Raw genomic sequence first — 72089 nt, 5'->3', positions numbered from 1 at the left:
TCAGCTACTATAAAATTAAGTTGGATCAAAACAGCTTAAATTTGATGACTTATTAAATGCCAAGTAAGGGCTAGCACGCTAACTTGGAATACCTGAAAGCCCCAGACATAGGAGGAGACTGCCTTCCCTCGTCAACCCTTTTCATAGGTCAATTGCTCATGAGAGGGACTGAGAACAGGGAGGGTAGACATACCAACTTCACAGGATGCATGGCTTGCTGATGTTTGGGGCTGAAGAAGGAGAGCCTAAAGCAACCTGCCTGTTCACCAATCCTGCATGACTGCAAGGTAAGGATTGGCCACCCTGAGCAGTGTGCAGGAAAACCATCCACACTCAGCCTGGATCTTGATGTGATGAAAGATGCAGCTCTCTGCTACTGGGGAAAGGAAGGAAAGTGAACACCATCTGCCCCAGATCTTTCACTGCCTGAAGCAGAAAATATCTGTCACTGGGGGAAAGACAGAAATATGACCAATATTCCCCAACCCCATACATCAATACAAGGCCAAGACTGACTACCACTGGGAGGGGGCCAGAAAGACTCTGCATTGACCTAAAAGGCAAAGCTCTCTGATGCTATGGGAGGTACAGAACACTTACCTACCACAGCCTCTTTAAATTCATGGCATTAAGCCATCTGCCCCTAAAGGCTGAGCAGGACACACACCCATCTCTGACAGTGCATCAGTATGAGGCAAACACTTGCTACAGCTGAGAGAGTACCAGGAAATCTCTTTGGGTTCAGGACTTTGCACTGAATAGGAGGAAGTGGTTGTTCGCTGTGGAAGAGTAGGAATGCTGAGAAAGCCTAAGACATGAGGCTCAAGGAAACAGGGCCTGTTTCAGGTTGCACTGGTAGCAAGGAAACTGAAAAATCTTTTCCCCACTGGATAAGTCTTACATTGGGTAGCAAGCAATGCCCTACTGCTGAGAGAGGAGCAAAGCACAGGGAGAAACCCATCTTTAGTAAAGTCTTCCTGGGCCTGCTGAAAGCAGAAGGTGGAACAGTAACACCCAGAGAGAGAGCCTCAATCATTCCAGGCCTCACGCTAAGCAAAAAGCAGCAGCTGTCTATCACTAGAGGATTTTCAAATTCATGGGGTACTGAATATAAATAAATAAGCAAGAGTCCCTAACCCCACTGAACTACAAGCTAGATTGAGATGGTACATTCAGAATAGACAAAACAAAGGAAATAATTTTGAACTTGAAGATGTGACAATAGAAATTATCTTACCTAGAGCACAAAAATAAGACAGAGAAAAAATGGAATAGATAAGTGAAAACCATGGGACAATATGAAAACATTCAAATATACAAGTACTGGAAACCCAGGAAGAGAAGAAGGAAAGAGAGAATTGGTCACAAGAAATATTTTAAGAGATTAAGGTTGAGAATTTTTTAAATGTTTAAAAACAAACAAACAAAACCTCCCACAGATCCAAGAAGTTCAGAGAAACCTGAAGTGTGAGAAATGCAAATAAAAACGCAGCCAACTACACCTCATAATAAAACTACTGAAAACGAAAGACAAAGGAAATTTATGAAAGAAGCCAGAGAAAACAAAGACATAGAATGAATTGATAGTAAAATTATAGCTGAATTCTCATAGAAACAATGGAATTCAGAAGACAATGACATTAAATCTTTAAAGAGCTAAAAAAAAAGTCTAGAAGTCTATTTCCTGTGAAAACATAGTAGAGATAAAAGGACAGAAACAAATCTTAAAAAATTCATCGCCGGCAAAATTGTACTACCAAGAAATGCTAAAAGATAGTTTTACAGATTGAAACAAAAAGATATAAAGAACAATAGAGAATAAATAAGTTTCTAAATACACAGAACTCAAAAATTCCTATGTTTATACAAGTATATCACTAAATTTTCTAAATTAAAAAAACACAGAGGTTCAGGGAGTAGTGTTCCTGTGGAAGGGCTCTAGTGAACTGGCTATGGGGCGAGGTTGTGCAGGTTGAACACTGGGGTAGGGCCCCAGGACCCCTGAAGAAACTGAGGAAGAGGCCATGACACCCAAAGTAAAGCAAAGGGAATGAAAGAAGTAAATACTCTTGAAAGTATCAACAATAAGTGCGTTTCTTCCAATCCAACAACATGGTGTATCTCTCCATCTGTTTGTATCGTCTTTAATTTCTTTCATCAGTGTCCTATAGTTTTCTGCATACAGGCCTTTTGTCTCCTTAGGTAGGTTTATTCCTAGGTATTTTATTCGTTTGTTGCAATGGACAATGGCGGTGTTTCCTTAATTTCTCTTTCAGATTTTTCATCATTAGTGTATAGGAATGCAAGAGATTTCTGTGCATTAATTTTGTATCCTGCTACTTTACCAGAGTCATTGATTAGCTCTAGTAGTTTTCTGGTAGCATCTTTAGGATTCTCTACGTATAGTATCATGCCATCTGCAAACAGTTTTACTTCTTTTCCGATTTGGATTGCTTTTATTTCCAGTTTTTCTCTGATTGTCGTGGCTAAATCTTCCAAAACTATGTTGAATAATAGCAGTGAGAGTAGGCAACTTGTCTTGTTCCCGATCTTAGAGGAAATGGTTTCAGTTATTCACCACTGAGAACGATGTTGGCTGTGGGTTTGTCATGTATGGCCTTCATTATGTTGAGGTAGGTTCCCTCTATGCCCACTTTCTGGAGAGTTTTTATCATAAATAGGTGTTGAATTTTGTTGAAAGATTTTTCTGCATCTATTGAGATTATCATATGGTTTCTATCCTTCAACTTGTTAATATGGTGTATCACATTGATTGATTTGTGTATATTGAAGAATCCTTGCATTCCTGGGATAAACCCCACTTGATCATGGCGTATGATCCTTTTAATGTGCTTTTGGATTCTATTTGTTATTCTGTTGAGGATTTTTGCATCTATGTTCATCAGTGATATTGGCCTGTAGTTTTCTTTTTTTGTGACATCTTTGTTTGGTTTTGGTATGAGGGTGATGGTGGCCTCGTAGAACGAGTTTGGGAGTGCTCCTCCCTGTGCTATACTTTGGGAGGGTTTGGGAAGGATAGTTAGCTCTTCTCTAAATGTCTGATAGAATTCGCCTGTGAATCCATCTGGTCCTGGGCTATTGTTTCTTGGAAGATTTTTAGTCACAGTTTCAATTTCAGTGCTTGTGATTGGTCTGTTCATATTTTCTATTTCTTCCTGGTTCAGTCCTGGAAGGTTGTACTTTTCTAAGAATTCATCCATTTCTCCCATGTTGTCCATTTTATTGGCATATAGTTGCTTGCAGTAGTCTCCCATGATCCTTTGTATTTCTGCAGTGTCAGTTGTTACTTCTTTTTCATTTCCAATTCTGTTGAGTCTTCTCCCTTTTTTCTTGATTAGTCTGGTTAATGGTTTATCAATTTTGTTTATCTTCTCAAAGAACTAGCTTTTAGTTTTATTGATCTTTGCTATCATTTCCTTCATTTCTTTTTCATTTATTTCTGATCTGATCTTTATGATTTCTTTCCTTCTGCTAACTTTGGGGTTTTTTTGGTCTTCTTTCTCTAATTGTTTAGGTGTAAGGTTAGGTTGTTTACTTGAGATTATTCTTGTTTCTTGAGGTAGGATTGGATTGGATTGGAAGAATCAATACTGTGAAAATGACTATACTACCCAAAGCAATCTACAGATTCAATGCAATCCCTATCAAACTATCAATGGCATTTTTCACAGAATTAGAACCATACATTTCACAATTTGTATGGAAACAAAATAAACCCCGAACAGCCAAAGCAATCTTGAGAAGGAAAAATGGAGCTGGAGGAATCGGGTTCCCTAACTTCAGACCATACTACAAACCTACAGTAATCAAGCCAGTATGGTACTGGCAGAAAAAACAGAAATATAGATCAATGCAACAGGATAGAAAGCCCAGAGATAAACCCATGCACATATGGTCACCTTCTCTTCGATAAAGAAGGCAGGAATATATAATGGAGAATAGACAGCCTCTTCAATAAGTGGTGCTGGAATAACTGCACAGCTACATGTAAAAGAATGAAATTAGAACACTTCCTAACACCATGCACAAAAATAAACTCAAAATGGATTAAAGACCTAAATGTAAGGCCAGACACTCTCAAACTCTTAGAGGATAACATAGGCAGAACGCTCTATGACATAAATCATAGCAAGATCCTTTTTGACCCACCTCCTAGAGAAATGGAAAAAGAAACAAAATAAACAAATGGGATCTAATGAAACTTAAAAGCTTTTGCACAGAAAAGGAAATCATATACAGTTTTGGGAGAGCTGCAGCTTCCACATAGCCCAACAGTGGTCTGCCCTGCCTTGGCCTGTGAGCACCCTGAGTGTTGAAGCAGGAGAGAGAGCAGATGTGACTGACAGGTGGACCTAATGCAGTTCCACGATTAACCACCCTGAGCTGAGCTGTACAGAGGGCCCCACCTACTTTGTAAGACTGTTGTCATCACCTCAGAGCTCTTCTGAATGTCTCTGACATCCACAACAGTCTTCACCTCCTTAGCTGGGATGTGATTTGCTTTTTTGGTCATTGTTTTGTTTGTTTTGTTTTTCCATCTTCTTGGATCCATAACTCTTTTTTCCCCTATTATCTATAAACGCTTCAAACTCTAAGGAAGACTATTTCTGTCTTCTTTTAAAAAATGATCTTATGGATTTAGATTTTTTTAATGCTTGTTATTTCATGAAATTTTTCTAAATGTGTTGTACCTCCTATCACTGAATAACCACTTAATCTTTATTTGATGCATCTGATAGTAAAATTAGTTCCTACTACATAAACTGATTTGGAAACTTCTGTTTCTTTTAAGATGACAGGGAACTTTATTCTGTAACATTAATTTAAAGGCACAATGTCCCATTTTAGGAGCATAGCATTTTTTATTCATAAAAATTTATAACGTGTTGAATATAAATGAATAACCCTGGTTCAACTGACAAATGCATCCATAGGATTAGATTTTGTAGTAATTTCTTGTGTACTTTATACTATGGGAAGATCATCACTCAATATTTAATCTCAATCTATCTTCTTGACCTGAAGAATTATGCTTTCGAAACTTTATTCAATTGAAAACATTAGGAATACAAGATGCACAAAAAAAGATGAGGGACATAGGTGATCAACAGCCTGATAATCTAAGACTAGTAGTTAGTAAAATCCTTGAGGACAGAAACAAATTACTTATAGTCCCATGGACAATGGCTTTTGCCATAAATCATAATCACTACTCAATATTTGCTTTGATTTTAAATCACCATATTTGCATCTGTCTTTTAGACTTTCTTCTTCAAATTATTCAGGGAAAACTTTAGAAACAAGTTTAACATATCTCTTTGAGGATATCTGATATAATTAGAGCAATTTCCCAAAATAGTTGCATTGTTGTAGAGAAAAATTAAATACCATATTCGTGGTACCATATGAGACATGGGAAAAATGCATGCTCGTCAAATCTTAAGTTTATTAATATATTCATCTGCTTCTCTAACTACGCCCTTTGATATATAACTTATAAAATATTTAACAACTTGTACAAGTATTTTTCCAATATATTTCACCCTTCTTCGGGAGAAAATTAATTCTAAGTTATGCTCACTAATCACTTTCTCCCATAACCTGTGATTCTCAAAATCTCCAGCCTATGAAATCATATAACTCAGCCCAATCTTATCAAATTTGCGAATTGTGTTAGTTCTCACTGACCTGGAGTGCTGTAGTTTTACAAAATTGACTTTTTTGTTTTAGTAGAGTGACTACTGGGGCCTACAGCAAGGTTTACCTATTTCAGGTCTGAAAGCAGGAATTCAGCAAGTAACATATTAGTTTTATCAGTTTACTACTGTTTCAAGAGTGTCTCCTCAGGGATATGGTAGTAAAACTCTATTAAAAATACTATGTCTCATTTGCTTGCATGCTAACACTTTTTCCCACTGATTTCCTCAGAATGAGACCTTTTGTTTTTGTTGTTTTTCACTGAGCCTTGGACATAAATGAAAACAATATGTTTAGTCACCAATCTGTTAGTTAAACTACATTTGAGGAAAAAAATTATGTAGACTATCATATATTCAAGTTTTAGAAATTCTTATTTGTAAGTTTTTCTGATATACTGGCATTATTAGTCTCTGTGCTATATGCAAATATTATTTGAACACATAGTTACACCAATATTCATTTATCAAGAAAATTAATTTGAAACATTAGCTGAATGTAATTATTTTTTATATTCTTGCACTATGGAAATAATTGTTTTACTCAGGTTACTGTGGAAATTGTTACTGTGGCCAGCCACAGCTGCAATCTAACTTTTGAAATGTTTTAGTGTCCCAACCTCCCGAAGTATCTCATTTACCATCTATTCACAGTGACCACATCCCTCTTAGCTTGCTTATAAATCTCACCATTAAGATCTGTTCTTGCTTTAAAAAACTTAATATAATCATAGCCTTACTTCCATGCAATACTTCTCTGTACATATTCTCATCTTAATTTTCCTCAGGTTAATTTTATTTCCCTCATTTCATCAAATATACTTTGGAAAATATCACCAGAGATATCTTTATTTTCAAATTTAATGGCCATATTTGGTCCTTACCTGTCTTGGCCTCATGAAGTAGTTAACATTATTAATCAAGGAGGCAGCAATCTACCAACAAAGATGCTGAGAAAGCCTCCTTCCAAAAGACTGTGGTTTTCAAAAGAGAGCCCCCAAAAGGCCATTAGATGGAATCACGAGGTACAGCCTCTCCTATTTTTCAATTTTGCTTAGCACCAGTTCTGCTGCAATAGGATGGAGCCATCCAACGGTAAAATATATATTTTAACATACTAATCTGTGCCACAGGAACACATCTAAATGCTGTGACTACTATCTGCTGGAGAAAACCCAATAAGATTGATTTCTGATTTCAAAAATGACCATATCTGTTTTTGGCAAGGCTTCTGGTAGTACAGCTGTGAGCTCCAGGCTTCACTGTGAATTATTTAACACCTAGAATCCCTTTGTGTTTTGTGAAAGGTAAACTGAATAGAATGTCTTTGTACCCATGTGGAGAACAGCAAAACACTAAGAAAAATAATTAAAATAGGACAAGTCTTATGAATGCTTTTTGGAACACAGAGATAATATAAATGTTAATTTTCTGCTTGCATTTGTGATTTCCAGTAGCTTTTTTTTTTTCCTAATTCCTACCTTCTGTGACTTTTTAAAAATGTTGGTTCAACAGATTACACAGATCATGTGTAAATGAATGTTAGATGTTGTGTATCTTAGGATATTAGAGATATTACAATATGTTTTTCTTTTATTTTTTGTCTAAAACATATATATATATATGTATATATGTATATGAGAGTTAGGTAAAGAAAAGATATAAAGAATTATGCTGATGAACAGGTATTTGCAGAAATTTTCTTCATGGCAGAGCTTAATGAATTAAAAGCCAATTAGGGCAGTTCTCCAGAAATGGGTAGTACATAGAAAATTCTTAATCTAGCAGAAATCTCATTATGTTATTTTTTTCAGAATTATTAATCAAAGAAGTTCTTAAAAGGAAAATGGAAAGGATTACAGTCATGTGCAGGTTGTATCTAAGAGTTGTATAGAGAGATTTAAGTGGAAAGAAATAGAGAAAAAAGAGATTCATGTTGACATGTTAGTTAAATGCATGATGTGTAGTGGGTGGTTTTCACTCATATCTCAAATCTTCAGAGACTCCCCCAGACAGGCCATCTTATCTAAATTTGTATTAGTCTTATTTTTTTTTCATTGTATTTTTTATTATCTGAAAAAATATATTTTTGCTTATTTGTTCATTGCATATCTCACTCTTCCAGTGCATACTCAAAGACATTAGAAAGTCAGAATCATTTATTGTTCTCTTCCCAGCACCTGTAATAATGTTTGGTAGATAGAAAACACCCAATCAACATTTACTGAATGAATGAGCAAACTGCAGTAGTGACAGACATGAATAAAATTTGCACATTTTCATTAGTTTTGGGAGTTGCAGAAGAACTCAAATTGTCTCTTGGCTCGTAAGATAAATACGGATAAGCATGGAGATGAAAGAAAATTAATGTCTCAAAGCTAAAGTGGAAGCTTAATTAACCATATGTATCCAAGAAATCAAGAAAAGAGCGCAGATAACATCTGTATTTGAAGGGTCCTTTGTCACAAAAACCAAGAATAATTCCACAACAATTTGAGTGAACAGATCCAAGGAATAGAAGATAAACAGCCATAAATTCCAACTTAAAAAAATGTCAGTTGTTGACCAAATAAGTCTCATGTTTTGGCATTTCTTAAGTAGTCTGTTCCTTATTCACAATACTGCCTGTCTATGTGTGCGCTATAAGCTAATTATAAGTTAGTCCATAGATGCCAAAGCTTAACGTATACTAGACTAACCAGAGAAAAACAGGATTAGTTGTGATGGAAGAAATTTTCACATATTAGGGTAATTCTGGCTTATACATGATTTGGCTTGAACTTTATGCTAACTAGAACAGTCTGTCTCATGGTCTATCAAACACACATTATACATTTGCTTTAATCATGAAAGAAAATGGTACATTGTCCAGAAGTAAAGAATGTATGTTTTGAAGATAGGGATAAACACTTCCATTCCTGGGATCCCAATATTTACTCCTTCAATGATAAGGCTCCCTTCCCAGGTGCCATGGCTACACTATAAAACTGTGCTGAAAACCATAATTCTCCAAAGTAGTTCCTCAGAGCTATCTGAGTGGCTGTCTCCCAGACTATAGTCCTCAGTTTGGCTCTAATAAAATTCTTCTCTATTCTTATTAGAATTTTTTTATTGATTGTTTTTATCAACATTGCTCGATGTAGTCAGCAGGATGTCAAAAAAACCTACCTGAGGTCACTTGGGGTCTACTTTGGACGGGCACCCTGTACTAAGAAGCATGGGTCCCTTGAGCACTACACCACTCCCGCCCCCCAGCTTCACAGCACTCTTCAGGTGCTTTGGTAAATTCTTTCTGATATCAGGACCTCATTATCTTAAGCAGATGGTCCATAATTTTTATTTGAGCTGTTATCTTAAGACTTGGAGTCTTAAGGGTATACCGTTACCTTTCCTAGGTAAAAGAGACCTAAGAGGAAGTTCCTAGGCTGGGACTTAGGAGAATTTCTAGGCAGGAAAAGCCTAAAAGGAACTTTGGAGTAAACTGGGTTGGCTGACCTTTAAAATCTGGCTTAAAATTGGAAAAATTTGTATATTTATGGTCTGAAAAAACTGTTTGATAGCAAAATGAGAGACTAAATCTCTTTAGTTCTAAAGAAAAGGGACACTAGCTCCTTCCAGCCACAAGGCATTCTAAGATAACTAGGAACCTAGCAGAAGTGTCTGAGGCTTGATCCTCGTGATGTGTAGTAGTTCCACAGGGAACCTCTAAGTAATTTATGGCCTGTCCTGGGACACACACACACAAGGACTGGCCATCCACTGCTCTGAACCCCCAGGGTGGTTTTAGACTCCTGGCAGGAGAAACTGAGACACAAAAGAGCTGAACTGAGTCAAGGGTGACCCCTTGAGGAGCTAAGCTGGCAAGCAGCATACTTCTGACCCACTACATTGTCCTTAGAAATTGTTCAGACTTTAAAATAAAATGAAACTAAAAGATAATGGGAAATTGTGCTTCTAAATCTGACCAGCTTCTGGGCGGGCAGCCACCCACTGGAACTCCAGGTAGCCTCATGTACGATACGGAGCTGATAATTGCAAGTATTTGACAAAATAGGAAGATACAACAAAAGATAACTTAACTCCTTTTTTTTTTTTTTTTTTTAGGGATACTTGGGGAGCACAACGGAGACAGCTTATGGGCAAGGGTCCCACCCGCCACCCCTGCCTCCACCTCTAACAAAAAGGGCTCTGGCCATCTGCATCATACATGGAAACGTAACATTTTATTTGAGAAAAGTGTCCAGGGGACTGCCCTGGCCGTCCAGTGGTTAAGACTCCACACTTCCACTGCACGGGGCTCGGGTAAGATCCCTGGTCGGGGAACTAAGATCCCACATGCCACACAGCCCCACCCCCCCCACCCCCAAAAAAAGTGTCCTGCATGAATGGATAAACAAAATGTGTTATATCCATACACTGGGATATTATTGGGCCATAAGAAGGAATGAAGAATGAAGTATTGGGGGAAGGCACAAACTAGGAGTTTAGGATTATCAGATACACTCTACTATATATAAAATAGATAAACAAGGACCCATTGTATAGCACAGGGAACTATACTCAATATCCTGGAATAACCTGTAATGGAAAGGAACCTGAAAAAGAATATATATGTATAAATGAATCACTCTGCTGTGCACCTGAAACCAATACAACATTGTAAATCAACTCTACTTCAACTAAAAAAAAAGGAATGACTTACTGATACAGGGTACAATGTACATGAACTTTGAAAAGAGTATGCGAAACAAAAGAAGCCAGACACAATGGCCACATACGATCTCACCTGAATACACGAAATATTCAGAAAAGACAAATCTAAGGAGACAGAAAACAGATTAGTGGTTGCCTGGAGCTGGGCTTAGAAACAGGCAGTTACTGCAGATGGGCACCAGCCATCTTTTGGGGATGTCATCTTAAAAATGGGTCATGGTGGTTGCAGAACTCTGCAAATTTACTAAAACAACAACTACCAACAAATACTGAATAAGTACACTTAAAGCAGGTGAATTTTATGGTATGTAACTTTACCTTAACAAAGCTCTCACGTTAAAAAATATATATATAAAATGGGTGCTGCAGATTAAAGGGTGGGAAGAGTCACTGTTCTCCAAACCCCTCATTTTTATACTCAGGCAGACTGAGACCTTTAAGTGAGAGCGCTACTTACCAGCACAATCAAGACTAAAGGGCCACAGGAAACGAAATTCTCCAGTTCAACTCAAATCTTAAGCCACTCTCAAAGGACACTTGGAAGTGTCCTTCAGAATCTAAAGTAACTTGTAAATATTTAACTTAATCTGCATAGGCAAACAGGCCGAAAGTCTCAGGAGATCTAACCCAAACAAGGGGTACACATCTTAATGAACATATGTAGACGGTGTATAACAGTCTCAGGCAGCACATTCAGGACAGGGCAAGGCAAGATTTTAAGATCCTACAGGTCTGAAAGGCATTCTGGTTCTGAGAGTCAACCAGAGCCTCCCGGACCCAACTTGCCGACGAGCTTCTTACCCCGCATTTTTGAAAAATCAGTGGAGCAGTGCGTACAGACCGAGACGGGGCAGAGAACCGAGGTCCCTTAAGATCTGATACCAGCTCCCTCTGGGAGCAGACCGAGAACTGCGGTCTGTTCGGAGGCGGAGGGCCAGGGCCAGGGCCAGAGCCAGGCATATGGTTTGACTCCGTTAAAGTGTATTTCAGATAAAGAAAACGGTGAAATGGAGCAAGCTACCGAAGCGTGTCAACACGCAAAGAGGGCCACGCGGGGACACCAGCCGGGAGCCGGGCCGGTCTGGGGCGAGCGGAGGGGACCGCGAGGCTCCCACGGGCAGGCATGCAGTGCACCGGAGCGTCAAGCCGCCCGTCCTCCCCGCGCCCCGCACCGTCGCCCTCGCACCGCCCAGTCGGCGCCCCGCGGTTCCCGGGGCGCAACGAGGCCACGCCGCCGCCCGCCGCCCCCGCCAGCGCAGACCCCCGCCCTCGGGGCCTCGAGCACGCCGGGCACGCCGGAGAGCACGGACGGCCCCGCGGGTACGGAGAAGCGGCGGCTCCTGGGAGCCGGCCGCCTGACGTACCTGCGGCGGCCTCACGCTCGGGTCCGCCCGGTCCGGGATAACGGCGCCTCCGCGGCGAACACGCCTGGATCTCCATGCGGGGTGTTTACTCCCAACGCTCGCGATCCTGCGCGATCCGGGCGGGGAGATCAACGGCCTGGAGCGCCGGCCCCGCCGGCCGTGCGTGCCCTGCGTGCGCGCTCTGGACGCCGGGGGCCCAACTTAACTCTTAATTGGCCAAGATGGGGCTCTTTTGACATTCCTAAACTGTTTTTTTTTTTTGGCATACACAGCTAGGAAAAAAAAAAAAGCTGGCTTGATGAAATATCTTTTCAAAATTCTGACCCTAAGGGAACAAAAGTACTCCTAGGAGAAAGCTTAAGGTTATAACTCTTATTATGTCCTTGAAACGTAAACACAGACCACATTGCCTGAGACTACATCCTTTGCTCAATCAGTAGAACCCAAAACTGAAAAAAACAAAGGGGGGTGGGGGGTGGGGGGTGGGAAAGAGGCATTTTTAACCTCAAGCAAGTAAATTTAACTTATTCCAACTTTTATTTACAAACTAGTGAGTTTACATTGTAATACCTGATTCACGACTAAGTTTTAAAATGAAGCTATGAGATCTCTGCTTGTGTCTGTTTACATGTCTGTGCGTACATTAGAGACATGATATATCATTACCTTCAAATGATCTTATCAAAATTAGTTTGTAAAAGAGCTCTATTTAATTGACTTAAAATAAGTGCTTAAAAATTAAGTATTTCTAAATGTAATGGAAACCAAACTGAATTTTTTAAAGGATCAGGTGATCTAAGATTATTCTTTAATGAATGAAAACAAGTTTACATTTACTGGTTTAATTAAATAGGTCTATCTTCACAGTTAACAACCTGAAGTATAAAACTTTTATTGTACCTAAGTTTACTAAACGTCAAATAAGTTCACATTATCTCTGTTACAGATTTGTCAGCAAGAAAGCCAAAATTGGGTATAATGATTTATTTGTAAATTAAGTAATATAAATGAGATAAAAGCTTTCAGATGAACTCTAAGAATAATTATGTTTTATGGTATGGCTACTTCAATTAGTTTCTCCAAATCTTTTTGATAACTTGAAATTTTAGCTTTGCTATGTTAAGTTAAATGATAGGGATTCATTGAATATCCAGATCATTTTCAAATTAGATGAAATATTGAAACATTAATTGCTAAGTAAGTCAAAGTTTACCTATTTTGTCTTATTAAAGAAAAACTAAAGATGCTTTGGTTTATTGGACACACATCTTGTACCACATTGAGGAAAGTAATTATGTTGTTAGAAAATGTATGTTTCTAGAGGTTATGGAATATACTTATAAATTTACCAATCAGGAAATGCTGGTATGACAGACAGTTCACAATTGCTTGCTTCTTGGTTTTTGCTAGAGATTGGGGTTTCAAGGGTTAAGAATTCTGACTAATGAATGTGATTGGAACTACTAAAGATAATAAGAGAAATATTTCCATGAAAGGAAAGTAGGGTGTGTGTTTTCCATAAAAGATGGTATGAGGAATGGAAATGTATTTTTGGTGAGGGAAAATAAAGTAATTTTGTCCCAAAGCTGGTTATTTCCAAATTCAAAAGAAAATAAGTGACAAACTAATGTGGCTATAGAAAGTTGTAGAAGGTGTGTGGAAAAGGAACCCTGAGAAAAGAGTTCTCGGGACTGACTAATATTGGAATGGATTTAATTAAGTGAATTTTGATATTAAAAGTCAGTTGGTGCAAAGTTTGAATTAGATTTTCTCTCTGTTAGGTGACAGAGTTTTCTTGAGGTATTGATCTGCTTTTGATAACAAATTGTAAAGTTTCTTTACTTTTTAAGCAGTCTGTTGTAACTTTCTGTATTTGCCCTTGAAATCATTTATTGTCACTTTGGTTGAGTGCATAAGTATTGTTTCATACTGACTTACGATCCTACTTAGCCAAGTGTTTTTAAAACCTTTTGATGTCTTTGACAAACTTCCTCAAATCAAATTCTAAATGAAGGTTTTTTGACCTTTAGGTAACTTTGGGATGCTTCAGAAGGCACCTGAAGCATCTCAAAGATAGAAATTAAACTTAATTAAATCCATTCCAATATTAGTAACCAACAAGGACCTACTGTATAGCACAGGGAACTCTGCTCAATATTATGTAACAAACTAAATGGGAAAAGAATTTGAAAAAGGATAGATACATGTATATGTATAACTGAATCACTTTGCTGTACACCTGAAACTATCACAACATTGTTAATCAACTATACTCCAATATAAAATACAAAGTTAAAAAAATAAACTTAGTTAGGCTTATTGGGTATGTTAAATCACATGGGAAACATTGTCAAATGAGTGATGGTAAATCTTAGGTTATATAGTATGGGTAAATCATATAAACATATGTTGTAGAGATTATATGAAATTGCTAAAATTTGGATATATTCTGGTTTAATGTTATTAGTCATAATTTTAGTTATTATTTTACAATTGTTGTATGTCACAAAAATAACCTTAACCCTGCAACTTTGCTTCCAGAACCACAAGAAGAAAATGACCACAGCTGCATTTTAGAAACAGATTATCTTCTTACTCCTAGGAATAATTTACAAGAAGATTCTACTGATAATGCTGGTCTACTTTGGTTTACAGATGGGTCCTACTTAAAAAATGATTGAGGGCATTACCAAGATGGATATGCAGAAACATCCACAATGGACATAACTGAAAGTTCTTTTTTACCAAAAAACAAAGTCAGCACAAGCAGAATTAATTGCTTTAACTTGAGCTCATCAACTCATCAACGAGCTAAAGGTCAGGTAGCAAATGTTTATGCTGACAGTCATTATGCCTTTGAAGTGGCACATGACTTTGGAATGCTACGGAAACATCAAGGGTTTATTAAAGCTTGATGCTATAATCAGGAAAGCTTATTAAAAAATATTAAAAAATGGAAAACAGGTTGCAGGACTATTAAGTGGTATACAACTACCAAAACAGTTGGCAATTATTAAAATACCAGTGCATTCCAAATCTGACAGTATGGAAGCTAAAGGAAATCAGCTTATTGATGAGGCAGCCAAACAGGCAGCTTTCAATACCCATTCTGTCTAGCCTTGAGAATGGTCAGCGCTCTCTGCTAACCCTGCCAACCCAGTGAAAGATTTCCATCTGCCGGCTCAAGAAATATGCCATTGAAGAAGAGAAATAAATAGGGCAACAATAAGGGGGAATTTTGGACCTGTCACACAAATATAATTTGGAAATAATTAAACAAACAAACAAACTATAGTGCCTGTTGGAGCTCAAATGCCATTACCCCAGCATGTACATTCTTTAACTCATTGGACACCTGAGAAAATGGTTTTATGGGGAAAACACTATGTTTGGAAAATTTCTCCCACGATGGCTCATAAAGTATATGCTTGTTTTAGTATCTACCCTAAATATAATCCCAGAAAATCACTTCATGGGTCACAAGGCCACTTTCTCTTCCTAAGGGTCCCTTCGAGGTATAGCAATTGGACTTTGTCTGAATGTCACCGTCTCAAGAATATAAATATATCTTGGTAATGATCTGTATGTTTTCACACTGAGTTGAAGCTTTTCCTTGAAGAAGAGCAATGGCTATAAGGTTAAATTGCTATTTGAAAGGATAATTCTTGTTTGGGGAATTCCTTCCAAGTTACACAGTTACCAGGGAAATTATTTTACTGGACAAATAATTAAATCTATTTGTGACATATGGCCAATAATGCAGCATTTTCACTGCACTTATCACCCCCAATCTTTGGGACTGGTGGAAAGAATTAATGTCACTATCAAAACTCAATTGGCAAAACCTTCAGAAGCATTTAATCTCTCATGGGCAAAAGCTCTTCTGCTAGTGCTTCTCAAACTTAGGTCTATACATTTTGCTAAACATCAGCTGTCTCCTTTTGAAATACTAACAGGACACCGTATGTAATTAGATGAGGGAATATGTGCACAAACCTTACTCAAGGGAGATATATTACATTGTTGTCAGGGTCTTATTGAGGCACTTAAAAGAAATGCAAAGTTGGTAGCTAATTCCTTTCACAGTGAGCTCCCCAGAAACAAAGACCTTGAGGATCATGGATTACAATCTGGAGATTTTGTTAATTAGAAAACACATCAAATCAAAGACTTTTTGTAGCCATGTCAGAAAGGACCTTATTAGGTATTATTAACTAATCCATGCACTGCCAAATTAAAAGCCATAGACTGATGGATTCACATCCCTCATTTCAAAAAGGGTTTTTGCATTGGACTGGTCTGTAGAGAGGAATGCTGACCTCAGACTTAAGTCAGTGCTCAAACAGAGGAGAAAGAACACCCACACCAGGAGGAAAAGATGACAGCAGTGGTAGACAGCTGACTCAAGAATCAGAACCAGGACTGTATGACCCATCCTACTAGTTCAAATGAACTGGTTTCTAAACATCTGTCTCACTATGAAAATTGAAAGTTATTTTTTTTTAAATGAAAGTTATTGTTTTACTTCTAGCTATACTTTTGCCTCAATGCTCATTATGGAAAGAAAATTATCTGGTAAAGTTGTCACAAAGTATAGCTACTGGGGGCAATCTAACCGATTGGTTGGATCTCTCATCAAATTCCTCAGTCAATAAAAATACTGATATAAGCCCTTCGTAATTCCTGTCACCGACTTTTCAGATGTTCCTAAAATTACCACTCAACTAGACTAACCTCTGTCTGGCCTTCAGGTTCAAATTCTTCAACATATTAATGGATCCATCCCTTGTCTGATACTATCCTCAGTTCTTAGAGACTGAGCACAGATTACCCCAAGGCTCCTTTGACCCATCTCTTACTTGATGAACAAATGTCTCAAAGAGAAAAAACATGAGTAAGTTATGCCAGTAACTCCCATATGTTAAATACAGTACAGATGGCTTTTGGAAAGCCTGCAAGAAAAATGATTCATGGGTTAACATTGTGTTAACTAAACTTCCAGTTAATGAGACTATCAATGAGAGCACTCTGGGAGGAATCACTTGTGCTCCCCCAGGTTTTGTCTTAGTATTGGAATTGACCCACCTTCTCAAGGATGTGCACAGAAATATCTTAATAGCTGGCAAATAGAAGGTTTATGTTTATTAGGATATTATGTTATCCCATTGTCTATACATATGGAAATAGAAGAACCTTCTTTCTCTCTTTATTACAGAGGCAATAAATCCATGTTAGCAGGATATCAAGATACTTGGTAGCAAAGTCTTTTGGGAATCTTGGTTCCTAGTGCAAGAGTATATGTAAACAGAGATATGATCAGAACTCTATCAGCTACCATCAAATAGCTGAGGGCTCTCTAAAAATCATTTCAGAACAGACAAAAAGTATAAGATAACAGGGTTGCCTTAGATTTTCCACTGGCTAAACAAGGAAGTATTTGTGCTACTGCTCACACTACTTGTTGCCCTTATATCAATACCTCTGCAGAAGAGATATACCTAGAAAAACATTCCCCAAAGATAAAATGGTTACAAGATGTAAGGCAAACTGACTCTAAGTGATCTGTTCAGTTGGCTCATCTCAGAAATAAGAATTTTTTCCCACTCTGCTTTACAGATGCTTATCATTGTCATAGTAGGTATCACTATTCTTTTCCTAGTTATAAATCTACGCATGACATGTATCACGCTTGCTTTAAATCTACTGCTGAAAGTACAAATACAATGTTTGTTCAACAGTTTGACATCACTGATAATATGTGTAGCCTATAAAATGTTTCCCTGTCAGCATATACCTCTGTGCTTGTTCACTATATCTGATTAGTTTTCCCCCCAAAATGGATAACTAGGAAAAAATACATATATATATATGTATGAAAAAGCCTGTCACTGAGGGACACGATGCACCCACTGCAGGCAGGTAGTACCACCCTGGCATCGAGGAACAAATATTTTGATCATCAAAGCTTTGTATCAAAAGATTTGCAATCAAAACATGGAAATGATGAAAGAAAATTTCACCTATTAAGGTACAGGGAAGTCATTTTGGCTTTAACCATTAAAGGGTGCATTGTCCAGAAGTAAAGAACGTCTATTTTGAAGATAGAGATAAATGCCTCCATTCCTGGGATGCAATTGCCATTATTCCTTCAATGGTAAGACTCCCTTCCCAGGTGTCAAGGCCACACTGATCCACTGTGTACATACTATTCTGTCTTTTTTTTCCCCCTTAAACCTGGAAGGAATGTACCTTCCTTGCTTTTTTTGTTCTGACAAGATATAAAACTATACTGAAAACCATGCTTCTATAGAGAAGTTCCTCACAGCTATCTGAGAGGCTGTCTTCCAGGCTGTAGTCCTCATTTTGGCTGGAATAAAACATTTCTCTATTATTATTATAGATTTTTTATTATTTCTGTCAACAGCGGGAAGGCTGAGAATACAATGTTACAGATGTCAACAGGGTTCAAATGCCAAATGTTAAGTAGCTTTCCCTTCCCTAAGGGAAATGGGAAACTATTAAGAGTTTTCACTGAACAGGTAATAAAGTATGGTTTATATTTTTAAGATTTATATTTAAAAATAAATTTTAAATTTTGACTGCAATATAGATTGGAAGTAGACAGGCAAACAGATTAAGATGTCATTGCAATCATTCAGGTTAAGAGGAATAACTGACCTGGAATTGTGACAATTTGGGTAGAATGTAAATATAGAATCCAAAATTATCTAGGAGGTGGAGTTGACTGGAATTGGTAAGTGAATGGATGTTGGAAGAGATGAAGATGCTTAGAATAGCTGTTGGTGCCATTTAATAAAGTAAAAACCACCATAAAATAAGTTGATTTAATGAAGAAATTTGATGAATTTTATTTTGGACTGTTGAGTTTGACTTGCTTTCATGATAGCCATTTGGAGGCGGCCCTAGTAAAAGAAAGATAAAGGAAGGAAAGAAAGAAGGAAGGAAGGCAAGCCAAATTCAGGTGAATATAGTTTATGACCAGTGATCAGTAAGAGATCAAGAGGTGAGATATTATGACTGGATGAATTCGAGCACTACAACAGAAAATATGGTTTAAAAATTGGGATTTAATTATTTATCATTTCAAATTCATCAATCTTGTGGATTGACAAAGGCAACCTTACCAGGATTATAAAAGAGGGTAGCATAAGTGGAGGAGAGAAGTAAGGTTTTTCTTGTAAGCCTAGGTAGGCTAGGTTGTAAATGGTGATATAGAAATTTAAGTAAATAAGAGAATTCCTCTTCAAGCCATGATAAAATAACAAAGAATAGACTTAACTTTTGACTTCAAACAACAGGAGAACTGGGCAAAATCAAACTATTGACTCCAAAACATTGGGAACGTGATGTGATACTCCTTGGCAGAAAGGAAATAAACATTATTAGCTCTACAATCACCTAAACTTTCTGGCTGGAACAATTTTCAGAAGCAGAAGAATGTGAGCAGACCCCACTCACTTTACTGAGTTAAGGAGGAAGAGATTACAGCTCCAGAGGCTGAGACAGTAGGAAATTATGGGGCAGAATTTGAATAAATGCTAGAGCTTGCTCTGAATCCAGTCTGTCTGGTTCCAGGCAGAGCCTGTGCTCTAGTTACTCTGCTCTGCTCTCTTTCTCTAGGTTACACAATATAGACCAATCTATCATTTGTCAGTTATTTCACCCCAGAAGGCCATACTTACTGCTTTCTGGTCTATTGCTCACCTCCCAAATCCAGCCCCTCATTACATCCAAATGTTTACAATTATGCACATCTTAAGCCCATTTTGGGTCAAGAGGTCTAATTTCTTATTAGGTCCACACTTCAATGATATCAAAGATTAACATCTCCAGAAGCATCCAGCTGTACCCTGCCATTAATTTACTAAAAAAGTGCATGCAAGAGAAAGGAAATTTAAGGAAACTAATATATATGATAGACCCCACAGTTCCTGAGCTCTCCTATTGGAGAGCAAACTTTTAATATGAAAAATTAAGTAGATCATCCCTTGATTTGTTGAGCATAATAAAGCTTATTGAAACTAATCAAATGACATTTTTTCTTAGGAAGGTCTTTCTGATATATAGCATTGGAAACTTACTTCATTGTTCATGATCATTAAGGCTTAATTTAATTTAATTCTATTTATTTTAATATTCAAACCTTTATTAGCTTCTGACACCAGTCAACCCCACTCCTGGGAGCAGTTCCCTCCTATACTTGTAAGATCATTTAATATGTACTTCGTAAGGAAGTCTGCATTTAGACTCAGGTTTGTTTGCTTGATTAATTTGGTGAACTTAAAGACATTGCTTAGTCAAAATTCAAACAACACATGGATTCTAAATTGCTCCAAGGTAAATTCTCAATTCTATACAATTTGCTGATTTTTAAAGGGGGGAAAAAAAAGATTTTCTAACTTTTCTCCAATTGTTTCCAAGGACAATTGACAATTTAATGCTATCATTTACATGTAGGCCAAAACATGATTTGTTCCTGTCTCCTTTTCATTTAATTCAACTTAAAAAAAAAAAAAAGTATTGATGGCCCACAATGAGCCAGGTTTTATTTCACTTTCCAAAGATACTTTAGTGAATCAAACAAAGATGCCTGCCTTTGTGGAGCTTATATTCTAGAAGCGATGGGGCAGCAGATAATGATAAACATGGACACATAAATGATATTTTACATTAAAAGGCCATGAGCCTTATGGAATGAAAGAACAAGGAAAGGGTTTTCAATTGTAGGCGGGGCCTGGGGGTGGATTCTACTTTTACTTAGGTCGGTATGGGTAGACCTCCTTTTGGTGATAGTTGAGCCAAAAATTTGAAGAAGTGAGGGACTTCACCCATGAAGCTATTTGGGGAAAATTGACCCATTCAGAGTCAGAGCAAAATCCTAAATGTGGAACTTGTCTGGTATGTTTGGAGAAAGCTATGAAGCTAGTGTCACCGGAGAAGCAGAAGGTGAACCGGAGCTCCCGCTGCATCTCAGTGATGTGAGATGTCTGAGAACTAAGGGAGGGGTAATCATGTGGGGCTTTTAAGTCATTTTGAAGAGTTTGGTTTATATTCAGAGTGAAACGGGAGCTAATTTAGAAAGACTGAACTTCTGTTTGTTAATGACAATTCTGGCTACCATATAGAGAAGTTGTGGGAGAGGAACTGGGGTCAAATCAGGTCACCTAATGATGAAGCGCTTCCTGTAATTCAGACAGGGAGTGACAGAAAATATAGCCAATCCAAATAAGTACATCTATTTCAGGAAACACCCTGAAGCATCTTTGAATAGGACACTATCTAGTTTACACACCAGTCACATCCGATATTCAAAGGATTTTATAAAGTTATCACTTTTAAGTTAAGTTTGGGAACACACATTCACTCCTCTTCTGTGGAGAATGGCTTTTGGCAAGATATTTTTAGTGCCATAACCACATTTCAGTGTGAATTCTTTGGTGTGCAGATTATATAAAATGCTTTGACGTATACTATATCAGTACACAGTAAAATCAAAGAGGAGAACTAAGCAGGGCTTAATTCATAGGCCTAGTGTTGCAAACTTCTTTCCCTTTGTCCCTCTGAAATCTGCTTCTCAGAGTTAGACACAATAGGTTGAGCAACAAGCAAGGATTAGGTATGGTTCACATATGATTCCAGAGTTGGTTTATAATCTTGAATGAGAATTGAAAAGTCAAAACCCCTTTACTACAATTCCTTTTCATGTGACTCTTGGGCATGCCATGTTTAAGAGGTACTGTGTCCCACATCCCTTTAGAAATACTAAGTATTTATCTAACTGCCATTCTCCTAGCTCTTTCTAGTCATGGCTCCAAACTGAGCCATGATTTTGAACCATCATTCAACATTTTAACGAGTATGTATTTATGTATCTAGTAGGTTTGGCCAGCCTGGCATTTTCATATGGATTCCCACATATACAGTTTAGGAAGATTACACACATTAAAATGGTTCTTTCTTCCAAAAGTCCCTGTTATATTTACTATAGAGAAAAAAAATTGGATGATCATTTTAACCCTTGCTAATGTTTTTTACAAGATTACAAAAAGTTTTATCTAATAAATAACATAAAATATAGATAAATTTTACAAAATATATACAGAGGTTTTATTAATAATTAATAATTAGTAAATAATTAATAACCAATACAAAACCAATCAGGGGGTTGCTGCTCAGATACACAATTATGAGGATAAAAACAGAACCAAAACAAACATCACTGGAATACAGACCCCCCTCAGCTCCACCACTAACTAATAATAGGGATTGTCCTTAAGGACCTCCTGCCTCCCTCTTGCTGTCAGAATCCATTGTTAGCGACACCCTTTCTCTCTCATCCCTCCACACGTGTACAAAACTCCCAGTACAACTGTATTTAGCTGTGTTCTTTCTCATATCAGGTAAAAAGTAATATGCAAATAAACATGTAATCAAAGAGGTGAGTTATTTTTCAAATCTTGTGAGTTGCAAGGTCTTCTTAGTATGAAAGCTAAGGAGAAATTCAATGTTTATATTAGAAAAAAAATGAATTTAATTATGAAATGTAATCAGCACTCATATTCTGTGTGCCTGCTCCTTGAAAAAAGTTTTGCTAAGTCATGCCTTCAATTTCAAGACCTTACAGTTCATTGGAATGAGGAACTATGAATAGATATGTGCACATCACTAACTCCAGTATAAGACACTGGGAGAGAAGAGCTGGAAGGTAGCACTATAATGCCCTAGATTGCACTAGACATTAAATCTTTACCCATAGGATACCCATTTCATTTTACTAAATGGCTCTCTATAAACCTAGTGAAATGAATGATTTGCCAGATATTGTAAAGAGGGTAGAACTACAGGATTTTATAGTGTAGGTTCAAACTCTTTGCCTGACTCTCATAGTTTATAAGCTAGTCTCTTGCAGCCTTAACACAATGATGTTAAAAGCAAAGCAGCTACAAATTCCCTACCGTCCTGTGCCCCCGTATCTCCAACCAGGAGTCGCTGAGAGGACAGAGCAAAGCGTCACCCTGCTGAATAGCAATTACTGCTTCTGTAATACCTATAATAACTGGCCCTAGTTTATAAAATTGAAACAAATTGCTTACAAGTAATTATTCTCAAGCAACATAAATAGTTTAAAGCTATTGCATCTGAAAAGTTAATTACCCTGAGTGCAACTCAGCATAATTTTCTTTTATAAAATATTTTATATTAAAAACCAGGCTGTTCACTAATGTCAGACAAAGGATTGTTCCCTTTGTGACAAGTTCACTTTTAATTTGCTTTTATTAATTATTTACTGATCCTATTCATAAAGAAAAACTGGAAATATATTACATAGCCTTTTATTTTTGGACATTGAGATATATTTAGAACTAAAGAGGAAATGAAGGAAGTAAATGTTCTTGTAATTCTTCACTCTCTGGCCGCTTCTATTCCAGAGACAGGAACAGCCCCCAAGACCACACTGTGAATTAGTCTGAGAATATCAACTGGGCTCAGAAACTTCCTCTCCCCCGCCCTCCAGCAAAACACATTTTATAACCAATCTTAACGAGCTGCAGTCTAGTGACTGTCAGTGGTCATACCAACAAAGCTGACAAATTAATTTACCTTAAAGCATAGTTAAGTGGTAATAGCAGTGCTGTTTTCTCAGAGAATGTTTGCATGTCAGTAGGGACTCCAGGTTACCCCAAAGGAATTGGCAATTAATAGTGAAGCTATACAAATGGCACTGATCAGAAATATGTATACAAATGGGACAGTATCAAGGTATATATATTTTTTCTACATATATTTGCTCCTACAATTTCAATTAGATAATGATTTTCTGTTTTCTTTCTCAGTGGACATTTGTTGTAGGAAAGCAGAAAAAAGCAGCTTAAAGCCAAAGACTTTTCCAGTATTTTATAAAATCTGAAATTGAATAAAGAGGTAGGTGTTCCACATTAGAAATAAAGAGGATGATAACTTTGGGAAAGACAAGCCAACAATTGGCTGGTTTTCCCCAAGGATCAAAGCAGGTTGGAAGAACCTGAGGATTGTGAGAGTCATGAGCTGACCTCCACCTGTTTGTGGGGAGGAGGCTGGGGGTGAGCTCGGGCTTATGGAAAAGGATGGAACTGAGCAATGTGGACGCTGGATCCCCACCCAGGAGCATCTGTATTGACCTAGTTCCTGAGCACGGCCCAGAAGCAACAGAGCTAATGGGAATGTGTCCTATAATACCTTGGGGCCATGTAAACATGTAAAGCACTGCGTTGTGCTGGAGTGGAAGTGTGCGCCCCAGTAACTGAGTTTAAATTGTACTTCTCCCATTCCTAGTAACTCTATTTTTGCATCCACACTCCAATCTCTCAGCTTCTGTCTTTCTAGGTGTCTCCTTGAGCACTATGCATCACAGCAGATGCAAAGCAGGGTGTGATACATCTTTCTGGAGCATCAAGTTTTTTTTGTTTTTTTTTAAAAGTATTTATTTATCTATTTATGGCTGTGTTGGGTCTTAGTTTCTGTGCTAGGGCTTTCTCTAGTTGTGGCAAGCGGGGGCCACTCTTCATCGCGGTGCGCGGGCCTCTCACTGTCGCGGCCTCTCTTGTTGCAGAGCACAGGCTCCAGATGCACAGGCTCAGTAATTGTGGCTCACGGGCCCAGCTGCTCCGCGGCACATGGGATCTTCCCAGACCAGGGCTCGAACCCGTGTCCCCTGCATTGGCGGGCAGATTCTCAACCACTGCGCCACCAGGGAAGCCCGAGCATCAAGTTTATTAACTAGAATTGGAAGAACCAAGGAGTCCTTGGAACAAGAACTATCCCCCTCCCCCACCAACACGGAAGACAGAAGAGTGGGGGAGGGGAGACGTGACCCAGGAATGACAGTCCAGTCTCTGAAGTTTCACCCAGGTGGGGGTTGAGGGGCAGACCTGCAGCCACGGTGGCCTCGCTTTCGGTCGCCCGGGCTGCTCCGGACCATCCTCTGAGCTGGCCAGGGTCTTGGATACGATGCTTCTGAAGGCCGCACAGAGAACACCCTCATCTTCCACTGGACCGGGCCCCAGGGAGCGCGGCGGCCTGACCTTCCTGCCTCGGTCATGCATGGGGTTCACATGGGCTCACTTTATTATGACGCCTCTTGCTGGGCAGCTTGCAACAAAGATGTTTCAAAACAAAGTTCCAGATTCTCCTAGCCACCCCTTGCTTTTTCTGGCTGTGGCCAGAGGGAGTGGATGAGGACACACTCTCAGGCTGCCCAGTGTGGGAGGACCCTCCAGTGTTGGACACACCCGGGGGGCAGCTGGTTCCCTCTGGGGCTCCAATCCTGCTGCTGGTGGAGGGGGATGTCCCAGTGCCACACTGGGGGGCTGGGCTGGGGGTGGCAGTCCTCGCCTCCAGGCTGGGTGGGGGACAGGCAGACTCACCGGTCTTCTGCTCCGCCTGCTGGTCTTCCTGCAGCTGCACGTTTTCTCCCTGGTAGAGCCACCTGCTTTTCAGGGGGGACACCACAGGGCTTTGAGAAGGCTCAAGTTCACTGCCGCTGAGGTCCCCGCGACAGAAGGGCCTCACAGTTACGATGGAGGCCCCTACCTGGGGTTTCTTGGCGCTCACACTGCCTGTTCCAGCATCCTGGATCTGGTCGCAAGTCAAGCCCGGAGTCGTCACCGTTGTCACCTTCAGGTCCTCTTCACAGGGTGGCTGGAGTGGCTCCTTCTGGCCCATGTTTAACCAAGCATGCCCCATGAGGTCAGGTAAGGTGCCTCTGTCACTGGGGTTGAGGGCAATCATTTTTTGTAATAGATCCCTTATCTCCAAAGACAGATAAGGTGGGATGTGGTATTTCCCTTGTAGGACTTGCTTCCGCAGCTCCTGGTAGTCTTTTCCCCAAAAGGGCTGGCACCCAGTTACCATGGCGTAGAGCACTACTCCCAGGCTCCACACGTCCACCGCAGGGCCGTAGCTCTGCCCCAGGAAGATTTCCGGGGCAAAGTAAGGGGGTGTGCCGCAGATTGTGTCCATTTGTCCAGAGTCATCACACTTGTTGCTGAAGCCAAAGTCTGTAAGTTTGATATTCATGTTGGAATCAAAGAGGATGTTCTCTGGCTTCAGGTCCCGATGCACGATGCCCCTCTGGTGGCAGTGCTGCAGGGCGGAGAGCAGCTGCTGGAACGGGCCTCGGGCCTCTGCCTCTGTCATACGGTCATGGATCTTCAAATAGTGGCACATGTCCCCCCCACTGAGGTACTCCATCACCAGAATAAATGCCTCCTCTGTGTTAATCGCCCCCAGCAGTTTTACAATATTGGGGTGATTCAGGAGCTTCATACCGCACACTTCCCGGAAAACTGCCTGGACACTTGCGACGCTCTGACGCCTTTTCTTAATCACCTTGAGAGCCACCTGTGTCCCGGTCAGAATGTGCCGCGCCAACTTCACTTTACTGAAGGTGCCTTCACCAATGGTGCGGAGGATCTCAAAGCCGTCAATATGAGCCTCCTTGTCAGCAGAGTTGGCTGTGAGGCCCTGCATCATGGTGACCTGCTAACTACACTGACTGACAGCACTACCTAGAACGCTAACTACGCTAACTAACAATGCTAACTGTACTAACAGTGCTAAGTGTGCTGTCTCTACTAGCAGGGCTAACTACGCTAACTGTACAAACAGTGCTAACTAGCACTAACTACACTAACTATGCTAATCAAGTATTAACTACACCAGCTATGCTAACTATACCAACAGTACTGACTATGCTAACTGTACTAATCTAGCAATACTAACTAAAATTAAGATACAAATGAGAAAAAGAAGAAAGGAAGAAAAGAAAGCAGAAGAAATGGAAAAGAAACACCAAAAAATTGAGAAGAAAAAATTTAAAACTAAAAGAAATGATAAAGAGAGAAAAATGAGAAAAAGGCAAAGAAGAAAGAAAAATGAGAAAGATAAAAAAGAGTAGAGAAAAGAGAAAAATAAATCAACAAAACGGCAGAAACAAGGAAAAAACAAGCTAACTGTAGGTCCAAGGCCGTCAGGTCACCAAAAGCAGCTTCCTGGGCTCTAAGGACCAAAAACCTGGGCCCAGCTGCCCCTTTTACAGGGCTCTGTGAAGTACATCACAGTGGTGCACTCTGAGGTCAGAGCAAGAAATGGACGCATCACAGCTGGGGGTAAACCACAGGGGTTTTCTCACTTCTTGAGTTCAAGGCCCCTTTACACTTAGGAAAAAGGATCCCAAAGAAATTTTTCTTTACGTGTGTTATTAGATATTGGTATTCACTTTGTTATAAATTAAAATCTGTAGGATACTTCAGTGGCCTTTTTATTTCTCGTTTGAAAATCTGTAATAATTTTAAAGACCTCATAATGTCTACACTTGAAATATTCAATTCCTTTTCCTTAAATTCTGGTCTCAAAATAATGTTACAACTTAACTGACTTCACGATACTATACAAAATGTTCTGCTGCATAAGACACGATAAGGTACATTATGAAAGTTCTATGAAGCTGAGAGAAGATTTGCCAGGAAGGTCATGAGCAGATTTCTCATCAGGAGCCTCGGAGGCCAGATGGCATGGCTCAATGTACTTCAAGTGTTGAAGGAAAGAAACCATCAACCAAGAATCCTATATCTAGCAAAACTTTCCTTCGAAAATGAGGGAGAAATCAAGACATTCCCAGTTAATCAAGAGTTCTTAACCACCAGACCCGCCTGCCACAGGGAGTTCTTCAGGTTGGAGTCAAGGACCCTGCACAGTAGCTCAAAGCCTTATGAAGAAATAAAGACCTCTGGCAAAAGTAGATAGACGGGCGATGAGAAAAGCTAATCCTGTTGTAACTTTGGTTTGTAGCTCCACTTTTTGTTTTCTATTTGATTTAAGAGACTAATATATAATAAAACACACCACACACATAGAGATCAAAAAAAAAAATCTATACCTAAAGCTATTACTAGAATTAAAAAATTTCACACATCTTATTAATATATACACTTGATGAAAAAAGCGTTGAAAATTAGCATCAATATTGATATAACTATTTAGGAATTTAGATTACATGTTCCCCTATGTAATTCAATTAATATTTGGGAGAAAATTAGGAGATAAAAATTCTTTGAAATCTTAACATTTCATTATAAAAATAACCTTAATAATTACATAAATGAAGTAGAACTTTGGTGTGTAGATTTCTATCTACATATACATGGAAAATTATGAAATATATACAAACATGTACACACAGAATGGCCTTTACATATTCTATGAAAAATTCGTTCCCACCAACTAATGTATCACGGAAAAAAATTTCCAGAGGAGATATAGATAGATAGATAGATAGATAGATAGACAGACATGGATATATGTATCTATGTTTGCCTCTATAGACCCTTACTAGTAGTTGACATTATGGATGGTTCTACTAATTGACTCTTCTCAAATTTCTCCATGTAAGTTTGAGATAAACATGTAGGACAGCTTTCTTACCATGTGGGTAGTAAATGGGAGCAACAAGGACTATTGAAGGAGAACACAGCACATTGCTGCGTTAGTCTACTGAATATACTAAAAGGAGAAATTGAACCATCCCCATGTCAATCCTTGGGGATTAAGCAGAAGAACAAGGTGTTTACGTTACTCAAGTTTCAAACAAGCGAACAAACACCTCAGCACTTCCAGGTAACTACATTTCCACAAAAACTCCTATGAACATGCCAATAAGTCCAGAGCATCAAGAACTATGGCTAAAGAGGCCTTATGAGGCACTCAAAGACCTCACTTAGCCTAGAGTAAGTGGTTATACAGACTAATCCTTCTGTAACCCAAGTGAGGGGTGGAGAAGAAGCACTTCCTCATAGCATACGGCAGTGGTGATGGACAGAGAATATGCAAGGAATGAACTCTTAATACTGGCATCTTGTAGGCACACAGAGTACATAGATCATAGGAACAATGAGAAAAGAAACCTTTAGTTCCTTTAATTGGCTGAATTCATTAGAGGCTAGTATGGTTTAGACAAAAAAAAAAAAAAAAAGAGGCTCTTTCTAGCACAAGAGTTGGAAGATTGGTGGCCTATTTCAGTAGTTCTTATATAATCCAAACTCAGGTGAACAAGTGTTAGAGACAATATACTTTTATTATTATCAATCTTTGTAGGAGAGGCATAAACCCAGTCTGATTATATTTGAAAAAAAACTACTGTGATAATACTTCCCTTCCATGTGTTGGAGTATAATCTGCCATAATATATTTGGAGAAAATCTGGAATTTATCATATTCACAGTGAAAAAAAGAACAATCTGCCAGGGATTGGGGAGGGGAGGAGGGAAGGATGAACAGCTAGAGCAGACAGGATTTTTAGGGCAGTAAAACTATTCCACATGATGTGGTGGTAATGGTGGGTACATAACATCATGCCTTTGACAAAACCCACAGAACTGTAGATCACAAAGAATGTGAGCTCTTAAAATAACTGACTTTATTTTATAACAATGTATCAATGTAGGTTCAATTTTAACGTGCTTACCACACCAAGGCAAGATGTTAATAATGAGGGCAAGGGAAGGAGTGGGAGGGGGAGTATATGGGAACTCTGAACATGCTGCTCAAGTTTTCTGCAAGCTCAAAACTATTCTAAAAATAAATTCCAATAATTCAAAAAATGTAAAGGGAATAAGAAAGGCATATTAAGTTAATACTAAACTAAAAACTTTGGAGTAGGCATATTAATTTCAACAAAGCTGATTTAAGAATCAGCTTGGGACACCTGGAAACAAAGGGCAGGGTTAGCCCCTACAGCCAGTGCTGCTTTACAAGATTTGGACTAAACACATAACTGAGTCTTTTGCTCCATGTGGGAGTGAAGAAAAGTGTAGGAGGGGCCTTGCCTCCAGCCTTACAGTGAGCTCCCTGAGGGGTTGTTCTCTATCTTGTTTCACACTGAGACTGTTTATTGGTGACATTCTTTCTGGGTCAAAACCATTCCAGTGGGGGTAAGCTGAGATGAAGTGAGAGAGTGTCATTGACATATAGACACTACCAAATGTAAAATAGATAGCTGGTGGGAAGCAGCCGCATAGCACAGGGAGATCAGCTCGGTGCTTTGTGACCACCTAGAGGGGTGGGATGGGGAGGGTGGGAGGGAGGGAGATGCAAGAGGGAAGAGAAATGGGAACATATTGTATATGTATAACTGATTCACTTTGTTATAAAGCAGAAGCTAACACACTATTGTAAGGCAATTATACTTCAATAAAGATGTTTAAAAAAAAAAAAAAGATGTTAAAAAAAAATTTTTTTTAATTAAAAATACCAAGGAAAAGGTGGGACATTACATATTAATAAAAGTATCAATTCTCCAAAAAGACATAAAAATCCTAAAGTTGTGGAATCTGACATCAAGCTTTCAATATATGTGAAGCAAAAACTGATAGATCAAGTAGGTACAGAATCAGTAAGGATAGACTTGACCTGGACAGTAATAGCAATCAAACTAATATAATTGGCATTTATAGAATACTCCACTCAACAACAATAAAATATACATTTTTCTCAAACTCATGTGGATCACAGAGAAGAGTCTCAAGAGGAATTTTAAAAAGCAATTATATAGAAATAAAAATTTAAAAAAAATTGTAGATACAGAGAAAGCAGTGCTGAGAGGAAAATTAAGTGCATATATTCAGAAAGAAGAAAGATCTATAATCAGTAATCTGAGCTCCACCTCAGGAAACTAGAGAATGAAGAACAATTTAATATTAGTGTAAGCAGAAAGTAAAAAGAAATAATACATATGTGAGCATAAGTTATTGAAACTGAAAACTTTAGTAGAGAAAATCAATGAAACCAAAAACTTCTTTGAAAAGACCAGCAAAACTGATAAACCTCTAGCCAGGTTAACAGAAAAAGAAAAGAAAAGAAAAAATAATTACCAATATCAGAAATTAAAGAGACGTCATCCTGACCTGTTTCATGAATGTTAAAAAGGCAGTAAAGAACAACAAGCAGAACTCTATAATTTAGATGAAACAGAATGATTTTTTCACAGACACAAATGCTTAAAAGTTACACAAGGAGAGACAGGTCATCTGATCAGGCCCATATCTATTAAAAAAAAATTGTATCAATAATCAAAAACCTTCCAAAAAAGAAACCTTCAGTTCAGATAGTCACCGGTGAATTTTACCAAATCAAAAGAAATGGTGCCAATTACCACAATCCCTTCCAGAAAACAGAAGCTGAGGAAACTCATTCTATGAGGTCAGCATTACAATAATACCAAAACCAGACACAAGCATTACGTGAAATAAAAATATTTATATATCATGTTAAGAAGTTGAAAACTTTCTCACTAAAATCCAGAAAAAAGGAAAGATATTCTCTTTTACTCTTCCTACTCTCCGTTTTACTGAGATTTTTAGCTAGTACGTTAAAACAAGAAAGAAAAAAAAAGAGAAAGTATTTGGCTTGGAAAGGATTAAATAAAGCTGTCTATACTTGCAGATGACATGATTGTCTCTGCAGAAAAATATAATTTTGGAAAATTATGGAAATAATAAAGGACTATAACAAGGTCACAGGATTCATGGTTTAGTATATATTCTTGTGTATATGCTATACATACATATATATGTATTTTGTATATATACCGTACATATAAATATAAACACACATACATTTAATAAGTCAATGAAATTTGAAATTAAAACATACCATGTTGGGCTTCCCTGGTGGTGCAGTGGTTGAGAATCTGCCTGCCAATGCAGGGGACACGGGTTCGAGCCCTGGTCTGGGAAGATCCCACGTGCCGCGGAGCAACTGGGCCCGTGAGCCACAACTACTGAGCCTGCGCGTCTGGAGCCTGTGCCCTGCAACAAGAGAGGCCGCGATAGTGAGAGGCCCGCGCACCGCGATGAAGAGTGGCCCCCGCTTGCCGCAACTAGAGAAAGCCCTCGCACAGAAACAAAAACCCACCACAGCCAAAAATAAATAAAATAAATAAATAAAATAAATTTCTAGTTAATATTAAAAACAAAAAAAAACATACCATGTATATTGTACCATAAAAATGAAGTACTTAAATATAAATCTAACAAAATATGTATAGGAACTATATGTGCAAAACTATAAAATGCTGATAAAAGAAACCAAAGATTAAATAAATCAAGAGTTATTCTGTGTATACTGACTGGAAAAATCAATATTATTAAGATGTTTATTCTTCTTAACTGTATCTATATATTCCATGCAATTCCAATCAAAATTCCAGTGAGCTATTTTCTTGATATTGACACACTAATATCAAGTTAATGTGGAAAGGAGAAAGACCTAAAAGAGCCAAAACAATAATAGAAGATTAACAGCATAGCTGTAGTGCTAACAATTCCTGATTTCAAGAATTACTATAAAGCTACAGTAATCAAGAGAGCATGATATTGGCTCAAGAATAGACACATAGATCAATTAAACCATATAAACAGCCCAGAAGGAGATGCACAGAAATGCAGTCAACTGGTATTTCACAAGGGACAAAGACAATCAAGAGAGAAATAGATGAATGGATAAACAAAGTGTGGTACATTCAAACAGTGCAATATTATTCAATGAAGAAAAATAAATGAACTAAAATGCCATGAAAGGATATGGATGAATATTAAATGTATAGGGTAAAATGAAAGAAGCCAGTAGCAGAAGTCTACATACTGAATTATTCCACTTATATGACATCTGGAAATGACAGAACCTATAGGCATGGTAAATCAGTAATGGCCAGTAGATTAAAGAAGGGCTAGAAATGATGATGAAACACAGGGAATATGTTCAGCGTTTCAAAACAATGCTGTATACTTTCATTGCAGGTACATGACACTAAGCATTTGTAAAATTCCATAGAGCTTTACAGCTCAAATAGTAAATATTAATATAAACAAATTTAAAAAAATCATTTAAGAGGTCAGGGGAATCCAGGATGGGTGCAGAATGTAACTCGGGGCTGGGTATATGGGAACTGTCTGTATTACCCTTTCAATTTTTCTATAAATCTAAAATCTTTTCTAAAAACAAAAACTTATTTTTAAAAAATTCTGCAAGACACAAATAGAATACATTCAAAGAAAGTCACATCATAGTCAAACATCATAAATGAAAATAATATTTAACCAGAAAATAAAAAGATACATTATATTCTGGCACAACAATAAGAAGAATGAGAGCTAACATCATCAGAAACAAGTGAAGCCAGAGATAATAAAATCATATATTTAATGAAATTATAGGAAAAATGTGTAACCCCCAAATTTTATATCTACTAATAATTTTGTCCCAAAATTAAGGTTAAATAATGAAATTTTCAAATAAACAAGAACAGGCAGAATTTGTTGCTAGCTGAACCAGACTGCAAGGAATACTGTTGATAGCGCTTCAGATAAGACAAAGAAAACCAAACCAAACCAAAACAAACAAACAAAAATGAGCACAAATTTACTGATGTACGTATCTGCAGGAAGAAATGAAGATCACTGGAAAGGGAAATTGTGAATTTAACTATAAAATAATATTTATAAAATATATTAAATAGTTACTAACTCTTTGAAGAAAAAACTACACTGCAGATACATAACACATAATAGAAGGAGAATGAGTGACAACTAAAGTACAAAGGACAAAACAACAATACATGGTATTTTACTTACAATAATGGCTAATGGGCATAATTTAAGTCACTTTGAAAAGTGAAAGATTAAAAAGCTGAATTTAGAAAATAACCAGTAATAACACAAAGCAACATACATTTAAAACATTGACAGAATTAACAGGAGCTACAGAAAAATATACAATGAACCACAGCTATTTCAAATAGGATTTTCTCATAATTAAAAACAAAAAAATCAGTAATGCTATAAAAGCTTTATTTTTTATTGAAGTAAAATTGATGTATACCATTATAAAAGTTTCCGGTGTGCAACACTGTAATTCAATACACAACGGGATCATCATCAAAAGTGTAGTTATCATCCATCACCACAGAGTCGATCCCTTTTACCCATTTTGCCCACCTCTCAACCCCTTCTCCTCTGCTATATCTGTTCTAGATATAAAAGTTTTAAACTATATTATTATCTAACTTACCTAACAGAAATTTATAGAATACTACATCTGGCAGCTAAAATACATAGTCTTTGGGGCTATAAAACAAGTCTCAATAAGTCACAAAGGATCATATGTTCTGTGAACATACATAAATGAATAAGTGTTTTCGCGAAGAATAATGAGATAATCTTATGTGTTTGAGAATTAGCAGTACGTGTCTAAATTAACACTTCTTTAAAAAATGCAATGGGAATTTAAAATATATTATTGACAGTATGGAAATAGAAATTTCCCTTATCAAAACTTATATGATTGAGGCAAAACAGTCTTTGGATATACTTTATCATTTAAATATGAAAGTTTAAAAAATCAATAAGCTAAGCCTCCATCTCAAGATTCTAAAAAGGAAAAAGGAAAATTTAAAACCCAGAGGAAGAAGAAGGATAAAAAGTAGAATGATGAGAACAAAGATCAAAGATATAAAATAGAGAAAAATAACAAAGCCATAAGCTTTAATCTTTGAAAGTTTAATAAAATTGATAAACTCTGTAGTAGTAGAATAATACCCCCTCCCAAGTTGTAAAAGTGTTATTTCCCAGAACCTGGGAATATGTTCCCTTACATGGCAAAGAGACATTGCAGATGCAGTTAAGTTAGGATCTCCATAGCGTTTCCTGAATTACCCTGGTGAGCCAGTGTAATCACAAAGGTCCTTATTTTGAAAAAGAGTAGACGAGGGAAGCAGAAGTGTCGGAGTCAGAAAAGGAGATGTGACAGTGGAAGCAAAGTGAGAATGATTTCATTTCAGGCTGTAAGTATGGAAGGGGGCCAGTAGCTGAGGATTGGGGAGAGCCTCTAGAAGCTGAGAAAGGCAAGAAAATGGATTCCCAGAATGTGCAGAAGGAATGGGGTCCTGTAAACATTTTAACTGTAGCTTAGTTGGACCTATTTTGAACTGTGATCTCCAGAACTGTAAAATAATAAATTTGTGGTGTTTTAAGTCACTAAGATTGTGTTAATTTGTTACAGCAGCAACAGGAAACTAAGAGAAACCCTTAGCAAGACTGATAAAAAAATGTAAAGTACACACAAATTAACGTTAACTGAAAGCAATATAGTGGTGCCAATACACATATTTTCAAATTAAAGGAGAATAAGAGAATAGTGTATTTCCTTCTTGATTTTCAATACTGTATTTAGCAGAAACCAACTTTATTTATTAGCATAAGGACATAGGGGCGACAATGAAAAACAACAATCATAAGGAGAAAAAAGAAAAGAAAACAAAATGTACTATTTAATTAATTGTAAATGGATTAAAAAAATCATCCATTTTTAATTTGCTGTTTGTTAACTTTTTTTTTTTAACAGCATTATTGGAGTATAATTCCTTTACAGTGTTGTGTTAGTTTCTGCTGTATATCAAAGTGAATCAGCTATACATATACATATAGCCCCAGATGCCCTCCCTCTTGCCTCTCCCTTCCCCCGTCCCTATCCCACCCCTCTAGGTGGTCACAAAGCACGGAGCTGATCTCCCTGTGCTTGAGTATCTTTTTAAAACAGCAAGATGTCCGGATCCTAATATCAATAAAACAAATTAGGACAATAAATGACTCCATTAAAATAAATCTGTTGCCCATAAATTTTCTAGCAATTAATATAAATCAACTTTATTATAAATTGTATAGTACACTCCTGCCAAATTGAGAACTATATATTTTATTTCCATCTGTATTTTGAAGTGTGAATACTAGAAAATTAGCTTTAATAAAAGCTCAATTAATCTAAGTAATAATGCCTAAATATCTCTTGGTGTGAAGGGTCTTGAAACACATGATTTTCCATCCCAATGCCAGTTTTGTCTAATCATCTTATGGGCAAAATTTATGTCATATTTTTGCTTTGAAAAATCTATTTGGAACAAAGAAAACTATAGTTAGGCAACAAGTCCTGTATTGTTGAAAATTAGCAACTGTTATCACAACAACAACAATAAAATGTACTTTGACTCCAATGTAATTTTGTACTTAATTTTTCTCTTAATTTTCAAGAACCATTTTTTATTAAACCCATATAAGAAAATTTACTTATCGGTGTTATTTATATTTAATTTACAAGAAGACTGAAGCAACAGTTATGTCACTATTATATATTGCTTAAATTTTTTCACTGATTTTATGTTAGAGTTATTTGGAAAGTTTATAGTCCTTAAATTTCGATTAATGTCCTCACATTTTGTTGCATGTGTGCTCAGTTCTCCCAAAAATTATTTGAACTTGACCACTCTGAATATAAAGCTGGCATTCAAGTCAATCAAAAAATTACTTATGTCTCTGGTGAAATGTCTATTTACGTCTTCCGCCCATTTTTTAATTGGATTGTTTGTTTTTTTTGATATTGAGCTGCACGAGCTGTTTGTATATTTAGGAGATTGATCCTTTATCTATTGTTTCACTGGCAAATATTTTCTCCCATTCTGAGGGTTGTCTTTCCATCTTATTTATTCCTTTGCTGTGCAAAAGCTTTTAAGTTTAATTAGGTCCCAGAAGACATACAGATGGCCAAGAGGCACACAAAAAGATGCTCAACATCACTAATTATTAGAGAAATGCAAGTCAAAACTACAGTGAGGTGATACCTCACACCGGTCAGAATGGCCATTATCAAAATATCTAGAAACAATAAATGCTGGAAAGGGTGTGGTGAAAAGGGAACCCTCCTGCACTGTTGGTGGGAATGTACGTTGATACAACTATGGAGAACAGTGTGGAGGTTCCTTAAAAAACTAAAACTAGAACTACCATATGACCCAGCAATCCCACTACTGGGCATATACCCTGAGAAAAGCATAATTCAAAAAAGAGACATGTACCACAGTGTTCACTGCAGCACTATTTACAATAACCAGGACATAGAACTAACCTAGATGGATAAAGAAGATGTGGCACCTATATACAATGGAATATTACTCAGTCATAAAAAGAAACGAAACTGAGTTATTTGTAGTGAGGTGGATGGACCTAGAGTCTGTCATACAGAGTGAAGTAAGTCAGAAAAAGAAAAACAAATACGTATGCTAACGCATATATGGAATAGATTCCATATATGCAATCTAAAAAAAAAAAAAAAAAAGGTACTGATGAACCTAGTGGCAGGGCAGGAATAAAGATGTAGACATAGAGAATGGACTTGAGGATATTGGGTGGGAAGGGAAAGCTGGGGCGAACTGAGAGTAGCATTGACATACATACACTACCAAATGTAAAACAGTTAGCTAGTGGGAAGAAGCAGCACAGCACAGGGAGATCAGCTCGGTGCTTTGCGATGACCTAGACGGGTGGGATAGGGAGGATGGGAGGGAGGCTCAAGAGGGATATGGGGATATATGTATGCATATGGCTGATTCACTTTGTTGTACAGCAGAAACTAACACAGTATTGTGAAGCAATTATACTCCAATAAAGATCTATTTAAAAATTACTTAGGATTTAAGTGAAATTCATTAAGACTAAGTACTTAATGAAAATTAGCAAGGTCTTTTATCTCTCTTTAGAAACAAATATCCATTTTTACCTTTACTTGATATATCTGAAGTAACATATATAGATTTGCCTTTGAATATTACATTTCTTCCATCTGGTCCACTACTATTTTGGAAAGCTTGGTCCTTTCTGAGTGAGAAACATAAGATTTGAAATGATTAAGGTCCATTTATAACATTACTATTTGCTTAAATTTTATATCATTATCTGTCATTATTGAGTAGAATGCATCACCCCTGAAGGAGGCATATGAGTCTAACGGTAAAAATATAAGGATGAGGCATATATTTAGGTCATGGATAACTCAGCAGGTAATGAAGAACGGAGTAGGCATTTAAAATCCCCTACATTTGAAAATCTTGTAAGCCAAAAGATGATTCTTAAACTACAGAAAATGTTATGTGTTTATCTAGTTGCTTGATATTGTTTTTTGTCACTTTTTATTGAATAATGGACATTGTGTGTAGAATAGTGCTGACTGAGGTCAGAACAAGAACATGGACCCAAACTGTCTCTCCTCCCAAGCCCACTGAAAGCAAGATGACAATGGAGACTTAGATAATGATTCTGTTAAGGTCAGCCTCCTGGACTGACCTCAGGGCCAGGGAAAGAAATGTAGCAGTAAATGGAAAATAACCAGGACATATTTCTTGGACAGTCATTTAAAAATGTAAGATTTCACAAAATATTACATGATATCATTTTACTATCTTGTTGTAAATGTGTAACTTCTCTCTTCTAATGGGACAAACAGAACTTTCCAACACCAAGCGAGCAAATCATTACATTTCATTAATCTCATTTTTTCTGATAGAAAAAAATATATATATTAATAAGGCCAATAACCAAAATTTCCTTGAGCAGCAAGTGAAATTATAAAAGTAATTTTTGCAAATAAACTCATAATCATTCCAGAAGAATTGTGAGTTTCTGGAAATCTAAAGGATGTCATATAATTATATTATTTCTTTTTAAAATATTTTCTAACAATGTGTGTGTTTAATTTGGGTGCTATAGGAAACATACAGCACCAAAATTAAACACATCCATGTACACACTCTCACAATTATATAGCATGTTTTTACTTTTGAGGGATAGATAGATAACAAAGCAATAAAATATAAATCATAAATCAGAATACAGCTTCACAGCCTGCAACTTCCCCTTTGAAACATAAGGTATGAAATTTTTGAAACAAAATTATAAAGAATGAGAACATTTGAAGGTAAGCCCAAGGCAATACAGCAAACAAAGGTCTCATTTGTATAAATAGAGTTGTATTAGAGGATAGATATAACAGAATGAGTTGCTATAAACAGGACTCAAAAGTTTTATGACGAAACGATTAATCAAACAAGTTTTTCTAGAATGAAGCAGTGATTGCACAGAGTCTAGTTATAGAAAAATAAATATATTCAAAATCTATGGTTCTCATTTTTCTTTACTGATCTTTTCCAACGTCCAGAAATCTCTTTCTCCTTTTTTTTCTCCTTGCTCTCTCTTTCATGTGTGGGTTATTGTTCCTCCTAAATTCATATGCTGAAACCCCACCCCCACAGTGTGATGGTGTCAGGAGGTGGGGCCTTTGGGAGGTGACAGGGTTAATGGCTTTATAGGAGCTACCAGAGAGATTACTGCTCTCTGCTGTTCACCCTGTGAGGATACAAGAAGTCAGCAGTCTGCCACTTGGAAGAGCGCCCTTACCAGAACTTGACCATGCTGGCACTCGGATCTTGGATTTCCAGCTTCGAGAACTGTGAGAAATAAGTTTATGTTTTTTATATGCCACCCAGTCTATGGTATTTTGTTACAGCAGCCTGAAAGGACCAAGAGAGTGTAGAGAATACATATAGAAATTAAACCAATGTATAGAAAGGATGAGGAATTTACCAACATCTAATTAGTTTCTAGGTATCTATTTCTTAATTATCTTTTGCCAGACTCTTTTTGTCTACCCAGAACTGTCCAAGTAATTAAAAACAAAATTCCAGTCAGCAAAAGTGGCAATGCCATTAGACATCATGGTTCCCCAGAAATTAATTTAAATCAACCATAGAGACATATTGTTTTTACCAACTGATGAAGGAAGCCTTCTTCAAGAAGAAATTGCACCTATTAAAAAAAGGCATCTGTGACCAAAACCAATAAAATTAAAAGCTCTTTTAAATTTAAATAAGATTTTGAAAACTTGAGGAAAAAATTAAATAGATGGTAGGAAATAAAATCAAATAAACATGTCATAAATCAGGGACAATAAAGATGGGCACCAAACTCCCATCCAGAACACTGAGTATGGAAAGAGTGTTTTCAACTAACAAAGTTAACAGAATTTAAAACAGGCATCCAACCAAACCACAAATCAAATGTGAAGGTGGAATAAAGACATTTTCAGATATGCAAACATTAAAAAATATATCAGTAAGATCTTGCTTTGGGCTGGCTAACTGAAATGCATTCAGGTTCCTATAAAAAAAAATACTGTAAACAGCGTGGCTTATAAATAACAAACCTTTATTTCTCACAGTTCTGGAGGCTAGGAAGTCCAATATCAAGACACCAACAGATCTGGTGTCTGGTGAGGACCCATTTCCTCATTGACAGCCCTCTTCACACTGTAACTTCATGTGGCAGAAGGAGCCCCGGGATCTCTATCATTTTTCTTTTATAAGGACCCTAATTCCATTCATGAGAACTCCATCCTCATGACTTCATCTAATTCTCATCAACTCCCAAAGACCCCACCTCCTAACACCATGACAATGAAGGTTAGGATTTCAACATATGAATTGTGGGTGTGGCGGCACAGAGGACAGAAGCATTCAGTCCACTGCAGATGGGTTGCAGCAAAATTAATTAGTGAACCAAGAAGGAAGAACATATGAGACCCAGGAAGAAAGCATTCAAACTGGCCTGATAATTTGATGCTGGGAAGTAAAAAGCACCAATCTATGTAGGGAAGAGTTCCTGAGTGGTCTGAAATGTCAAATCAGAAAGCTGAGATTTACCATTTTGAATGCAGAGAAATTCAAAAAGAGTACATCAGACAGCAGTACAGAAGTCATGATGCTAATCTTGGTGCTACCACAAACGACCTGAGTGAATTTTTTAACTTAAACTTAGCCTTAAGTGTCACAGTCAGAAGGACTGGATGATAAACAGCCAGAACAACCCTCCAAAGCTAAAGGGAGGATTAAGCCAGGTCCTGCAGCTGACAGCATGCACACACTCAGGACAGGCAGAGGAGTTCAAACACCAGGAAGATGCTCTCAAATGTGCACAGAATGTAGTCTGGGGTTAAGCGGTGAAGTTTACATTCTAATATGTGAAAATTAGTACTGAGAAACTAAATTATAGTCACTGATTAAGGAAAGGAATTTGTTCTCTGAATAAGGAACTGTTCTCAATGCCCTGAAAAAATTAATAATAGAAGAGATAGATACTATCTAAAAATTCTATGTCATTGTAGACAGTGTGAAATATATATTAGCAAGTTAATACCTTATTGTCATCAGTATTATTATGGGTATTCACTTTTTTTTTTTTTAATTTAAAGTAATTACGTTACAGGTGCAATAGCTAAATTTACTTCCACGTTTAAATCTGTCAATGGACAGGAATAAATGTAGCTATATCATCAGTCTTGTTTTACACTGCAGCACTTTGGGAAGGTCTTTCAGGCATGTTATATTATGATACACCACCTCTTCCAGAAAGTTCAATCATCACAACATATTTATCTTTCTTGCTATGTATTGGATTCCTGATTCTTTGTCATCTTGGCACAGATGAATTTTTTAACATTATATATGAAATTGCAGAGTTAAAACTTCTCTTGTTTTTCCCTGCCTTTTTGTGTCTTCTAACACCAGAGCTGTCAAATATGATTGGCAATATTCGCGAAAACATGATTTGTTCATGTTTTCTAACCTCAGCTGGACCTGCATTGTTGCTCAACAACACTTTATTAATTCCTATCATATCTTCCAGAGCAGTGTTATCCTCTGCTTAACTAAGTACTTTCCCTCCATTCTGTTATGATTTGGAAACACTGAAAAGGCATTTCTTAACCTTAAACTTTCTGCTTATCTCTTCTCTAACATTTCCTTTCTTCCTCCAGAGAGAGAGAGAGAGAAGCAGAGAGAGAGAGAGAGAGAAAGAAAGAGAGAGAAGCAGAGACAGAGAATCTTTTTCTTTCCAATTAAAATCTGTATTAACCTGAGTCAATCCAAAGGCATCTCCTCTAAGAGCCTAGTCTACCAATTATGTTCTGCTTCTTAAAATACCTCTCATTGTTTTTGTACCAACAGTCACAAAACAACTGGTCAATTGTTATTAAACTAAAAAACAAACAAATACAAACTAAAGTATTTCTCCACTGTTATAACTTACCTTTTTCTTCTAGTCTTTAATAAATGGCTAATGTGCCAATTTGCCTAATTTACCCAACTCTCTCTAGTCCAACCCCACCCTAAACTTTGAAGCCTGGGTTAGCTTCTTGACATTCCTTCACCAAAGCACTGATTCTTCTCTATCTGTGGTTACTTATGACTACCATTTTTTCAAATTTCAAGGACGTTATTTTCATGCTTTTCATTCTCCTCAAAATCTTTATAAATTGCAAATCTCTCCTTGAAATATCTTTTTTGAAATATCACGGTTTGCTTATTCTTTATTTTCTTTCTAAATTCAAATTTTAAAAAATCTCTTTAATGAACTTCCAGTTTGATCTTAATTAATTATTGGTCTTCCATGACCCAAAATTAATATTATCAACTAACTACTGGACTTCTACTTTCATTCATTCATTAACGCATGTATGTATTGGGCACTTACTGTGCTTTAGACAGTCTATACAGAATAATGAAAGAAGTAGAGAAAACAGAGAACAATCCTTGCCATTACAGTTTAACATTTTAGCTTTGCACTGTCTAAGATGATAGCCACTGGCCATGTGTGGCTATTTAAATTACAACTTAAAGTAAGTTAAATAAAATCATGATCCATTTTCTTAGTCACTCTATCTATATTTCATGTTATCAAAATTCACACGTGGTAGCAGCTTCCAATTTGGAAAGGCCAGATACAGAGTATTTCCATAATGCAGAAAGTTCCATTGGATAGTACTGCTCAAGCCAGAAGTAACCAATAAATAAATAAACTAGTGAAAATTAAACTGTACACTGCATGGTACACTACCATGGGGAAAAATAAAGCATGGGAAAATTATGGAAAGTGTGGGAGTGAGGTATAATCTCTTTTATAATGGTATTCAGGGAGAATTTTGTTAAAAAATATATTTGTGTAGAGACTTAAAGATGAGAGAGCAAGCTATGCAGATATGATGAAAAAGGGTACTGCAAGCAGACAGATTAGCCAATTTAAAGGTTCTAAAATATAAGCATGCTTAATTTATACCAAAAAGAGCATGGAATCTTGTGTGTCTGAAGAACAATAATAATAGGAGAAGTAAGGAAGACGCTTTGTGGCAGTAGCAACAGTGAGAAGTGTTCAGATATAGAATATATCCTGAACAATGAGCCAACAACGTATGTTGATGGAATGGATGTGAGGTGTGGCTAACAACTTCAAGATCATGGCCTGAAGAACAAGAAGGGTAGGGTACTTATTAATTTAAGGGAGGGAGATTGCAAGATTAGCAGGCTCTTACTGGAGGAGCTCCAATTAGGATATGGGTTTGGGTCCTGTTAATTTTAAAAGACCTACTTGAGATCCAAGCAAAGAAGTCAAATAGTGTTAAAGATATATTATTAGAGTTCAGGACTGAGATAAAAATGTAGGACTTGCTAGCCTATCAAAAGCACCTCAAGCTATTTAATGGAAAATACCATGCAGAAAATCAGTAAAATGAAGAATTCCAAGAACTGATCCCTGGATCTCTCCAGATTTTTTCCAAGAAATCAAAAAAGAATTCCAGTACTTTTGGACAAAATCAGGAGTGTTTGTTTTCTTAAAGCCAAATGAATAAAGAATTTTAAGGTACTGATAACCTTTACTAAACGTTGCTACCAGCTCAAGCAAAATGAAGTCAGGAAACTGATCATTGGACTTAGCAATGTAGAGGAAATACCTCATCCTTCCTGTAAATCATTTCCTCAGATGCTTTCAAAAGCCAATAATTATATCCTGGACATTTGCCTCTGGTTCACCATAAGTAGCTCTAATTTCTTGGTAAAACCATTTACCAGTTGCAATAGATTCTACCTTTTCAGAACTATCACATCAGTTTCCTTATTTTTCTATTCCAATCTCTCTGCCATTAATGTACCTCAAGTCCAAAAGTTCAGTTATACACGTTTATATCAGCCCTTGCATTTTTTTCTTATCTCCTTCAAGAGGGACTTAGCTTCAAGTCATCATTTTACCTTAGCTGTATTAATTTTCAAGAAATAAAGTTTTCTATCTTGTCATTTTTATTAGGAAAAAATCAATGATTTATGCCAGGTACCAAATGTAGTATAATCCCATTTCTCTTCGACTGTATTTTTCCATTGAATATATTCAGTATTCCATTTTTTTTTTAAATCCTTCAATTTAATTGTATGCTTCTTCAACTGTGGCCCTGTCACCTACCTGTACAAACCATTTCTTAAAATATTTACCTTTGAACACTGGCTCTATTTCCTCACTACCTTTCTCTCTTTAATGCAGAAAAATCTGTTTTCTTTCCATAACCTCTCTGAAATAACACTTCTAAAATCTTCATTGATTTCTCCACCTGGAAAGCTAGTGGTCAATATCCTTTTACTTGTTGTCTCAGCATTTGCTGCCCTCTTTCTTAAAACAGTTCCGTGATGTCACACTCTAGGCTTTCTCTTAACACTCATTTATTCTTTCTTCATCTTTCAGTCTTATCCCATGCTACTTGGTCAGTATTTTGGGGTGCATTATTACTTTTTCATTGCTCCCTAGCAAAGCCCCATTACTGCTCCTACATCAATAATCCAGTCTAGCCTCACTCTTTGAAACTGTAAATCTGCATCACTGCTTTGACATCTACTTCAAAGGAACCCCATAGGTACTTAAAATGAGTTTGTAGTCTCCCTCCTTTAAAGAATTTTATTTCCCAGTCTTGCCTAAATTCTCTATCACTGTGAATAAAACCATTATTCAATTAAATATCACAATCCAGCGACAAAGAGTAACCTTGGATAACTCTGTCCCTTTAATTTCTAATTCTCCACAATGTACTTTCCATTTTACATCTTAAATATTTCTTAAATTCGTACAGATATCTATCTCCAAAGCACTTATTTGGAGCAATCATTAGCTCTCAACTGGTCCACTGTAGCAACATTTTCATCTCCTTCCTTCCAACCCTTTTGCCCCTCCAACTTTTCTTCACTCAACAGTGAGTGTTTTAGTTCTGATAATAATAAAACAACATTTTCTCTTATTATTCACTTAAATAATTACCCATTACTTTTAGGATAAAGAACAAACTGACTTTTAAAAACCCTGCAACATCTGGGACTGTCTTGTGTTTCCTATTTCCCCTACAACTGGAGAACACCTGGCTCCCTGTACTGCAGCCACACTGGCCTTACATTTCATACACACTTTCTCACATGCATGTAATACTCTTTTGTCCTCCTTTCACCTCTGTCCTCTGAACTCATTTTTTTTTTTCTTCAGGGAATTCTCCATTCATCTATCTGATGAAGTCATAGTTCATATCATGTATTTTCTAGAACTGTGCAACTGTCTATCACAACCTTCAGAATCATATAATTGTAGTTTCAGATATTTTTATGTAATTATGTCATTTGTTCCTATTTTCCTTTACTCTATATAGTCTCAAGACCTGGTGTTTCTTATAATGTGAAGTATGGATTTTTAGTGTGTAACATGGTCTCTGGAATTGTAGCCCCAAAAAATTATTTGTAGAGTTAATCAGTTAAATTCTCTCAATTAAATTCCTCTATAATATGATTTTAAACTACTTTTCTGGCTTTATATACTATCATTCCTCTACATTTGCTCACTCTAAAATAACACTTTATGACTTGCTCTTTCTGAAGATGTTTCTTACTTTTACACATTTTTCCCAAGATTTCATGCTCTTTTCTCTGACTGCAGTGCTCTCTCATCCAATTCTCCATTTCTCTTCTGAAATAGTACACATATTTGAAAGCCCACCTTGAATGTTATCTCATCATTATAATATTTACTTCCTTTTAGTTTCCAGATTTTAAAAAATCTCTTCAAAGTCACTTTTTTTTCTCATTTTTAACTTTATTTTTATTGCCTGAAGTGGGTCTCTTGTAGACAGCATATTTATGGGTCTTGTTTTTGTATCCATTCAGCCAGTCTATGTCTTTTGGTTGGAGCATTTCATCCATTTACACTTAAGGTAATTATCAATATGTATGTTCCTATTACCATCTTCTTAAATGTTTTGGGTGTGCTATTGTAGGTTTTCCTTCCCTTGTGTTTCCTGCCTAGAGAAGTTCCTTTAGCATTTGTTGTAAAGCTAGTTTGGTGGTGCTGAATCCTCTCAGCTTTTGCTTGTCTGTAAAGGTTTTAATTTTTCTGTCAAATCTGAATGAGATCCCTGCTGGGTAGAGTAATCTTGGTTGTAGGTTTTTCCCTTTCATCACTTTAAGTATGTCCTGCCACTCCCTTCTGGCTTGCAGAGTTTCTGCTGACAGATCAGCAGTTAACCTTATGGGAATTCCCTTGTATGTTATTTGTTGTTTTTCCCTTGAGGCTTTTAATATTTTTTCTTTGTATTTAATATTTGATAGTTTGATTAATATGTGTCTTGGCGTGTTTCTCCTTGGATTTATCTTGTATGGGACTCTCTGTGCTTCCTGGACTTGAGTGACTATTTCCTTTCCCATATGAGGGAAGTTTACAACTATAATCTCTTCAAATATTTTCTCAGTCCCTTTCTTTTTCTCTTCTTCTTCTGGGACCCCTATAATTCGAATGTTGGTGCATTTAACGTTGTCCCAGAGGTCTCTGAGACTGTCCTCAGTTCTTTTCATTCTTTTTTCCTTATTCTGCTCTGCAGTAGTTATTTCCACTATTTTATCTTCCAGGTCACTTATCCGTTCTTCTGCCTCAGTTATTCTGCTATTGATTCCTTCTAGAGAATTTTTAATTTCATTTATTGTGTTGTTCATCATTTTTTGTTTGCTCTGTAGTTCTTCTAGGCCCTTGTTAAACATTTCTTGTATTTTCTCCAGTCTATTTCCAAGATTTTGGATCATCTTTACTATCATTACTCTGAATTCTTTTCCAGGTAGACTGCCTATTTCCTCTTCATTTGTTAGGTCTGGTGTGTTTTTACCTTGCTCCTTCATCTGCTGCTTATTTCTCTGTCTTCTCATTTTGCTTAACTTACTGTTTTGGGGTCTCCTTTTCACAGGCTGCAGGTTCATAGTTCCTGTTGTTTTTGGTGTGTGTCCCCAGTGACTAAGGTTGGTTCAGTGGGTTGTGTAGGTTTCCTGGTGGAGGGGACTAGTGCCTGTGTTCTGGTGGATGAGGCTGGATCTTGTCTTTATGGTGGGCAGGACCGCGTCCAGTGGTGTGTTTTGGGGTGTCTGTGACCTTATTATGATTTTAGGCAGCCTCTCTGCTAACGGGTGGGGTTGTGTTCTTGTCTTGCTAGTTGTTTGGCATAGGGTGTCCAGCACTGTAGCTTGCTGTCATTGAGTGGAGCTGGGTCTTAGCATTGAGATGGAGATCTCTGGGAGAGCTCTTGCCGTTTGATATTACATGGAGCTGGGAGGTCTCTGGTGGAGCAATGTCCCGAACTCGGCTCTGCCACCTCAGAGGCACAGGCCTGACACCCGGCCAGAGCACCAAGACCTTGTCAGCCACATGGCTGATATATACTGCCAAATAAAACTCAGGATCATCAACCAATATGAGAAATCTGAGAACCAGAAGAGATTCATCCAAATTTGTCTGGATTCTCCAAGGAGGTGGATGGGCACCAGAGGCCTCTGCTGGTACCAAGGCTCTGGCTCATTGTAGTGTTCAGGCGAAGGAGAGAAGTCTGCTTTGGGTCCCTTTGTTGATCACCAAAACAGTCAAAGTAGCCCAAGACTGGAAATAACTGCAAAGCCCATCAGGTAAATGGGAAAGAAACTGGAGCACAACCACCAGTGGAGTAGCACTAGGGACTTCCCTGGTGGTCCAGTGGCTAAGACTCTGCTCCCCCAATGCAGGAGGCCCAGGTTCAATCCCTGGTCAGGGAACTAGATCCCACATGCCGCAACTAAGTGTTCACATGCTGCAACCAAAGATCCTGCATGCCGCAACAAAGATCCAGCACACGACAACAAAGATCCCAGGTGCCGCAACTGAGACCGGGCACAGCTGCTAGTGTTGGAGGGTCTCCTGCAGAGGCAGGGGTGGCTGTGGCTCACCGTGAGGACAAGGACTCTGGCAGCAGAAGTTCTGGAAAGTACTTCTTGGCGTGATCCCTCCCAGAGTCCCTCTTCAAAGGCACTTAAAGCCTACGTTGAATTATAGAAACTTGTATACTTTTCATACTTTTGTCCCCAAGGGAATTGTGTACTCCTCCAGTGCGAGGACAGTGTTTCCTTTTGGTTTCTATCCCTGTGACATCTGACTCAGTGCTTTGATGGTTGAAGTCAATTATTTATTTATTTTTTATTAAGTTGGAATGCCCAAGGTCACAGAGGAAAGGCAAGTATCAAAATCCATGTCACCTCATCCCATTACATGACATAGTTCAACCTTGCATGAAAATTTGTTGGCAATATAATGGACAGACTCTATTATTTAAAACGCAACTTTAAGCAGATGTGAACATTAGGAGTAGATGGCCATCATGATTTGTTAGTTATTAAAATTTATTTTTTGATTAAATGAAAAAATTCTAAATATATTGTCATCTATTAGGCTCTGATTTGGCCAGTTGCCTAATACTTCTCTACATGGTTGTAATCTTGGAATATTACATAAGTCATTCTTTAGTTAGGCTAAATTACTTTAAGTGATGCTACTCTTTAGAATCAAAGACTTAGATTAAATCCTTAAAACATCAATGGAATTTACAGAATTTACAACATGCTAGTTAATGTTTCTCACATTTTAGTTATTGATTTCCATTTTCTATGAATATCAAGATTAATTATTTCTCAAGTTGCCTGGATAAAGATACACATGGTGTTCAATAAATTTTGATGTTCATTTTAGAAAGTCAGTATCTACTTATAAATTATGTAATTTTCATGATATTTATAGCTGAAAAAGTAATTCCTTCTTTCAACTGAACACACACTTAAAAATCCTCTTCTTTGAAAAGATATTTTGGAAAATATAACTAATTTTCTGAAATGAATATACATTGTTTTTATTAATATTTTTCACTTTAACTCTAATACTCTTTTGAATCATTAAAATTTTATTATTGGGGAAACGTCTAGGAATTGGCAGGATTCAAATAGAATAACAAAAATGAAATATATAGCAGCTCATACACATAAGGCAAAATATTAGCAGATTGAAAGGTTGGGAAAAGGCAGCAAGGTGAAACATATAAATACACATGGAAAATTTGTTCATGTAACACCCAACTTCCCAGTAGGTAGTGAGACAGACACTCCATTGAGAAATAAAGATGTATTTCCCAGGGAGTGAAGGCAAATTGTCTGAGACAAAAATAAAATTGAAAGTGTATGAAGTGTGAACATGAAAATATACAAGCACTACTATTATGGACTGAATTGTGTGTCCCCTAAAACTCATATGTTTAAGCAAATGTGATGATAATTAAAGGTGAGACCTTTGGGAGATAACTAGGCTTAGATGAGGTCATGAAGGTGGGGCTTTCATGATGAAATCAGTGCCCTTAGAAGAAGAGATGCCAGAGAACTTGCTTTCCACTCACTCCTCACCATGGGAAGACACACCAAGAAGGCAGCATCTGAAAGCCAGGAAGAGAAGTCTCACCAGAAACTGACCATGCTGGAAACTTGATCTTGGTGTTAGAACCGTGAGGAAATAAATGTCTGTTGTTTAAGCCACCTAGTTTATGCTATTTTATTATGACAGCCCAAAATAACTAACATAACTATCAAGAGTTACACACAAAAATCAAACATTAATTTTACACCACCAAAGTAGGTTTAGAACCTGGATACTGCTGGAATTTGTCATTATCGGTTGCTTACCCACAGAGAAATAATTTAAATAATATAACCATGATCTTCCAAGAAAAGGCTTTCAAATTCAAAACTAAACCAACTTATTTATTAGCCTTAGTAACTGAACATCCTTTGCACTCAGGCTAATATTTTGGCTGTGAGTCTCTTCAAGGTTGTACCCCAAAAGTTAAATTTATGTGATGCATTTTACTTACAGCAACATTTATATTTCTTTGAAGCAATGAGATTTATCCTCATGTCTTACTCCATTGGTAGCAATTTTCAGAGTAAATATGACCAACTAGGCAGTAAAAATACATTGGGAAAATTTCAAAATGTTAACTACTTAGATCACCTCACATAGCTGGAAAAGATTATGCCATTCTCTTCCTTTATGTTATATAGACGAGGAACCAGTGGTTCAAAATCATTTATAAATTGATTTATAGATCCAGGAGAGGTAACCTGGTATTCTTACACTACACTGTGTTTTTGTAGTATTTGTTATGTATTATTTTATGCACTTTAAAAATTTCTAAATCATTGCTAACTTAAAATTAAATGTGTATATGAAACAACCATACAGTCTTTTGCAAATGCAAACAAAAGCTAAGTTTATTCATTTGAACATAAAAATGTAGACTATTTTACAAATAAACAAAAGTACTACTCTATTTTTTTGGTATTCTATTGTTTGAACTAGGCACTTTGCTGATTATCTAATTGACAAGTGACAACATATTTTAATCTAATATTATGATAATACTTGCAAATTCAGTTAAAGCTATGTAAACATTATCCACACAGCTACCTACCTACTGGTTTGAATTGTATATAATACATAATCTGGCATTTAATAGCACAATCAACACTACTGAAAAGAGTTGCTTATAAAATTTCGGTGCCTGGAACATAGAAGTGATTACGTATATCTTGAATAAGTAAATGAAGTAATAAATAAAATATTTTCTCCTTTTAAAAAATTATTTTGTGTTCAGGAACCAGAATTATGTGTTAATAAAAGATATTTTATTCACATTTTAGTAAATACACAAATGTAAGCATACATTATTCATTTTAATTTGTTTCATTATGAGTGTGTTTATTGAAATAATATATGTTTCCAGGCATTTGAAATCAATATTTATTAATTAGTCTTTACTCGTCCATAGGCAATGCATAATGAGTATGGCTATTTAAAAATAAATGCCAGTGAAAAAAAGAATTCATGGCATAATTATGGCAGAATAAATATAAGAAAATCTAGGTAATGTAAATTTGTTTGAACTTTTAAAATTTATATTTATATCAGTACTTATTATTTCTTAGTCAAATATATTTTTGAGATATTGTTTCTTGATACTTTTATTCACAGAATGCTTCTTCTTGTATGTATCATCCCTGACATAAAACACAAAAACAAAATCTATTCTTGAACTTAATTTTAATACTCTGTAGTTACTACATGAATGTGAGAGTTGGCAAAGAGTTCTAGCAAATAAATAAACATCTCCAAATGTTTCAACACATATAGTCATAAAAATATCGCATTTTAAAATAAAATATATTGTATTACCGCAATATGGCAAGGTGGTTAAACAGGCTTCACATATTTAAATCCTAGCTCAACTGCTCATTTGCTTTTTAATATTAAAAAAATTACTAATTATTTCCATTTCTTATTTTACTTATTTAAAAAATAGAGATCATCATAATACCTACTGTATCAGCAAAGGTTGATTGATGAAAATGGAAACGCAATAATAGTAGGAATGTGATTTACTCTAGGAATTAAAGCTTGCACAAAGACAGAAAAATGAATGTCCAAACACAGGTAAGAGAGATTCAGCTGTATCACCACCTTGTCAATCTGAGAAGCCAAGCACATATTCAGCTACAGAAGGGCAAGTGCAAAGAGGGAGCTACTAGAATAGGAGTGTCAGCCTATTGCCTCTGTGAATCTACACAAAAAGCCCACTGGCAGAAGATCTGGACAATGAGTTGAGAGGGCAGTAGGACAAGCTGGAAAATTCTGGGTACTTCAGCATCTAACCACAGCAACATTCACTGAGTGATGGCCAATGCCACACTTCTTCATTCCACACCTTGTGAAAGTTCCTGGCCAACTCTAACCTAAGACTTGACAGGAAATTGGATTCTGGAAAATTTAGTTCCCAGTTTAACATGGTTGACAATAGGATAATGGGACACAACTTTATTGGACCTGCGACGATTACAGGAATTAATACAAAATTTGGTTCAACTCACACACCCGTTAAGTCCAAGAAATTAAATGAATCGCAATCACAATAGACATAAAGACACCCATCATAAGGCTTATCTAGTGGTAAAGATAAACTCTTAAAAGAAACTAGAGAAAAAGACACAATGTGTACAGAGGAAAGAAAATAAGCAAAACAATAAACTTCTTATCACAAACTCATGTCAGACAACAAATGTAAGAAAAACATGTCAGCCAAGGATTCTAAACACAGAGAAAATGTATTGTAATAATAAAGGGGAAATAGTTTTTCAGGCAGAAAAGTTCAGAACCCATTGTCCATGAACCTGCCCCAAAGATATGTAAAAGTAAGTCCTACAGGTAGAATAAAATTACACCAGACAAAAATGAATGAAAAGTGTCAGCAAAAGTAAATGCATGTGTAGGTATAGAAGATAATGCTTTTTATCTTGTTTTAATTATCTTTAAAAGATAATTTACTCTCTAAAGAAAACAATAACAATGCTCTGTGAGATTTGTGTGCAAGTTACATTTACTAATACAATAATAGAACTGGTAATACAGTAATAGAAATGAAAAAAAAGGTGCACTTTTGTACTATTCTTACATTGTAAGTTAAGTAGTACATGTAATCTGAAGGTAGAATGTGATGTTAAAAAGTGTCTATTTCATACCATAGAGCGATCATTGAAAAAGAATAATAGAACAAAAATATATAGCTAAGATGTAATGACATTTAAAAAATCGAGATAAGGCATGAAACATTAAAAAAAAAAACACACAGAGAACAGACGGGAAAAGAGAAAACAAACAGCAAGATGTCAGACTTAAACCGTAACAAAAATTACAAGAAACAAGAATGATCTAATCACTATGAGTTAAGGCAAGCTCACAGAGTATAAAGCTAGATGATAGAGCAAGATCAAAATATTCACCTTACAGATATCCCACATTAAATAACAAGACACAATAAGTTAAAAACTAAAGAACATTAAAAAAAAAAGAAAACATTTTACCGAAGGTCCTAGGCAGTATAAGAAAGGCAGACAAGGAAATAAAAATAGACATACTGTAAGGGAAGTAGAAAGTCCATCTTTATTTGCAAAAGGAACTATTGTGTATACATAAATCCTGAAGAAATAAACAAAACTATAATAGATTTATATGTATCTTTAGCATGGCTGTAGGTTAAATGGGAAACATATTTATATATATATAATATTTTTATACGTCAGCCACAAAGAATCTAAATATGGAATTTTACAGAATAATAGCAAAACAAATGACAAAAGGATTAAAAGAGACAACATAAGTTTGTAAAAGATGAATATAGTTTGAGGGTTTAAATGGCCTGCCTTCAAGAGATATTATAGTCACAATAAACAACACAGGCTAGTATGAGAAGAAAAAATGTGTGTGTGTGTGTGTGTGTGTGTGTGTGTGTGTGTATACACACATATATATCAACTGAGTCAAGAAGAGAGAAGAGAAATAGATGCATACATACAAAATCAATTGAGTTATGAAAAAGTACAAGGCTATTTAAATGTGGAAAAGAGAATCTTTGCAGCAAATTCCTCTAGTACAACTGGAAATTCATTACAATGGAAAATATATATCTTTCATTCAATTTTGTTATGAACCTAAACTGCTCTAAAAAATAAAGTTTATTAAAAATAAAAAAAAAGAATATATATTAAAAAAAACTCCCACCATACATAAAAATTAATTCCAGATGGATTATAGCCCTAAATGTGGAGACCTAAAATTAAAGATAAAAGTAAACTTGTAGAAATAAATGTTAATGGAAAATATTTGTGATCACCGGTTAGGCAAAGATTTCTTAGATATGACATAATAGCAACAATCATAAGGAGAAAAATTGAAAAATTAATTTTAAATTAAAAATAAAACTTCTGATCACCATAAGACATTTCAAAAAATTTAAAAAGCAAGACTCAGATGGAGAATACATGCAAAATGTATTTCTGACAAGGACTTTATTGTAGACTATATAAAGAATTCTTATAGATCAAAAATAAGCACACAAACAACCTGATAAAATTAATGGACAACACGTAAGCAAACACTCCACCAAAGAAGATAATATGCACATTGCAAAGAGGCATATGAAAAGTTGTTCAACATAATTTTCGTCAAGGAAATAGAAATTAAAATCATAATAAGAATTTATTAAAATTCAAACAAAATTACTAACATTAAAAAGACTGACAGTACCAAGAATTTTAGAGTATGTAAAACAACTAGAACTTATTGCTGGTGGGAATATAAAATGGTATAGCCACTCTGCAAAAATTTGGCAGTTGTTTTATATAGTTAAAGATTCACTTACTATGTTATTCACCATTTCCATTCCTAGCTATTACCCAGGACAAACAGAAATATGGGTCTATACAAAAGCTTGTATATAGATTTACTCATAATAATTCCTGTTTTCAAACATGAAACAACCAATGTATTCATCAATACAAGAATGCATAAAGCCATTGTGTTGTATCCATAAAATAGCATATTACTTCGCAATAAAAATTAATGGGCTACTGATTCATGTGACAAGCCTTGTACCTCAAATCACGATGACAAGGTGAAGAAGGCAGGCACAAAAGACTATATACTTTAAGATACTACTTATTTGAAAGTTAAGAAAAAGAAAAATTGTGGAGACAGAAATCAGATTAGTAGTTACCAGGGGCTGGACGTTGGGGAGAAATTGACTGCAAATTGGCCTTTGTGACTTTGAAGTTTGGCTGAAATGTTCTGTATTATTTGGGGGCCAGTTAATAATGGTACATGTGCGTGCACTCACTAAAAATTCCCGTCTAACTGATTATGCAGATTATTAATATTCAGGCTGTAAAATTAATTAGTTAAAATGATGTAACATTATTTTAGGACATATCTTCCCCGAAGATATGTTTATCTTTGAAATGTTAACTGAGTTGTGTATATAAAAAAGCATATTAGGGGGCTTCCCTGGTGGCGCAGTGGTTGAGAATCTGCCTGCCAATGCAGGGGACACGGGTTCGAGCCCTGGTCTGGGAAGATCCCACATGCCGCGGAGCAACTAGGCCCGTGAGCCACAATTACTGAGACTGCGCGTCTGGAGCCTGTGCTCCGCAACAAGAGAGGCCGCGATAGTGAGAGGCCCGCGCACCGCGATGAAGAGTGGCCCCCACTTGCCACAACCTAGAGAAAGCCCTCGCGCAGAAACGAAGACCCAACACAGCCATAAATAAATAAATAAATAAATAAAAATAAAGTCAGACAAGAGAAGTGCCTGATTATTTAAAAAAAAAAAAAAAAAAAGCATATTATATACATCGTTGTGACTTGAACTGTGTTCTCCCTAAAAAGATAAATTCAAACCCTATCCTCTGGAACCTGTAAATGTGACCTTATTTTTGGAAATAGGATTTTTGAAGATGTAAACAAATTAAGATGAGGTCATCCTGGATTAGTGTGGTCCTATCCAAAGGCTGGTGTCTTTGACAGGGGACACAGAGACACACAGAGAAATATGATGATGGAAACTGAGTTTGGACTGATAAAGCTACAAGCCATAGAATGCCAATAATTATCTGCAACCATCAGAAGCTAGGAGAGACACATAGAACAGATTCTCTCTCAAGCCTCCGGAAGGAAACAACCCTGCTGAACTTTGATTTCAGACTCTAGTCTCCTGAACGGGGACAGAACAACATTTTTGTTATTTTAAGACATCAGGTTTGTGGTAATTTGTTATGGAAGCTCTGGGAAACTATTACATACACTTACTATCACACCGTTGTCATTACTCAAACAATTTTGAGACTTCCCTGAGAAACTGCCTCAGGCAGCAGTATGTTCTCAGTAACATTCTCTACACTAGGAATGTCTTTGTGTTTTCATGCTGGATTCGATCTATTAAATAGTTAAAACTGAATATAGTAACTTATACTACTTAAGATTTTTCCTTAAGAAAGTCCTGAAAATATTTTAATAAGAAAATAAGAAAAGCTGATACTTATTGAGAGCTTACAATGTGCTAAGCACTATACTTTGCTTTATGTTCAATATCTCACTTAATCTTAATAACAACCTTGTGAAATACATACTTACTTTATTACTGACACTTTACAGAAAAAGGCCAAGAAATTGGGAGATTAGATTAGTGTGCTCAAAGGTAAATAATAGTACACAGTGGACCTGCTAATTTCATTAAAACAATATTTGTTCAGTACCTACTCTATGCCAGCTAATCTTTTGAGGAATAAAACAGTGAATAATAAGAACAAAAATTAGATACAAAATAAATATGGTATGTATAATGTTCTCTACAATTTAAAAGAATGACTCAAAATAAACTGATTCACTTGAAAGGGTTCATTACAAAGACAGAAATATCCTGAAATATTTTTAACTGAAATTTCGTATAAAAATATTTTCCTTTGGAAGAAACAACCATCTTTTCTTTAGACCTGAGCTTTTTAAGTAAAATAAAATTGTTTCATGTTCCACAGTAGATAACTCAAGAGAAATCAGAGAGAAATGACTCCAAGATGTACTTAAATCCCCTGGGGTCTTATCAAGACTGATATTTAATACTAACCTTCTGGGCTGTGCTGTAAGCAATATGGTACGATCATATGGGAATCTGAGCAAATTTTTGTGGAATATCAATACTGAAGTAAAATCCCTGTTGCCTATCTAAGTCTACCCTAAACTAATCTCAAATGATTTTTTGAAAAATGTGAATTTTTAAATTACTGCTGAAAGAACAAGACATATATTAGAACACTGACAATGACTGAAGAATGCACTATTTTAAGTTTAGTTATTATCATAACTTAATCATGTCCTATAAAAGTTTTCAAAAGACTTGCAATAAAATGAAAGAAAAAATGAAAACAGTTACAAGTTGAATTCTACAGAAAAATAACTTATATGTTTATTAAAATGAAGATGCTTGCTTATTTAATAGAATGTAGGTATGGGACAATGATTTAAACAGAATTCTTCCTTACTGCCATAAGAATATTAAGTAATTCAATGTCACGTCCCAATTACACAAATCTATTAGAGCATAAGTTAATAAGGTAAGGCGCAATCAAATATTGGAAGACTCTGTCTGCATGCTAAGACTTTACCATTAAATGATTTTAAGTGGGTTATTCTCATAAAGAGTTTTAACTTTTAAATATATATATCTGTTATCCTTGTATAGAATGACTTGGAAGGGAGGTAGACAAAAGCCATGAGGATCAGTCAGCAAGCAAATGAAATCATGCAGGTATGAGGTGATAAATTAGGTAGAAATGGGTAAAAGGAGAAATGAATAACTCATACAGCTCTATCAGAGATAAAATTTAATGCTATTGTTTGATGTCATACTAGCCAAAGGAAAAAATAATAATACACATGATCTCTATTAAGATAACTGTAAGGCAGATCCCAGAGGCCTGGGAGAAAAAACAGGTAAGACAACCATGAAAATAATGAGTTCTAGAACACTTCAAGAAAAAGACTTATAAACTATGATGAAAAGAAGAATATGAGAGATTGAGTTTAGTGGCCTTTGAAGATCAAATTCAAAACATGAGGTAAGAGTTCATGGTCAAAGTAAGAGTGGATTTTGGTGGGAAAATGTTTGTTAACATGTCATTTTGCCCCCAAGATCTTCAGTTAATGTTATATCTTCATGTCATAAGAGAGATTTCAAGGACATAGCCTCAAGATGACCATCAATTTTTAATAGTCTGTGCCTTCCATCCTCTTCAACTCTTAGTATTTCTCTAGGATTAACATAAATGCATAAATATAGAGAAATATGTTCTGGGCTTTGTATATCTACAAAGTAGATATAAAATATATGTACATTAATATATGTATGTATATAATAATGGATGTGTCTGGAATATATAAAAAGCATTCATAAATCAATAAAAAGCAAGATACCCTAATGGAACAATTGGCAAAAGATTCAAACAAGGTATTCACAAAAGATAATGTTCAACTGGACATAAGGCACATAAAAAAGTTCTCTATTTCATTCATCATAAAGTATAAACGCAAATTAAAACAGGAATATAATCTCACCAGCAGGGTAAATAAAAATAATAGACAATTTCATGTTTTGGGAGAACATGGAGCAACTGGAGCTTTCATATACTGTTGTTAAGAATTATAAATTAATGAAATCACTTTACAAAGGTGGTTGGTAGTATTTACTATAGCTAACCTACTTATACTTCGAGCAAGTAACTTCACTTGTGTGTATCTCCCCACCACATATGTTCAGCTAAATATATGAAAAAGACCATTCATAGCAGCAACATTTGTACTAGCTAACATCTGGAAAGGAGTCAAATGTCTATTTACAGCAAAACCAATTAATGAATTGTGATACATTCATAAAATGGACTACTCATTAATGAGATGAATAAACTACAACCAAATGTAGCAATATGGGTGAATGTCATATGCAAAATATCGATGAAAATAAGCTAGACAGACATAGTACATAATGGATGATCCCTTTTATATTAAGTGCAAAAACAATATATTATTTTAGATGTCAGCACTGTTGTTATTCACTTTGGGGGGAGGGGCAGTTGTAGTCACCAAAAAAAAGAGGTTGTGAAGGAGGATTTGAGGGATCTGGTAATACTCTGTTTCTTCCTATAAGAAGAAAAAACGTGTGTGTTTACTTTCTGTAAATGCATCACTAATACAAATATGATTGTGTACCATTCTGGACTTAGGTTATGAACTTAATAAAATTTTTTGTATTCAAAAATAACTTGGTAAATATGCTGAGAAGCCCTAAGAAGCTAAATAGGATATAGTGGTAAGTCTAGAACTGCTAAGCATAGATTGAAAATATGCATGATTCATTAAAATCCATGAAAAACTTGCTACTACCTCTGCATATCTAAAAAAATGAAAATATAATTATTAGTTCTCCTTGGAAGAACATATACAAATTACTATTATTTGAAATAAGTCTGTAGCTGAAAAGATTTTCACTTTCATTATTACAGGTAGCATGACTGCTTTGGAGTTTTTTGCAAAACTATTATAAATATTCAAAGTGATCTGTTTATCAGCCATTTAGTCAAGGATTTCACCTCTGCAAAGTCAGAAAGGACACTCTCTTCCTTAGTGCCCTAGTACTCTCTCTTATTTAAAACCTACACTATTTCTGTTCTTTACTGTGAATGCAAAGTTTAATGATCCACACACTCTAACCATCCAGTTTAAAAATAATGAAAAAGACATGTTGTAGGATCTGAAAAAAACTAGGCTAAAGTCCTCTCATAAAGACTTGTAATAACCCCATGTTATTACAGAACAAATATCATTGTACCAACAGACTGTCCTCGAGCCCATGCAATATCTGAGGTTAACTAGAAAATTCTAGGAGAAAAATATGTGAAGTCACAAAAGAGTCTCTCTGTAAACAGGTGATGACAGTAAAGATGTAGAAATGAAGACTCTAGATGGATCTGTTTGTACATCAGTGTGCCTGTTTGTACATGCCTATAAGAAATGCTTCAGCAGACAATAAAAAATCCAAAGTTTGTTCTTCTTTCTCTTTATATTGTAGCTCTTTAGAAATATATAACCTGATGGACTTAATAATAGTCACATACTAAATAAAATGGGCTTCTAATTTATCAAATTCTTATTTTTTACCATGAAACTGAGTCAAACATCTATACTTTTAAAGGACTATGAGAGGTAGAATGACAAAAAAAATGTGGCTAACATGCCCATTAGTAAAAGTGTAAACCAGGCAAATGTTATATGCTAACACTTCATTTCTTTCCAAAATTATGTTTTAAAATTGAAGAGTGAGATTTATTTTTTCTGTTTTTTGCATAAAACATGGAAAGCAGCAACAAACAAACAACCAAACAAAAAACCAAAAAACCAACTTTACTATCCCCTTAAAAATGAGAGCAGGCCTGCCCTTCAACAAAATAGTAAGATCAAAAGGCTATGTAATGAAAAAAAAAAATTCCAATGGGTGACATGCATTTCTGAGAAAGGATAAGACACATAAAGTGTTTCATCTAAGACATAACAATGGGAAATAGACTCAGCTACTATAAAATTAAGTTGGATCAAAACAGCTTAAATTTGATGACTTATTAAATGCCAAGTAAGGGCTAGCACGCTAACTTGGAATACCTGAAAGCCCCAGACATAGGAGGAGACTGCCTTCCCTCGTCAACCCTTTTCATAGGTCAATTGCTCATGAGAGGGACTGAGAACAGGGAGGGTAGACATACCAACTTCACAGGATGCATGGCTTGCTGATGTTTGGGGCTGAAGAAGGAGAGCCTAAAGCAACCTGCCTGTTCACCAATCCTGCATGACTGCAAGGTAAGGATTGGCCACCCTGAGCAGTGTGCAGGAAAACCATCCACACTCAGCCTGGATCTTGATGTGATGAAAGATGCAGCTCTCTGCTACTGGGGAAAGGAAGGAAAGTGAACACCATCTGCCCCAGATCTTTCACTGCCTGAAGCAGAAAATATCTGTCACTGGGGGAAAGACAGAAATATGACCAATATTCCCCAACCCCATACATCAATACAAGGCCAAGACTGACTACCACTGGGAGGGGGCCAGAAAGACTCTGCATTGACCTAAAAGGCAAAGCTCTCTGATGCTATGGGAGGTACAGAACACTTACCTACCACAGCCTCTTTAAATTCATGGCATTAAGCCATCTGCCCCTAAAGGCTGAGCAGGACACACACCCATCTCTGACAGTGCATCAGTATGAGGCAAACACTTGCTACAGCTGAGAGAGTACCAGGAAATCTCTTTGGGTTCAGGACTTTGCACTGAATAGGAGGAAGTGGTTGTTCGCTGTGGAAGAGTAGGAATGCTGAGAAAGCCTAAGACATGAGGCTCAAGGAAACAGGGCCTGTTTCAGGTTGCACTGGTAGCAAGGAAACTGAAAAATCTTTTCCCCACTGGATAAGTCTTACATTGGGTAGCAAGCAATGCCCTACTGCTGAGAGAGGAGCAAAGCACAGGGAGAAACCCATCTTTAGTAAAGTCTTCCTGGGCCTGCTGAAAGCAGAAGGTGGAACAGTAACACCCAGAGAGAGAGCCTCAATCATTCCAGGCCTCACGCTAAGCAAAAAGCAGCAGCTGTCTATCACTAGAGGATTTTCAAATTCATGGGGTACTGAATATAAATAAATAAGCAAGAGTCCCTAACCCCACTGAACTACAAGCTAGATTGAGATGGTACATTCAGAATAGACAAAACAAAGGAAATAATTTTGAACTTGAAGATGTGACAATAGAAATTATCTTACCTAGAGCACAAAAATAAGACAGAGAAAAAATGGAATAGATAAGTGAAAACCATGGGACAATATGAAAACATTCAAATATACAAGTACTGGAAACCCAGGAAGAGAAGAAGGAAAGAGAGAATTGGTCACAAGAAATATTTTAAGAGATTAAGGTTGAGAATTTTTTAAATGTTTAAAAACAAACAAACAAAACCTCCCACAGATCCAAGAAGTTCAGAGAAACCTGAAGTGTGAGAAATGCAAATAAAAACGCAGCCAACTACACCTCATAATAAAACTACTGAAAACGAAAGACAAAGGAAATTTATGAAAGAAGCCAGAGAAAACAAAGACATAGAATGAATTGATAGTAAAATTATAGCTGAATTCTCATAGAAACAATGGAATTCAGAAGACAATGACATTAAATCTTTAAAGAGCTAAAAAAAAAGTCTAGAAGTCTATTTCCTGTGAAAACATAGTAGAGATAAAAGGACAGAAACAAATCTTAAAAAATTCATCGCCGGCAAAATTGTACTACCAAGAAATGCTAAAAGATAGTTTTACAGATTGAAACAAAAAGATATAAAGAACAATAGAGAATAAATAAGTTTCTAAATACACAGAACTCAAAAATTCCTATGTTTATACAAGTATATCACTAAATTTTCTAAATTAAAAAAACACAGAGGTTCAGGGAGTAGTGTTCCTGTGGAAGGGCTCTAGTGAACTGGCTATGGGGCGAGGTTGTGCAGGTTGAACACTGGGGTAGGGCCCCAGGACCCCTGAAGAAACTGAGGAAGAGGCCATGACACCCAAAGTAAAGCAAAGGGAATGAAAGAAGTAAATACTCTTGAAAGTATCAACAATAAGTGCGTTTCTTCCAATCCAACAACATGGTGTATCTCTCCATCTGTTTGTATCGTCTTTAATTTCTTTCATCAGTGTCCTATAGTTTTCTGCATACAGGCCTTTTGTCTCCTTAGGTAGGTTTATTCCTAGGTATTTTATTCGTTTGTTGCAATGGACAATGGCGGTGTTTCCTTAATTTCTCTTTCAGATTTTTCATCATTAGTGTATAGGAATGCAAGAGATTTCTGTGCATTAATTTTGTATCCTGCTACTTTACCAGAGTCATTGATTAGCTCTAGTAGTTTTCTGGTAGCATCTTTAGGATTCTCTACGTATAGTATCATGCCATCTGCAAACAGTTTTACTTCTTTTCCGATTTGGATTGCTTTTATTTCCAGTTTTTCTCTGATTGTCGTGGCTAAATCTTCCAAAACTATGTTGAATAATAGCAGTGAGAGTAGGCAACTTGTCTTGTTCCCGATCTTAGAGGAAATGGTTTCAGTTATTCACCACTGAGAACGATGTTGGCTGTGGGTTTGTCATGTATGGCCTTCATTATGTTGAGGTAGGTTCCCTCTATGCCCACTTTCTGGAGAGTTTTTATCATAAATAGGTGTTGAATTTTGTTGAAAGATTTTTCTGCATCTATTGAGATTATCATATGGTTTCTATCCTTCAACTTGTTAATATGGTGTATCACATTGATTGATTTGTGTATATTGAAGAATCCTTGCATTCCTGGGATAAACCCCACTTGATCATGGCGTATGATCCTTTTAATGTGCTTTTGGATTCTATTTGTTATTCTGTTGAGGATTTTTGCATCTATGTTCATCAGTGATATTGGCCTGTAGTTTTCTTTTTTTGTGACATCTTTGTTTGGTTTTGGTATGAGGGTGATGGTGGCCTCGTAGAACGAGTTTGGGAGTGCTCCTCCCTGTGCTATACTTTGGGAGGGTTTGGGAAGGATAGTTAGCTCTTCTCTAAATGTCTGATAGAATTCGCCTGTGAATCCATCTGGTCCTGGGCTATTGTTTCTTGGAAGATTTTTAGTCACAGTTTCAATTTCAGTGCTTGTGATTGGTCTGTTCATATTTTCTATTTCTTCCTGGTTCAGTCCTGGAAGGTTGTACTTTTCTAAGAATTCATCCATTTCTCCCATGTTGTCCATTTTATTGGCATATAGTTGCTTGCAGTAGTCTCCCATGATCCTTTGTATTTCTGCAGTGTCAGTTGTTACTTCTTTTTCATTTCCAATTCTGTTGAGTCTTCTCCCTTTTTTCTTGATTAGTCTGGTTAATGGTTTATCAATTTTGTTTATCTTCTCAAAGAACTAGCTTTTAGTTTTATTGATCTTTGCTATCATTTCCTTCATTTCTTTTTCATTTATTTCTGATCTGATCTTTATGATTTCTTTCCTTCTGCTAACTTTGGGGTTTTTTTGGTCTTCTTTCTCTAATTGTTTAGGTGTAAGGTTAGGTTGTTTACTTGAGATTATTCTTGTTTCTTGAGGTAGGATTGGATTGGATTGGAAGAATCAATACTGTGAAAATGACTATACTACCCAAAGCAATCTACAGATTCAATGCAATCCCTATCAAACTATCAATGGCATTTTTCACAGAATTAGAACCATACATTTCACAATTTGTATGGAAACAAAATAAACCCCGAACAGCCAAAGCAATCTTGAGAAGGAAAAATGGAGCTGGAGGAATCGGGTTCCCTAACTTCAGACCATACTACAAACCTACAGTAATCAAGCCAGTATGGTACTGGCAGAAAAAACAGAAATATAGATCAATGCAACAGGATAGAAAGCCCAGAGATAAACCCATGCACATATGGTCACCTTCTCTTCGATAAAGAAGGCAGGAATATATAATGGAGAATAGACAGCCTCTTCAATAAGTGGTGCTGGAATAACTGCACAGCTACATGTAAAAGAATGAAATTAGAACACTTCCTAACACCATGCACAAAAATAAACTCAAAATGGATTAAAGACCTAAATGTAAGGCCAGACACTCTCAAACTCTTAGAGGATAACATAGGCAGAACGCTCTATGACATAAATCATAGCAAGATCCTTTTTGACCCACCTCCTAGAGAAATGGAAAAAGAAACAAAATAAACAAATGGGATCTAATGAAACTTAAAAGCTTTTGCACAGAAAAGGAAATCATATACAGTTTTGGGAGAGCTGCAGCTTCCACATAGCCCAACAGTGGTCTGCCCTGCCTTGGCCTGTGAGCACCCTGAGTGTTGAAGCAGGAGAGAGAGCAGATGTGACTGACAGGTGGACCTAATGCAGTTCCACGATTAACCACCCTGAGCTGAGCTGTACAGAGGGCCCCACCTACTTTGTAAGACTGTTGTCATCACCTCAGAGCTCTTCTGAATGTCTCTGACATCCACAACAGTCTTCACCTCCTTAGCTGGGATGTGATTTGCTTTTTTGGTCATTGTTTTGTTTGTTTTGTTTTTCCATCTTCTTGGATCCATAACTCTTTTTTCCCCTATTATCTATAAACGCTTCAAACTCTAAGGAAGACTATTTCTGTCTTCTTTTAAAAAATGATCTTATGGATTTAGATTTTTTTAATGCTTGTTATTTCATGAAATTTTTCTAAATGTGTTGTACCTCCTATCACTGAATAACCACTTAATCTTTATTTGATGCATCTGATAGTAAAATTAGTTCCTACTACATAAACTGATTTGGAAACTTCTGTTTCTTTTAAGATGACAGGGAACTTTATTCTGTAACATTAATTTAAAGGCACAATGTCCCATTTTAGGAGCATAGCATTTTTTATTCATAAAAATTTATAACGTGTTGAATATAAATGAATAACCCTGGTTCAACTGACAAATGCATCCATAGGATTAGATTTTGTAGTAATTTCTTGTGTACTTTATACTATGGGAAGATCATCACTCAATATTTAATCTCAATCTATCTTCTTGACCTGAAGAATTATGCTTTCGAAACTTTATTCAATTGAAAACATTAGGAATACAAGATGCACAAAAAAAGATGAGGGACATAGGTGATCAACAGCCTGATAATCTAAGACTAGTAGTTAGTAAAATCCTTGAGGACAGAAACAAATTACTTATAGTCCCATGGACAATGGCTTTTGCCATAAATCATAATCACTACTCAATATTTGCTTTGATTTTAAATCACCATATTTGCATCTGTCTTTTAGACTTTCTTCTTCAAATTATTCAGGGAAAACTTTAGAAACAAGTTTAACATATCTCTTTGAGGATATCTGATATAATTAGAGCAATTTCCCAAAATAGTTGCATTGTTGTAGAGAAAAATTAAATACCATATTCGTGGTACCATATGAGACATGGGAAAAATGCATGCTCGTCAAATCTTAAGTTTATTAATATATTCATCTGCTTCTCTAACTACGCCCTTTGATATATAACTTATAAAATATTTAACAACTTGTACAAGTATTTTTCCAATATATTTCACCCTTCTTCGGGAGAAAATTAATTCTAAGTTATGCTCACTAATCACTTTCTCCCATAACCTGTGATTCTCAAAATCTCCAGCCTATGAAATCATATAACTCAGCCCAATCTTATCAAATTTGCGAATTGTGTTAGTTCTCACTGACCTGGAGTGCTGTAGTTTTACAAAATTGACTTTTTTGTTTTAGTAGAGTGACTACTGGGGCCTACAGCAAGGTTTACCTATTTCAGGTCTGAAAGCAGGAATTCAGCAAGTAACATATTAGTTTTATCAGTTTACTACTGTTTCAAGAGTGTCTCCTCAGGGATATGGTAGTAAAACTCTATTAAAAATACTATGTCTCATTTGCTTGCATGCTAACACTTTTTCCCACTGATTTCCTCAGAATGAGACCTTTTGTTTTTGTTGTTTTTCACTGAGCCTTGGACATAAATGAAAACAATATGTTTAGTCACCAATCTGTTAGTTAAACTACATTTGAGGAAAAAAATTATGTAGACTATCATATATTCAAGTTTTAGAAATTCTTATTTGTAAGTTTTTCTGATATACTGGCATTATTAGTCTCTGTGCTATATGCAAATATTATTTGAACACATAGTTACACCAATATTCATTTATCAAGAAAATTAATTTGAAACATTAGCTGAATGTAATTATTTTTTATATTCTTGCACTATGGAAATAATTGTTTTACTCAGGTTACTGTGGAAATTGTTACTGTGGCCAGCCACAGCTGCAATCTAACTTTTGAAATGTTTTAGTGTCCCAACCTCCCGAAGTATCTCATTTACCATCTATTCACAGTGACCACATCCCTCTTAGCTTGCTTATAAATCTCACCATTAAGATCTGTTCTTGCTTTAAAAAACTTAATATAATCATAGCCTTACTTCCATGCAATACTTCTCTGTACATATTCTCATCTTAATTTTCCTCAGGTTAATTTTATTTCCCTCATTTCATCAAATATACTTTGGAAAATATCACCAGAGATATCTTTATTTTCAAATTTAATGGCCATATTTGGTCCTTACCTGTCTTGGCCTCATGAAGTAGTTAACATTATTAATCAAGGAGGCAGCAATCTACCAACAAAGATGCTGAGAAAGCCTCCTTCCAAAAGACTGTGGTTTTCAAAAGAGAGCCCCCAAAAGGCCATTAGATGGAATCACGAGGTACAGCCTCTCCTATTTTTCAATTTTGCTTAGCACCAGTTCTGCTGCAATAGGATGGAGCCATCCAACGGTAAAATATATATTTTAACATACTAATCTGTGCCACAGGAACACATCTAAATGCTGTGACTACTATCTGCTGGAGAAAACCCAATAAGATTGATTTCTGATTTCAAAAATGACCATATCTGTTTTTGGCAAGGCTTCTGGTAGTACAGCTGTGAGCTCCAGGCTTCACTGTGAATTATTTAACACCTAGAATCCCTTTGTGTTTTGTGAAAGGTAAACTGAATAGAATGTCTTTGTACCCATGTGGAGAACAGCAAAACACTAAGAAAAATAATTAAAATAGGACAAGTCTTATGAATGCTTTTTGGAACACAGAGATAATATAAATGTTAATTTTCTGCTTGCATTTGTGATTTCCAGTAGCTTTTTTTTTTTCCTAATTCCTACCTTCTGTGACTTTTTAAAAATGTTGGTTCAACAGATTACACAGATCATGTGTAAATGAATGTTAGATGTTGTGTATCTTAGGATATTAGAGATATTACAATATGTTTTTCTTTTATTTTTTGTCTAAAACATATATATATATATGTATATATGTATATGAGAGTTAGGTAAAGAAAAGATATAAAGAATTATGCTGATGAACAGGTATTTGCAGAAATTTTCTTCATGGCAGAGCTTAATGAATTAAAAGCCAATTAGGGCAGTTCTCCAGAAATGGGTAGTACATAGAAAATTCTTAATCTAGCAGAAATCTCATTATGTTATTTTTTTCAGAATTATTAATCAAAGAAGTTCTTAAAAGGAAAATGGAAAGGATTACAGTCATGTGCAGGTTGTATCTAAGAGTTGTATAGAGAGATTTAAGTGGAAAGAAATAGAGAAAAAAGAGATTCATGTTGACATGTTAGTTAAATGCATGATGTGTAGTGGGTGGTTTTCACTCATATCTCAAATCTTCAGAGACTCCCCCAGACAGGCCATCTTATCTAAATTTGTATTAGTCTTATTTTTTTTTCATTGTATTTTTTATTATCTGAAAAAATATATTTTTGCTTATTTGTTCATTGCATATCTCACTCTTCCAGTGCATACTCAAAGACATTAGAAAGTCAGAATCATTTATTGTTCTCTTCCCAGCACCTGTAATAATGTTTGGTAGATAGAAAACACCCAATCAACATTTACTGAATGAATGAGCAAACTGCAGTAGTGACAGACATGAATAAAATTTGCACATTTTCATTAGTTTTGGGAGTTGCAGAAGAACTCAAATTGTCTCTTGGCTCGTAAGATAAATACGGATAAGCATGGAGATGAAAGAAAATTAATGTCTCAAAGCTAAAGTGGAAGCTTAATTAACCATATGTATCCAAGAAATCAAGAAAAGAGCGCAGATAACATCTGTATTTGAAGGGTCCTTTGTCACAAAAACCAAGAATAATTCCACAACAATTTGAGTGAACAGATCCAAGGAATAGAAGATAAACAGCCATAAATTCCAACTTAAAAAAATGTCAGTTGTTGACCAAATAAGTCTCATGTTTTGGCATTTCTTAAGTAGTCTGTTCCTTATTCACAATACTGCCTGTCTATGTGTGCGCTATAAGCTAATTATAAGTTAGTCCATAGATGCCAAAGCTTAACGTATACTAGACTAACCAGAGAAAAACAGGATTAGTTGTGATGGAAGAAATTTTCACATATTAGGGTAATTCTGGCTTATACATGATTTGGCTTGAACTTTATGCTAACTAGAACAGTCTGTCTCATGGTCTATCAAACACACATTATACATTTGCTTTAATCATGAAAGAAAATGGTACATTGTCCAGAAGTAAAGAATGTATGTTTTGAAGATAGGGATAAACACTTCCATTCCTGGGATCCCAATATTTACTCCTTCAATGATAAGGCTCCCTTCCCAGGTGCCATGGCTACACTATAAAACTGTGCTGAAAACCATAATTCTCCAAAGTAGTTCCTCAGAGCTATCTGAGTGGCTGTCTCCCAGACTATAGTCCTCAGTTTGGCTCTAATAAAATTCTTCTCTATTCTTATTAGAATTTTTTTATTGATTGTTTTTATCAACATTGCTCGATGTAGTCAGCAGGATGTCAAAAAAACCTACCTGAGGTCACTTGGGGTCTACTTTGGACGGGCACCCTGTACTAAGAAGCATGGGTCCCTTGAGCACTACACCACTCCCGCCCCCCAGCTTCACAGCACTCTTCAGGTGCTTTGGTAAATTCTTTCTGATATCAGGACCTCATTATCTTAAGCAGATGGTCCATAATTTTTATTTGAGCTGTTATCTTAAGACTTGGAGTCTTAAGGGTATACCGTTACCTTTCCTAGGTAAAAGAGACCTAAGAGGAAGTTCCTAGGCTGGGACTTAGGAGAATTTCTAGGCAGGAAAAGCCTAAAAGGAACTTTGGAGTAAACTGGGTTGGCTGACCTTTAAAATCTGGCTTAAAATTGGAAAAATTTGTATATTTATGGTCTGAAAAAACTGTTTGATAGCAAAATGAGAGACTAAATCTCTTTAGTTCTAAAGAAAAGGGACACTAGCTCCTTCCAGCCACAAGGCATTCTAAGATAACTAGGAACCTAGCAGAAGTGTCTGAGGCTTGATCCTCGTGATGTGTAGTAGTTCCACAGGGAACCTCTAAGTAATTTATGGCCTGTCCTGGGACACACACACACAAGGACTGGCCATCCACTGCTCTGAACCCCCAGGGTGGTTTTAGACTCCTGGCAGGAGAAACTGAGACACAAAAGAGCTGAACTGAGTCAAGGGTGACCCCTTGAGGAGCTAAGCTGGCAAGCAGCATACTTCTGACCCACTACATTGTCCTTAGAAATTGTTCAGACTTTAAAATAAAATGAAACTAAAAGATAATGGGAAATTGTGCTTCTAAATCTGACCAGCTTCTGGGCGGGCAGCCACCCACTGGAACTCCAGGTAGCCTCATGTACGATACGGAGCTGATAATTGCAAGTATTTGACAAAATAGGAAGATACAACAAAAGATAACTTAACTCCTTTTTTTTTTTTTTTTTTTAGGGATACTTGGGGAGCACAACGGAGACAGCTTATGGGCAAGGGTCCCACCCGCCACCCCTGCCTCCACCTCTAACAAAAAGGGCTCTGGCCATCTGCATCATACATGGAAACGTAACATTTTATTTGAGAAAAGTGTCCAGGGGACTGCCCTGGCCGTCCAGTGGTTAAGACTCCACACTTCCACTGCACGGGGCTCGGGTAAGATCCCTGGTCGGGGAACTAAGATCCCACATGCCACACAGCCCCACCCCCCCCACCCCCAAAAAAAGTGTCCTGCATGAATGGATAAACAAAATGTGTTATATCCATACACTGGGATATTATTGGGCCATAAGAAGGAATGAAGAATGAAGTATTGGGGGAAGGCACAAACTAGGAGTTTAGGATTATCAGATACACTCTACTATATATAAAATAGATAAACAAGGACCCATTGTATAGCACAGGGAACTATACTCAATATCCTGGAATAACCTGTAATGGAAAGGAACCTGAAAAAGAATATATATGTATAAATGAATCACTCTGCTGTGCACCTGAAACCAATACAACATTGTAAATCAACTCTACTTCAACTAAAAAAAAAGGAATGACTTACTGATACAGGGTACAATGTACATGAACTTTGAAAAGAGTATGCGAAACAAAAGAAGCCAGACACAATGGCCACATACGATCTCACCTGAATACACGAAATATTCAGAAAAGACAAATCTAAGGAGACAGAAAACAGATTAGTGGTTGCCTGGAGCTGGGCTTAGAAACAGGCAGTTACTGCAGATGGGCACCAGCCATCTTTTGGGGATGTCATCTTAAAAATGGGTCATGGTGGTTGCAGAACTCTGCAAATTTACTAAAACAACAACTACCAACAAATACTGAATAAGTACACTTAAAGCAGGTGAATTTTATGGTATGTAACTTTACCTTAACAAAGCTCTCACGTTAAAAAATATATATATAAAATGGGTGCTGCAGATTAAAGGGTGGGAAGAGTCACTGTTCTCCAAACCCCTCATTTTTATACTCAGGCAGACTGAGACCTTTAAGTGAGAGCGCTACTTACCAGCACAATCAAGACTAAAGGGCCACAGGAAACGAAATTCTCCAGTTCAACTCAAATCTTAAGCCACTCTCAAAGGACACTTGGAAGTGTCCTTCAGAATCTAAAGTAACTTGTAAATATTTAACTTAATCTGCATAGGCAAACAGGCCAAAAGTCTCAGGAGATCTAACCCAAACAAGGGGTACACATCTTAATGAACATATGTAGACGGTGTATAACAGTCTCAGGCAGCACATTCAGGACAGGGCAAGGCAAGATTTTAAGATCCTACAGGTCTGAAAGGCATTCTGGTTCTGAGAGTCAACCAGAGCCTCCCGGACCCAACTTGCCGACGAGCTTCTTACCCCGCATTTTTGAAAAATCAGTGGAGCAGTGCGTACAGACCGAGACGGGGCAGAGAACCGAGGTCCCTTAAGATCTGATACCAGCTCCCTCTGGGAGCAGACCGAGAACTGCGGTCTGTTCGGAGGCGGAGGGCCAGGGCCAGGGCCAGAGCCAGGCATATGGTTTGACTCCGTTAAAGTGTATTTCAGATAAAGAAAACGGTGAAATGGAGCAAGCTACCGAAGCGTGTCAACACGCAAAGAGGGCCACGCGGGGACACCAGCCGGGAGCCGGGCCGGTCTGGGGCGAGCGGAGGGGACCGCGAGGCTCCCACGGGCAGGCATGCAGTGCACCGGAGCGTCAAGCCGCCCGTCCTCCCCGCGCCCCGCACCGTCGCCCTCGCACCGCCCAGTCGGCGCCCCGCGGTTCCCGGGGCGCAACGAGGCCACGCCGCCGCCCGCCGCCCCCGCCAGCGCAGACCCCCGCCCTCGGGGCCTCGAGCACGCCGGGCACGCCGGAGAGCACGGACGGCCCCGCGGGTACGGAGAAGCGGCGGCTCCTGGGAGCCGGCCGCCTGACGTACCTGCGGCGGCCTCACGCTCGGGTCCGCCCGGTCCGGGATAACGGCGCCTCCGCGGCGAACACGCCTGGATCTCCATGCGGGGTGTTTACTCCCAACGCTCGCGATCCTGCGCGATCCGGGCGGGGAGATCAACGGCCTGGAGCGCCGGCCCCGCCGGCCGTGCGTGCCCTGCGTGCGCGCTCTGGACGCCGGGGGCCCAACTTAACTCTTAATTGGCCAAGATGGGGCTCTTTTGACATTCCTAAACTGTTTTTTTTTTTTGGCATACACAGCTAGGAAAAAAAAAAAAGCTGGCTTGATGAAATATCTTTTCAAAATTCTGACCCTAAGGGAACAAAAGTACTCCTAGGAGAAAGCTTAAGGTTATAACTCTTATTATGTCCTTGA

The 72089-nt window shown here is 36.9% G+C and overlaps 1 long non-coding RNA gene across 1 annotated transcript; it reads right to left on the bottom strand.

Annotated features, from left to right (window-relative positions):
• Nucleotides 1–28825: 28825 nt before the first annotated feature.
• Nucleotides 28826–71867, bottom strand: LOC132362143 (uncharacterized). The gene is made up of 3 exons (XR_009502236.1): nucleotides 71703–71867; nucleotides 31502–31656; nucleotides 28826–29901 (listed from the first exon to the last, which is right to left on the bottom strand). It is a non-coding gene; the product is annotated as an uncharacterized LOC132362143 (long non-coding RNA).
• Nucleotides 71868–72089: the final 222 nt, after the last annotated feature.

Source organism: Balaenoptera ricei, chromosome 3 (genome assembly GCF_028023285.1).
Source record: "Balaenoptera ricei isolate mBalRic1 chromosome 3, mBalRic1.hap2, whole genome shotgun sequence".
Lineage (NCBI taxonomy): Eukaryota > Metazoa > Chordata > Mammalia > Artiodactyla > Balaenopteridae > Balaenoptera > Balaenoptera ricei.
The sequence above is the reverse complement of the archived record's forward strand: the minus strand, read 5'-3'. Positions and strand labels throughout refer to the sequence as shown.